The sequence below is a fragment of the Cololabis saira genome, chromosome 9, assembly GCF_033807715.1.
Source record: "Cololabis saira isolate AMF1-May2022 chromosome 9, fColSai1.1, whole genome shotgun sequence".
Taxonomy (NCBI): Eukaryota; Metazoa; Chordata; class Actinopteri; order Beloniformes; family Belonidae; genus Cololabis; species Cololabis saira.
The window spans coordinates 45,420,904-45,486,754 of record NC_084595.1 but is presented as its reverse complement, the minus strand read 5'-3'; the positions used below and the strand labels follow the sequence as shown (position 1 = coordinate 45,486,754).

The 65,851-nt window shown below is 41.9% G+C and overlaps 1 protein-coding gene across 1 annotated transcript; it reads left to right on the top strand.

Annotated features, from left to right (window-relative positions):
- The first annotated feature begins 9,318 nt into the window (after positions 1-9,318).
- top3b (DNA topoisomerase III beta) lies at positions 9,319-45,641 on the top strand. The gene is made up of 18 exons (XM_061730181.1): positions 9,319-9,547; positions 14,563-14,694; positions 16,834-16,940; positions 17,025-17,099; positions 18,779-18,975; positions 21,944-22,100; positions 23,938-24,051; positions 26,359-26,449; positions 26,638-26,792; positions 27,247-27,352; positions 28,929-29,075; positions 30,663-30,836; positions 32,160-32,288; positions 33,248-33,397; positions 34,023-34,123; positions 41,709-41,910; positions 43,557-43,744; positions 45,182-45,641. The coding sequence occupies exons 1-18, from the start codon at positions 9,478-9,480 to the stop codon at positions 45,452-45,454; spliced, it is 2,568 nt and encodes an 855-aa protein (XP_061586165.1). The 5' UTR covers positions 9,319-9,477; the 3' UTR covers positions 45,455-45,641.
- The last annotated feature ends 20,210 nt before the right edge of the window (positions 45,642-65,851 follow it).

Below are 65,851 nucleotides of genomic sequence, written 5' to 3'. Positions count from 1 at the left end.
TATATCATTGCTGTCTATTGTTCTCTATTATATTGTAGTATTATAGTAAAGTAATGATGATGTAATACTATACATTATAATTACTTCTATTAGTACATACATACATAGTATCACAACTAAATGCTGGGCGTTTGTTTTGATTTCTTTTTTTTTCTTTGATTGGTTTTGTTTTTTACTATTTATATATACATTTAATTGAGTATTATATCACTGTATTGAATAGTTATTAAAGACGGGGTGTTTGGTTATGGGTGTTTTATAAGTAAGCTTATTGAAACTCTTGTTATATGTTAGAATGTATGTCAGATTCAGGGGTAGGAAGTGTTTACTTCATTCCTACTCCGTTTGGAACATGTTGGTGGATCCGTGAGGTCTGCCCAAGTGCTGTCTTGTCTTCTGTCTACAAACATATATATATATATATATATATATATATATATATATATATATATATATATATATATATATATATGTATATACATATATATATGTGCTGGTGCACTAGGAACCGAGATGATTCCCAGGAACCTGAACAACATGTGTACTTCTGATGAGAAAGTTCCATTTTCAGGTTGTGTCTAAATTGCAGTATTTACTGACACAGTTCACATCAGATGTGGGTTCCTCGTGTTTCCTTCTCTTCTCAGATGAAACCCGTGGCCTCTCTGTGCCTGAGCCGTCCTGCCAACATCCAGCTGTAAGTTAAACTCAAACTTTTCCACCAGGTCGTAATCCCTTCTATCTTCAGCTGTACACTTTTCTTCTCCAGTATTTCATTAGCCCTGTCCCAGCTCCTTTAAAATACATAGAAATTGAACCATTCCTCACTTTCAGTGTTTGGTACATTGTCTTTTACATTTTTTAAAGAATTAAAAACGGTTGCAACTGCATTATCCTCGATAACAGTACAGAATATTCCAGTAAACCCTCAAACACTTATTTTACTGTAAATAATTTATCCACAATTAATGCTTCACTAACACCACACGCTTAACATCTCCCATTGGTATTTGACACTTCTTGATATTATCTATCTGGAAATATCTGCAGCCTGATATAATATTGTATTTTGGTATGCATGGCAGCAGATCAAATTAAAGCCAAACTTGAAAGATTTATTTAAAACTGATATAGACTACCTTGTTGCAGCTATCCTTGTCCAGTTTTTGATATTATTATGTTTTGCCTTAGTTTTTTCCTTTTTTTGTTTGTTTTTTATTGTTGTATTATCTTTTTTTTGTTTTCCTTATTATTAATTATTAATTGTTTTCATCGAATGCTTAGGTCCGAGGGGTGGGTTTGGAAGGGGGTGAAAATATGTGTATAATGTTTGTTTGACATCATTGTGGATGCCACCGTTTATAATGAAAAAAAAGAAATATAAATAAAAACATTTGATCATAAAAAAAAGGAATTAAAACATGATTTGCAAATCTTTGCTTTTCTGTATTTTCTGCTCAGCGTCCCAACAGTTGGACCCTACAAAACAAAGACACAGCTGAACGGAACATGTCTTTAATGATGATCATAAACTCTTTACAGGTCTGTGTTGAATGGCGTCCACATGAAATAATCACAGGGAACAGACGTAACATGTTGCTGTGTCTGAGCATACGTGGCGTGAAGGTCGACTTTCACACGGCCAACGCTGCTCAGCTGTGGCGGGGCATGGCGCATATACACGCTACGGTGATGAGCTCAAACTCCAGGGAGTAGCTGGCCGAGGGGAAGCAGCTGGGGTTCTTCTTCAGGACGGGCATCCGCAGGGACACGGGGATGGTCTCCAGGTTGAAGATGTTGTCCAGGCCCCGGCAGGAGCGGCTGGTGTGGCAGCTGGCCTCGTGGATGACCTGGGGCACGCGGTCCAGGTCAATGTTCTCTCTGCAGGGGACACACACATGGTTTATTTCATCAAATGTGGAGTGGCTGGCTGTTCCTGCCAAAGTCAAGCTACGTCCTTTCAAAGTGAGGGAAAGGGGAATTAAAAATATTTGTCATCCACCCCCTTATCAGTCCTTCATTGAAAGCCTTTTAACTTACCATATTTTCTGGACTATAAGCCGCTACTTTTTTCATAGGTTTTCAACCATGCAGCTTATACAAAGGTTTCTATTCTGTGGATTTTTCTTCCACTGCTCGGGGCGCTCTAACCGGAATTAGAATCAAAACTAAGACAAAATAAATGCAAAGAAGAATACGCTACTTCTTCTTTAGCAGATAGAAGTAGAAGCAGATTTCAAACAGATAAATAGATAAATAAATAGCGGTTATTTTCTCTTGGTTCTGTCCCGTTTTAATCAGCAAAGTTGCTGCCGTGTTAAAAGACACTGTTAGGAAAGATCTATTTAGGTACAAACATGTACATCATTTACAGTTCTAAATCCTTCTGTACATGTAGTAAATATCTAATCTAACAACATAAATATCTGCGGCTAAATATTTTTTTTTTTAAATAGAGCGGATGTGGCTTATATGCAGGTGCGGCTTATAGTCCAGAAAATACAGTATTCTTTTAGTTGTTGGTTCAACCACCTGTAACTCAGGGACAGAAACATCTTAACAGTGTGGTGAAAATCTGTTCCAAGATTATTGGACTCCAGCAGAGAGACCTGGGCTCCCTATGGGAACAGCAGGTTTTTTTGGAAGACTCAGAGTATTGTGGGAACTTCTGGGCATGTCTTAGGAAAATAATGTTCACTGCTCCTTCAGGTGCCCAACCTGTGTAAGGGTAATCGCTTTTCCAAGTCTTTTATCCCCTCTGCTGTCCGGCTATTAAATTTAAATTTATCCTTATGAATTTGTTTGGAATGTGTATTGAGGTACTGTGTACCTTCTAGGAATGTGTATACAGTGTTTGTATAGTGTTTTTAATTAATGTATTGGTATCAGCACTTTTTTAATGCAACAAATTGCAGATTTGTGCACACAGCTGCCAACTTTCTCTCTGTGTTCTATTGAATGTGTTATGTGTTTGTTATGTGTGTGTTTGGGCACGAGCTGCCAAATCAAATCAAATTGCCATTCAAGGGATTAATAAAGTTGTTTTGAATCTTGAATCTTGAATCTTGAACTCTACTGGGTTGGTTTTCCTTTTTTACAAATCGATGTGTAAATGATCTTTCATAGAGTGCATTCACACAATGCTTGATCATTTACATATCAATTTGCCTGGAAAAGTACAAACATTTCTACGCATTTGGTGACGAATCAGCTCTAACTGTCCAGTTTTTTTCTTTTCCGTGTATCTCATCAATAAGGAAGAGTATTAGGGCCAGACAGGAGAAAAATAAAAATAATGTTTTAGAGGAGGAAGGGTTTTTTCTTTCATTATGCACTTCGAGAAAAAAGTCGAAATGTCGAGAAAAAAGGCGAAATTTCGACTTTATTCTTGAAATTGTATTTCAACATTAATCTCGAAATTTTGACTTTTCTCTCGAAGTGCACAATAAAAAAAAATCTTCCCCTCTCAAATATTGTTTCTCCTGCATGGCCCTAATACTCTTCAGTAAATCAATGCTTGACAAAACAAAATTAAATCCTGACATATTCACATAACCTCAATATTTAAGGAGTGTGGCGATTCAGTAAAGGTTCTGCAACTTATTGACTCAAAGGACTTTTTTCTGCATCCGAGACCAGATGAGCTGCTGGTGAGAGGGTGAGAGGGTGAGAGGGTGAGAGGGTGAGAGGGTGAGAGGGTGAGAGGGTGAGAGGGTGAGAGGGTGAGAGGGTGAGGGCAGACACTCACACGTAGCTCCAGGTGGGGATGCTGCGCTCGTTGATGTGGCTGGGCATGCTGACCAGCTGGCTGTAGTGGTCCTGCAGGTTGTACGTGCAGAAGGACTCGTCCACGCACTGGCTGGCCAGCGGCAGAGCCAGGCCCTGGTGCACGGCCAGACTCACCAGCAGCACTCTCAGAAGCTGCACAGGAGGGAAATATCATGCCGTCAACAAACACAGCCACTAAAACACCACAAAAATTTAAAATGAACAACTGAGTGAGCAACAATATTGCTGAATATTCAAATTTTTTGTGATAGGATATTTGAGTTTTCTTAAGCTGTAAGCCATGATCAGCAATATTAAAATAATAAAAGGCTTGCAATATTTCAGTTGATTTGTAATGAATCCAGAATGTATGACATTTTGGTTTTTGTAATTGCATTATGTCAGAAAATCACAATATTCTAATTTTCTGAGACAGTCCTGTACAAGCATTTTGGGATGGGATAGTAAGAGCCATAGAGAACGTTTTGGGATATGGGATTCCTAAAGATCCCCGAGTTATTTACTTAGGACTGATACATGAGGATGTAATAAATAAAGAGGACATATACATTTTTAAAATTCTATCTCTAAGAAAGCCATTACAAGAAATTGGCTGAAGATGGAGTCACCTGGACTGAGCAAATTGTTGGACGATGTAGAAGAAATACGATCAATGGAACAAATTACCTACAGACTACGACTTAAAACATAGATCTACTTAGCAAGATGGACAAAATGGCATTATTATATGAGACAGTAAAATAGAAATAAAAACGGTCCAAATCATCCCCCTGTAAAACTGCCATCCCTCCTTTCCATCCCTTATGTCATTTCATCAATGAATGTGGTTTTACTGCTATTTCAACATTTAGAGTCATCACCAGAAAAATAACACCAGAAAAATAACTTATTTGACAATTTTCACCTGTTTCAAGTAAATTTTCACTTGAAATAAGTAGAAAAATCTGCCAGTGGAACAAGATTTATCTTCTTATTACAAGCAAAAAAATCTTGTTCCACTGGCAGATTTTTCTTTTCTTATTTACTTGAAACAGGTGAAAATTGTTGTTTTTTCCAGTGATGAGTCTTGTTTTAAGTGTAATGGGATTTTTTTTACTAAAATGAGACATTTTAACTAGAAATAAGACAAATATTCTTGTTAAGATTGTGAGTTTTTGCAGTGATCCATTTTACTTATTCTGTGAAGGACAGAGTCATATTGATAAGTTCAGAAAAGTGTTTTTTATTGTTGTGTTTTGATGTATTTGATGTAAGCCCAGTGGATATTTAAAGCTTACAGAAGGCTGCATTTAACTGCTGCTATATCATTCCTGCAGTATTTCTGCAGCTGTTTTGGTCACTGCTATTATTTGTAATATATTATATTATTTGTAATCAGCACAAATTATCTGTCCCCAAATGATAAAATCCACCATCCCCCCTGATTGTTTTTTACAACTCCAGTACTGGGTATAACCAGCTGGTTCTACCCTGTAGTACCCACTCCAGGGGGCAAATGCCATACAAGAACATGAGCCTGATATCAGACCAGGCGTAAAGGGAACAGTGGAAACCTCCTTTTATGGAATGCAGTATCATAAATACACCTGTTATTCAACTACACCTAAAGTTTAATGTGATATGTGAAAAAAAAATATTTTAAATAAATAACTATTAAATTACTATAAACGACCACCGTAAAAGAGAACGTGAACTGCTCTTTCATCATCATATTGGCAGGTTTCTTACCTGAACATGTTCCATGGCTGACGTTTATGGCTGGATATTGAATCGGCGGAGCTCCTCTTTGGTCTTTGGATCTTGATAAGTGGAATCGTTATTTTCTTTTCTTCAGTCTTCAGTGTGTGCTTTGGTTTGGAGTTGATCTGCCTGGTATCTGGGTCTACCACTATTTATACGCCCTGGTCTAGTTGAGATTGCTCCTGGACTACGTCTGTCTGAATGGTTGGAGGTATTGGTGATTTGGTGGAGTTTTACGTGTGTTTGAGGTCAAGGGTGGGGGTGGGGGGGTTGATCATCATAATGTTTTTCCTGTCATTAGCATTTAGCCTTGACAGAGTAGAATTATATGAATCAAAAATGATGTCAGCATGAGCAGACTAACCAACGGAGGAACCTTCAATACCCCCTGCTTCCCTCATCTTCCGTTTTACCTCCTGTCAATGTCCTTGTCTGAATCATCAGTTTGTAGAACTGCACTTTTTGAACCAGATATAAATTAAGTCAAGGGTTTTCAGCATATTTTAAATAAACATTCATGATTTGCCTCTTTCGTCAGAGGAAACATGATTCAAACATGCTCAATAACCAAACCCATGGGTCTAAGACATTAAAGTTCTGGTGCTAGTTGCCTAAATGATGCATACACAAAGCTGCATGTTATCCTTCGATTCAGATATTTGAAAAAACCGTACCGTATTTACATAACTTTGAGCATAAACGCTCCAACAAACAAAAGCATCAATGTTGAAGGGGAAGCAGGAGCCTAGTTTAAACCATTGTTAGTGTAGGCCTATTTTTTCCTTTAATCAACCATATATTTTCGTCAATCCTGTGTTCACTTTTGGTGTAACCTTCTTACTTCGACTATCAACAAAGCCACATCATCTTGTTTGCTGTAGATCTGAATTTCTGCCGCTGTTCCAGAACTTGTCACGCAAAATGTAAAGGAATATTGAAAAGAGCTCAGGAAAATCCATCCCAGCACTTAAAGAGTCCTCAAATACAATACAAGAATGTTATTTACGTGAATCTTAGTACAGCAATTGGACTTAAGTTTAGAGTGTCTTGGTTTTGAAAAGAAAAATCTGCAGCAAGTTGGCGAGAGTCATGAACTAGTTTTTCTGCATCACTCTGCGAGAAGATTTTCCTAATCTTTGCAATATTACGGAGATGGAAAAATGCTATTTTACAAACCTGATTAATATGCTGTTTAAATGACAAATCCTGGTCGATTGGTCGAAATTGGTCTATAATTAGCTAAGGTGTCTGGGTCACGAGAAGGTTTTTTAAGTAAAGGTTTAATTACTGCAACTTTGAAAACCTGTGGTACATATCCTAGGTTTAAGGATAAGTTGATCTGGTCCAGTATTGTCGTACCAATAAGAGAAAGAACATTTTTGAATAGTGGAGTCGGGATGGGGTCTAACATACATGTGGTTGACTTAGCTCTATTAACGAGTGAGGTCAGCTCAGGGAGGTCTATAGGATCAAAACAGTCTAGAGTCAAGTCCAGTGGCGTCACCAGGGGGTGGCCAAGGGTGGCCACGGCCCCCCCTACAAATTTGCTGGCCTCCCCACTGGCCACCCCTACGGAAGAGTATTAGGGCCAGGCAGGAGAAAAATAAAAATAATATTTTAGAGGAGGAAGATTTTTTTTTTATTATGCACTTCGAGAAAAAAGTCGAAATGTCGAAAAAAAAGTCAAAATGTCGAGGAAAAAGTCGAAATGTAGATATTAATGTTGAAGTAGAATTTCGAGAAAAAAGATTAAATGTATTTCAACTTTATTCTCGAAATTTCAACTTTATTCACAAAATTGTATTTCAACATTAATCTCAACATTTCGACTTTTTTCTCGACATTTCGACTTTTTTCTCGAAGTTCATAATAAAAAAGAATCTTCCCCTCTCAAATATTTTTTCTCTTGCATGGCCCTAATACTCTTCCGTAATAAACCCAAGTATATCAGTAGGCGTTTTTTTAAGTATTTCTGAGCCCTTATTCTACAACAGTATAATACAATCCTGTAATGACAGCTTTTAGTTTTGGTGTCCACCCCAAGAATTTAAGTGGCCCCATCTGGCCCCCCCTATGAAACATTTTTGGAGGCGCCCCTGGTCAAGTCAGAGCCTAGGGAAGTCGCTAAAGCTGAAGAAACGCCCACAACCGGCTGGTTGATTTCTTCTCTAATTCTCGTGATTTTACTCAGTACTCGAGTTGTAATACAAAATCAGGGGGGGTGGTGGATTTGATCATATGGGGACAGATAATTTGTGCTGATTACAAATAATATAATATATTACAAATAATAGCAGTGACCAAAACACCTGCAGAAATACTGCAGGAATGACATAGCAGCAGTTAAATGCAGCCTTCTGTAAGCTTTAAATATCCACTGGGCTTACATCAAATACATCAAAACACAACAATAAAAAACACTTTTCTGAACTTATCAATATGACTCTGTCCTTCACAGGATAAGTAACATGGATCACTGCAAAAACTCTAAATCTTAACAAGAATATTTGTCTTATTTCTAGTTAAAATGTCTCATTTTAGTAAAAAAAAAATCTCATTACACTTAAAACAAGACTCATCACTGGAAAAAACAAAAAATTTCACCTGTTTCAAATACATTTTCACTTGAATTAAGTAGAAAAATCTGCCAGTGGAACAAGATTTTTTTGCTTGTAATGAGAAGATAAATCTTGTCCCACTGGCAGATTTTTCTACTTATTTCAAGTGAAAATTTACTTGAAACAGGTGAAAATGGTCAAATAAGTTATTTTTCTGGTGTTATTTTTCTGGTGATGACTCTAAATGTTGAAATAAAAATAAAAATTAAAACCACATTCATTGATGAAATGACATAAGGGATGGAAAGGGGGGGTGGCAGTTTTACAGGGGGGATGATTTGAACCGTTTTTATTTCAGGGGGGGATGATTTGAACCGTTTTTATTTCAGGGGGGGATGCCCAGAGTTAGGTAGTAACGAGTTACATTTACTCCGTTACATTTACTTGAGTAAGTTTTGGGAAATGTTGTACTTTTAGGAGTAGTTTGGAATCACTATACTTTTTACTTTTACTTGAGTAGATTTGTGAAGGAGAAACTGTTCCTCTTCCTCCGCTACATTAGGCTACGTTGAGCTGTTACTTTTCTTTTATCCCTTTTATCCACGTACACGTCAATCTCATGACATCACTGGGTGATTCTTTGGGAAAAATGTTTGTTTTTGCATGTTTTGTCACATTTACACAGACTCAAACACACACAGAGTTTCTATGAGTTCATGTTTGTTCTAGTTCTGCTGGTTAAAAAAGAAAAGTACAAAGGCTGGAAATTTTGTGCTACTTGTGCTTAATTTATTTTCTTATTCTGTTATTAACTTTAAGTTAAGTTTATTTTAATTTAAGCTATTCTTTATTAATTTTAATTTATTTTATTGATTTAATTTGCCTTAAGATGATTATTTTGTACTTTTGTCTGTTTAAATGGTTGTGTTAAAAAAATAAATCAGACGTTACTCAACAGTTACTCAGTACTTGAGTAGTTTTTTACTTTTACTCAAGTAATTATTTGGATGACTACTTTTTACTTCTACTTGAGTCATATTATTCTGAAGTAACAGTATTTTTACTTGAGTACAATTTTTGGCTACTCTACCAGCTCTGGGGATGCCGTCCCCCCTCAACTCCAGTACTGGTTTTACTGTTAAAAAAGTTCATAAAGTCTTCACTACTTCCACGCGAGGGCGCTGTTTCCAACCAGCACCGGAAGTGACAGCGGAAGTGAAGGAGAACCCGCACAAGTCAACGGTCCACAGCAGTAGCCGGTGTCCTGAAGTTCCTGCGGTTCCTGCGGTCCGTGAGCCGAGCACCTTTGAGCCCCGAGAGCGGGCTGGTTCTGGTTCAGGGAGGAGTTGGTTCTGGTTCAGGAGCAGCCGGTGTCGCCCCCCCAGCAGAGATGAGGACGGTTCTGATGGTGGCGGAGAAACCGTCCCTGGCTCAGTCCATAGCTAAGATCCTCTCCAGAGGTTCGTCCTCACGTCTTTAACCAGCTTGTTATCAACACAGATGCCCCGAACATGCTGGTGTTTGATTGATTGAATGAATGAATGAATGAATGAATGAATGAAAGCTTTATTCCGAACATGGGAAAACATAAAAATAACACATAAGGCAAGGCAAGTTTATTTGTACAGCACAATTCAACACAAGGTAATTCAAAGTGCTTTACATCAACATTAAAAGCGGCAAGACACAATTAAACAGTAAACAAACAAATAAGATTGAATAAAATTAGGAATAAAATGATAAGAAAAGAGGTAAAATAATAAAAAAGCACAAGCTGTTAAAAGTAAGGGCAGTAGAGTCCAGCAGGTAAGTATTTAATGAAACAGTAATGTTTTTATCCTGATTTAAAGGATCTACAGTGTGAGCAGACCTCAGGTCTACAGGAAGTTTGAGGAGCAGAATAACTGAACGCTGCCTCACATAAGTCAAAATAGTCAAAACAACAAAAAATTGATAAATAAAGCAAAACAATGTTACCATGTCCGAAAAGGAGTAGAAAGAAGCATGTGCTTATTTAATCCTACCCCTTCTCCCATCTCAGAAATTACTATCCTCAGTTGATTTCAATATCATATTACATATTTACATTACATATGTACACATTTACAACAAAGAAAATAAATAATGTAAGTAAACAAGTGAGTAAATGATGTGTGGAAACAGCTGGTGATCGTCAAAGCCCTTCATCTTCCCTGTTTCCTGTGAAACCATATTTTTGTACGGCTGTTATAACCGGCTCATGCTTGGACGTTGCTTGAGCTCCGCACCCAAACTGTTCCACAACTTCACTCCACATATGGAAATAGTAAATGTTTTGAGTGTTGTGCGGACACAAAGATGTTTTGAATTGTTCTCCCCCCTCAAATTATAATCCCCATCTCTGTTAAAAAAACATTTTTGAATATTTCCAGGAAGCATGTTGTTTTTAGCTTTGTACATAGTTTGTGCTGTTTGAAAGTGAACCAGATCAGTACATTTTAATGTTTTGGATTTTAAGAAGAGTGAATTTGTGTGATCCTTGTAACCGGCTTTATGAATGCTCCTTATGGCTCGTTTTTACAGCACTGATAATGATTATAGTGTACATTTATAAGTATTGCCCCAAACCTCCGCACAGTAATTTAAATATGGTAAAACCAGTGAACAATAGAGAATGTGGAGTGATTTGTGGTCAAGAATATGTTTTGCCTTATTGATTACTGAGATGCTTTTGATAGTTTGTTTTGTACATGTTTTGAGTGAGATTTCCAGTTTATTTTATCATCTATTATTACACCAAGAAACTTATTTTCATGAACTCTTTCAATATCCACACCTTCAACTTCCACCTGCACTTGAGTATCCCTTTTACAATTCCCAAATAACATGATTTTAGTTTTACTTAAGTTTAATGATAATTTATTTCTGTCAAACCACCTCTTTAATTTGCACATTTCTACGGAGATCATATCCAGTAGCCCCTTTAAATCCCCCTAGAACAAAAAATATTTGCATCATCGGCAAACAATACTAATTTTAATATTTTTGATACGTTTGTAGTGCCTTTATCATTCATAGTGATGTGTACATAATTCACCTGCATAGAGATGTTAGTCACAGCATTACCATACAGCGTTTATTCAGGTTATAATTTATGTTGTTACTAGTGTTTTGGTCTATGTGTTTAATGTGTTACGGATCCTGTAAGTACGGTGACGTTTTTGGAGTCAGTTAGTTCTGTGATGGGAAGCGCAGGCTTCTTCACGTTTAGTTTCAGTTAACTGGTGGATTTAATAAGGGACACACGTCTGCGTCCGCACCGTGAGAAGTTGTCGGCTCGTCTATTTTCACGACTTCCACACCTTGCAAATATCGTTGATGTAAAGGATAATCAGTTTGGGACCCAGTACTGACCCCTGGGGGACACCAAAAGCAATGTCCAAGCATGACGATGTAAACTCTCCCAACTTCACAAATTGTTTCCTGTCTCGTAAGTAACTTCTCATCATCACCCAGTGCAATACTACGCCCCTGATCCCATACCGTTCCAGTCTGTTGATTAATATGTTATGATTGATTGTGTCAAAAGCTTTTTTTTTTTTATTCAAGGTCTTTTTATTGTTTTTTCAATTTTCCCAGAATAATTACATACAAGAGAATTAGAATTAACATAGTAAATATGATAAACACCTATAACCCCCACATGTCTTGCTCCGCCGGAGCCCCATCCCTACAACTAAATTATTGTCAAAAGCTTTTTTAAGGTCTATGAATACTCCAACTGCATACTGTTTGTGGTCTTTTGCGTTTGTAATTTCCTCTATTGATTCAATTATTGCCAGTGATGTTGAGCTGTTTGATCTGAATCCGTACTGACTGTCAAAGTAATTTATTTTTATCTATGAACTTGTCTGGTCTGTTATTGAATAGATTTGAGAATTGTGGAAGTAAAGAAACAGGCCTGTAATTTGTGAAGTCATGTCTATCTCCAGTTTTATACAGCGGTACAACTTTAGCTATTTTCATTTTGTTTGGAAATTTACCGGTTTGGAATGACAAGTTGCAGATGTATGTTAGTGGTTCTGAAATCCCATCAATGACCTTTTTTACCATTTTCATATCAATTTCATTACAATCGGTGGATGTTTTATATTTACATGTATTTACAATATCTATTATTTATTTTTCTTCCACTGCGGTAAGGAACATTGAGCTGGGATTCCTATCTATAAGATTATCATTCCAATCATCAGATGACAATAGATCAGGAATTCTTTCTGCCAAGTTTGGTCCAACATTTACAAAAAAATTGTTAATGCTATTAACCACATCATCTATATTGACCTTTTTAATGTTGTTATCAATAAAATATTGATGGTAACTCTGTTGTCTGGAGCCATTGGGTTGGAACAATTTTGGCGTGAACACCGTGCAACGAAGTGGTTTTCTGCATGAAACTGTGATCTGATCTTTAAAGTCGCCGTTGGGGACAAATACAATGTACTGATAAGTATTTTTGTGGGCACACGACTATGCTTTTGGTGTCACAGTGCTGAGAATCAGCACATTAGGTTTGTCTGTTGACTATCTGTTGAATCTGTCGTCGTGTTTTCTGGTGAATTCATGCAGAAAACCAGCCACTTTCAGGGAAGCATATACTTTTTCTTGCTGCTGTAGCTGCTGATGTGGGACGTAGGTGACGGAGCAGCACTTTTCCAGTCACAACTGGAATGATTAGATCAGCCTCATGGATGTGCCCCAGTATCTGGTCCTTCATCAGGCTTTTTAGAAAATACTGTGATGGTATTGTATGTTGGATTTTGGATTAGTGCATCCTTCATTTGTTCCCCTGTGATCAGGGAAGGATCTCTGTCAGGCAGGAAACTGATGTCTGACATGCAAGAGTAAATTGTAGAAAATCAGTGCTGTAATTACAATCGTGGAATAAAAGAACACTGAAGAACTGTACTTTGAAGACATGAAGATTCGTGTGATCACCAAAACGTTTGGTCTCAGCTGTAAATTGTGGAACATGAATTCTCATGTGAAGAACATCCACGTGTTGCTGCTGAAACTGAGCGTCTGCAGGGATGTTTGGGGGAAGTCTGCATACATGAAGCTGCTGTCAAACACCTACATTTCATTTCATTTCATTCTTTATTTCATTCAAAAAATAAAACAAACAATTACAAATACAAATGTTCATAAATTGTGAATGAAAAGGGAGCAGAAAGAAGAATAATCTTATCTAATCTGCCCATTTTTCCAAGAAATAAATTCACAAATAACATAAATTAAAAAAGCAACAACTAAGTAAATAAAAAACTAAAATAAAATTACCACCGTCTATGGGTATGTCAATCAAACTTAACTAACATATTTCATTATATTTCTTTAACATACAGGCTTTAATTGTTCTTTTGAATGTAATGTTTGATTTGGATTCTTTGTTTTCTTTATTCAGATTGTTCCATAAACTGATTCCTTTCACAGAAACACAACGTTCCATCAATTTAGTCCTGAATCTTGGATTTTTAAAAATCTCTGTTCTTTTTTTAAGTATACTTGCTTTCTCTTTTTTCAAATCTTTTCTGAATGTTGATTGGTAAAGTTTTTTTATGAGCTTCACATCACAAGCTCTCACTACATCACAAGCATAACAATGTATTTATTTATGCCTACGGCGTTACCGTTGACAACGCAACATCATCATCACGAAGACAAAAGTTTAAATAAACACAAGATATTTCTGAGTACCAAGCACTCACACGGTTGTCAGTAATATATTTGGCTAATCGATGGACACTCGCTGCCCTATTTGTTTTTCTGTTTCTGTTTCTTTCTTTTGACCTATTTGTTCTTTAATTCCACTGTATTCAGGTTTTATAGTGAACATGGATATTGAAATGTTGAAGTGATGGCTGATGTGTTCTCCCTCTGTTCTCCCTCTGTTCTCCCTCTGTTCTCCCTCTGTTCTCCCCCTGTTCTCCCTCTGTTCTCCCTCTGTTCTCCCCCTGTTCTCCCCCTGTTCTCCCTCTGTTCTCCCCCTGTTCTCCCTCTGTTCTCCCTCTGTTCTCCCCCTGTTCTCCCCCTGTTCTCCCCCTGTTCTCCCCCTGTTCTCCCCCTGTTCTCCCCCTGTTCTCCCTCTGTTCTCCCTCTGTTCTCCCTCTGTTCTCCCTCTGTTCTCCCTCTGTTCTCCCTCTGTTCTCCCTCTGTTCTCCCTCTGTTCTCCCTCTGTTCTCCCTCTGTTCTCCCTCTGTTCTCCCCCTGTTCTCCCTCTGTTCTCCCTCTGTTCTCCCTCTGTTCTCCCCCTGTTCTCCCTCTGTTCTCCCTCTGTTCTCCCTCTGTTCTCCCTCTGTTCTCCCTCTGTTCTCCCTCTGTTCTCCCTCTGTTCTCCCTCTGTTCTCCCTCTGTTCTCCCTCTGTTCTCCCTCTGTTCTCCCTCTGTTCTCCCTCTGTTCTCCCTCTGTTCTCCCTCTGTTCTCCCTGGTCTTCAGGAGGCTGCACGAGCAGGAAGGGTCTTAACGGAGCATGCTCGGTGCACGAATACTCCGGCAGCTTCGAGGGCCAAACCGTCCGCTTCAAGATGACCTCCGTCTGTGGACACGTGATGAGTCTGGACTTCGTTGGTGGGTGTACACTCGCTCTGCACGGAGATAAACGTGAACATCCTGCTACACTCTAACCGTAGTGTCATCTTTCTACTCTCAGTACAGAACTTTGTCTTCATTAGGCCTGTGCTGAAAAAATCGATTTTTCGATTCTCATATTGATTCCTAAAAATCGATTCGTATGTCTAAAGATCGATATTATTATTATTATTATTATAATTTTTTTTTTTTTTTTTTCATCATTACATTCCAACTTTTGGTATTTTTTTGTTTATGCCCAAAAAATGAGCATTTTGTTGGACACGAGAATAACTAATGCCATGTTTTTGCCTTTCAATATCTTTGAAGGTATGAAAACATTAAAGTCTTCAGTTATAATTGCATAAATTGTCTATATTACATGGAAAAAATTAAAATGGAATGTGTGATAAAATAAAACCAATTTCATACGTCAGACGTCTGAAGAAGAGCAAAATTCGTTCGAAACATAACTTGTGATGTGCTAAATAAATCTGCACTGGGGAGCTAAAGTGTGCGGTCTCCTCTCTTGTTTTTCCTGGATCTATACTTTGAGACCAGCACCTATTGAGACATTGGATGTGAGCAACCTATCTTACCTTTTGTTCATACTCATAATTCTGCAGTTCTATCAGCATTCTGGGAGCTGATTGGTCCTTACAGCATCATTAGCTGCAATACTTGCTGTTGAATCTCAATATAATACTAGCATTAATATGTTGCATTACTACAGTCATATACGGTAATTCATGCAACAGCTCAAAAAACAGTTTTAATAACACTAACCCAAATCAATATCGGAATCAAATCTTGATAATCTATTCTGAATCTTAAGAATCAAATCGATTCTTGACATTTGTATCGATCCCCAGCCCTGATCTTCATCCCTCAGATATTTTGAGAAACTAAAAATTGAGAAGTAGAATATCTTTGGATAATGATACGACTCAAAACAGCATTTTGTGTCAATTGCACACACAATTGGGGTTGTTTCAGGTGTAAGGATGTGAGAGATGGAGGGTTTGCAGCTCTCACACTGTTGTCTCATGTTGTCTGCAGTAGCAATGGCCTGCTGGGTAAAGTCACAAGCTCATTTCTGATCTGCTGTTAGCACTGCTGCTTCCTAGCTGCTCAGTAAGGCAGCTCAGACCTGATGTGGTACCTTTAATATGACATGAAGTGGCAGGGATTATGAGAACCACTTAAAAAGAACAGGGACGGATTCACCAATATGTTCTTAAGAACGATCTTAAGAAATGTCTTAAGATCTAAAATTAAGAAGTTCATAAGAAAGTGTAATTCCTCAATATTTTCTTAAGAACTGTCATTTCTTACGAATTTCTTATTTTTCCTACTTAAGAACTTCTTAAAATATGGTTGTATCCGAAATGGCATACTAAGTACTACAGCTACATACTGCATCAGTATGTACGGTATACTGCATACTACATGAACGATTCAGTAGCCGCTCCAGCAGACCGTTCACACAGCAGTAGCAGCCAAGTATCCCAGAATTATATTATTATTATTATTATTATTATTATTATTATTATTATTATTATTATTATTATTATTATTATTTCTACACCGATGCATCGCTCCACAATATTGCGGGTTGTTGTTTGTGCAAATGTGTTGAAAAAGGTGATATTAGAGCCTTACCTTTTCACAGAAGAAATTTTAAGACAGGTCAAGGTTGTCTTAAAGTTAAGAAAAAAGTCAAGAACAAATTTGAGAACTTTTATTTCAAGAATACCATTTATTCTCAAGTTTTTTCTTAAGAAGACATTTTTTTCTTCTTAAGACTGAACTTAAGAAAAAAAGGACACTTAAGAAGATTTTTTTTCTTAAGAATGTTTTGTGAATCCGGCCCCAGGTTATCTCCATTAGCGTGTAAAAAAAAAAATCTGATCTGATCCTCCATCTAAGTCACAATAATGGACAAATCCAAAAAGTTTGAGCTTCAACAGTAATAGTTTGAAGGGTTGACATTCATGGATCCAGTTGAGGATCCTGTTTTACTTCAGTGAAGCAGGAGTTCTGTCAGAGAGGGACGGCTCACTGCTCAAGAGAACAGTTACTTAGACATGGAAACGTTGGAACGGGTCGATGACGACAACTCTGAACTTCTTCTCCCAGGGAAGTACAACAACTGGGACAAAGTGGATCCTGCAGAACTCTTCAGCAAAGCTCCGACGGAGAAGAAGGAGGCCAACCCCAAACTCAACATGGTCAAGTTCCTCCAGGTAGGTTTAATCAAGACATCCCTGCACGTTCGGTGCATGCTGCCATGTCATGTAATGTTGTGTATGTCGCTGGTGTCCTGTTAGGTTGAAGCCCGGGGCTGTGACTATGTGGTTTTGTGGCTGGACTGTGACAAAGAAGGAGAGAACATCTGCTTTGAGGTAAAGTAGGCTCCATTTACACCTTTTCTTTTAAGACGTCTGGAAGACTCCCAGTGTTTCCGTCTACCTGTCTATATAGACGTCTCTGTAGGATCGTACTGACGTGCTGGCCTGCAGTCCCCCCCCCGACCACCGCGGGGGGCTTACCTGCTCGGGGGTCAGGGTCTGGAAAGTACCCACAAGTACCTACATTTTTATTTTAAAGCAGCACTATGTAACTTTTGCAGCTTAATCTAATATTTCATCATCATCATTGTGATGGAACATCAACTTCCAACAGGTTTAATGAACCTCTGTCATGGTCTGAGGGGTCTGTATCTCCTTCACTGGCACTATGTAACTTTGAGGAGCATGGTAGGAACCCTGCCACACTAAAAAACTACACATTTTTACGGCTTTGACTGCTTTACGGCATACGTCACTTCCCTTTCCTTCCCCATTCGTAGTGGAGACCAAAGCTGGGCGGGGCGTGGAGCGCAGAGCTCAGCAGAAGCTGGTGTCATGGCCCAAGCAGCGGAAAAACCCAAGAAAATAAAAACTTTATCGGAGGAGGTGGAAAAAGAAAGTGGGAGAGTAACAAGCTAAATGCCCGGACAAGAATAAACATTGTCCCGGCGTTCACTCGCTGGCGTGAGCTGAAAGACGAGGAGGGATGTCCGACCAGAGAGACACAATTGTTATGATATAAATGTAAATGTAGAGTTCTATGTTCAATAACAATCTAAATTAGAATGTTTTCACATACAGGGGATTCGTCTTGGGTTCTAGTATTTTTCCTGAGAACTGTAAAATTGTGCAGGGCTGATCTGCAAAATATAAGGAATATAAGGGCATTCAGTTATTCACAGGTTATAAAGTATTTTTTTATTTTGTCAGTAAGTATGTTGGACTACTAATTTATGACGAAGTCCCTCTAAAAAAACGTTTGTAGTTTGGGCTTCATTATCTGTCTGAAACAGGACGGGGGGGCGGGGGAGACTTCACTAATAAAACCAAGTTGAACTTAGTGATTTTCAACATCGTCATATTATATTGTTTATCCAAAAATAGATACATTACTTCTTCACTATCCATCCTGCAAACGACCGCTGAAAACAGAAAAGTAGTTTTGAAAGTCCGTCCCGTCTTATTTCATTCACTATCAAAACAAATGCAGCGACGGGGACAGGAGTTTTCCAGCAGTACACGCTGGTGCTCATGGGAAATGTAGTTCTTTCTGGTAAAGCACTACCGCTTTGGTCCAAAGGAGCCGCCAAACTCAACAAAAGCTGAAAGTTCCATTGTGTGCTGCTTTAATGACATTGGAACCAGTACTAACTAAAGCACCCGCCCAACCGTGTCACCGTCCCATCTCTCTCTCCTACATATTTTTTGCATATTTGGAAAAAAGTACCTATGTATTTGGTTGTCTCTCCTTTGTGTAGGTTTCAGCCTCACAATTAAAATAATATGCAATCTTGCTCTGAAGGGGTTAAAGGGGATTAAAGGGGATTTTCTGCTCAGAGGCTCTTAAAAGTAAATAATTGCTGATTCCTGAATGAATTGGTGTTTTGTGTTTGAGTGTGAGCATCAAAGCTGCATCAACCTGGTTGGTTTAGTAATGATTGTTAGAGTTGTTGTTTTGTTAACGTGGTTTTGGACCCCAGAGGAACATACTCTCCGGTTTCTGTTGGCTCCAGGTTCTGGATGCCGTCCAGCCAGTGATGAACAAAGGGAGTGTGAGGGATCGCACCGTGTACCGAGCCAAGTTCAGCTCCATCACCGACACGGACATCTGGAACGCCATGAACCAGCTCGGGGAGCCCAACCACAACGAGGCGCTGTCCGTGGACGCTCGCCAGGAGCTGGACCTGCGCGTGGGCTGTGCCTTCACCCGGTACACGCCGCCGTGTTCCCCCTGAGCTGCTCCCACGCCACTGTTAGGAAGGGTTACATGCGTATATATATATATATATATATATATATATATATATATATATACAGGACTGTCTCAGAAAATTAGAATATTATGATTTTCTGTAATGCAATTAAAAAAACAAAAATGTCATACATTCTGGATTCATTACAAATCAACTGAAATATTGCAAGCCTTTTATTATTTTAATATTGCTGATCATGGCTTACAGCTTAAGAAAACTCAAATATCCTATCTCAAAAAATTTGAATATTCTGGGAATCTTAATCTAAAACTGTAAGCCATAATCAGCTATATTAAAATAATAAAAGGCTTGCAATATTTCAGTTGATTTGTCATGAATCCAGAATGTATGACATTTTTGTTTTTTCTTAATTGCATTACAGAAAATAAAGAACTTTATCACAATATTCTAATTTTCTGAGACAGTCCTGTGTATATATATGTATGCCTCAGGTTTTTACCAACATGGTATTAACCATTAAAAATCTCAGAAAAAAAAATCTTGCAGCCCGAACCGCAACGTGCACTCATGCATGGCATACATCATTAGATGCGTCTCCATCGTGCCTCGATGGGCATTACTTTTCTCAGTCAAAAGTGTTACCGTGGCAACGCTACATGCCAAAAAGCAAAAAAAAAAAATTCAAAATGGCGCTTATTGCTCGGCCGAACTTTATCGTAGAGACATCGTTCAAATTTTCAAACACTCTGCCCGATCGGCACTAAAGGACCGTACAACCTCATTATGCCAATTATTACAGTTTTTGCAATATTTAGCTTTCAATCTAAAAAAAATGTCCGTTTGACTTTGGACGCTTGTTGCTAGGCAACAGGTTATCGTAGAGACATCGTACAAATGCTCCCCGACTCGACACGCTGTGGACTTCAACATATTCAAATTTCATGAAGCTGGGATTTAAGGAGATTTTATGTCAAAATCCAGGCCAAATGGCCCCATTCATTCGGATGGGGTTTTTTACCATTGTTAAAAAAAAACCTATCCGTTAACGTAGCCTGAACCAGAACGTGCACCCATGCATGGCATACATCGTTAGATGCGTCTCCATCGTGCCTCAAAGGGCAATACTTTTCTTAGTAAAAAGCGTTACCGTGGCAACGCTAGATGCCAAGAAGCGGTTTAATAAAAAAGAAAGAAAAAAAAGAAAGGGTTACAGTAGGCCTGGTGTTTTAGTCATTTAGCAACACAGTAAAGACACTAAACCCAAACCTCAGCTGATAGCGGCGTCGGCATGAACAGGTGGTAAAGAATTTCAGTAAATAAACTGATTTAATGCAAACAGTTGGTCTCTGACGTCTACGGACACTTTACTCTGACCTTCAGGGGGCCTGAAGTCATTCTCTCAGATAGAGGGCGCTGCGCCCCCCTTTCCTACTCACGTGTTGTGAAATACTTATGGTCATGTTATGGTAGTGGCATGCCCATGTTGCAATTGTCCAAAACGGCTCAAAGGGCAATGTTGCTAGGATTTTGCTAGAAAGTTAAAGTCGCAAAAGTCCCCCTGCACACCAGCAGGTGTACAGCATGACCCCGCTCTGATGTGGAAGAAAAAAAACCAAGAAATAAAACACGCCCGGAAAAACCTGAAAAATGAAGGCGATATATTAGTATACAGAAAAAGGTTTCCCTTTTCTTCTTCTTATTCTTCCACTTCTTATTACGCACGCTTTTTAGTCTGTTAACGCGGCCCGAACCGCAACGTGCACCCATTAGTGATGCACCGAAATGAAAATCTGTGGCTGAAACTGAAAATAATAATAATCACTTGGCCGAATACCGAACAATGGTTCTTCGCAGTTTTTCATTTATTTTGCCAATTCTTTCACCATTGCATAAATCAAATAAATGTGCAGTGAAATACCCGCCAGTCACAATTCGTCTTACTGTACTTATTGTATTTTTTCTCATAATCCTTTTCATTTTCTCCCGTTCAAATCCAGTCAATCGGGTCGCGGTGGGACTGATCTCTGCAATTTGAAGCCTTGTATAATAATTGTAAAAATCTGGGTTATTTTCTTGGAGGATCTGGTCATATCAGACAGTGAGGGTTCTCCACCGCATCGGTAGTACGGTTCCTTTTCTCTGCTGTGCGTCCCGTCACCATCTCCATCACCAAGCGGTTTCCCAAATCCAACTCTGGATCATTTCTCGTTCCTCTGCTTTTTCCCACATCCTAGTAATGATCTGACATGCTGACATGTTTGCTGCATTTAACACCGTTCACCCCTCACTCCAGCTGTTCGATTGCGTCACCACACGCCGTTATTAATTGTTCGGTTTTTTCCCCACTTATTCCACCGAACACCCAAAGTGTTTTTTTGCTATTTTCGGCCGAACAATTTCTATTACCGAACATTCGGTGCATCACTAGCACCCATGCATGGCATACATGATTGGATGCGTCTCCATCGCGCCCCGACGGGCATCACTGGGACGAGCCCCGTTCTGTAGCCCTCATGAATCCTCACCACGGCCTGCTTTACTGCATGTATATCTAAAGGTAAAAAGATGGACGTGCATCCAAGAATGCAGTTCGTAGAACAACTGGATATCCTCTAACCACTTCCTGTAAAGCAACTGAGGCTGTGGATGGACTGGCGTACCAGCGAGTGTCCCTGGACCTCTGAACTGTCCCAGCTCATGTCCTGACCTTTCACTGTAGCTAGTCAGCAGTCTGGTAGAACTAGAAGCCAGAGAAGCTGAGTGCACACACGGCTTTTATAAAACCTTGCTACAACACATCTATAGTTATTTTCTTGACAGGAATTGGTTTGTTTGTGAACCCTAGATACGAGTGGAAGTCTGGCTCACTATCGCACTATTCAAGTCTACTTATAACTGTGACAGCATTTCTCCTGGGGATCCCAACTATCCTACCGTATATTCATCACTCTGTTTGTCCTTTAGGTTCCAGACCAAGTATTTTCAGGGCAAATATGGAAATCTGGACTCTTCCTTGATCTCATTCGGACCCTGCCAGACCCCGACCCTCGGCTTCTGCGTGGAGCGCCACGACAAGATCCAGTCCTTCAAACCAGAGATGTTCTGGGTCCTGCAGGCAAAGGTACAGCAAACCTTCAGAGGTTAAACCTTTCAGAATCATCTGTAGATGAATCTGATGAGAACCAACAGACAGCTACGTACAAAAGCATTCACTGTTTTGTTTATCGCTCTATAATAGACAACTTTTTGAGCCGTTTCCGCTCTACTTCCTGAAGTCCTCCCGTCCATGCATCCACTTCCGTTCTGGCGGATATAGGATTTAGCAACTACATGGATATTTTGCAGAAGAAAAGTGGTTTGGGAAGGATGTGTGCGGTGGTTGGTTGTAAGAACTGGAGAAAGCACCTGAACGAGTGTGAGATAGAGAGAACTGCGACCACAAACCAGCTACGAAGAGACGCGTCCATGCGCTCCGTTGTTTACTTTTTTCGTTGTAACTTTATGAGTGGTATTTGCACAGAGAAAATACACACTACATATTATATGTATGATTTGACTTAAACAAATGTTAATATTTTTATTTATTTGTGCACAACTGTAGGATAATATGCACACATATGATAATACATTGTACACATAGCCTACAATAAATATATAGAACATATAATATACAGGACTTTCTCAGAAAATTTGAATATTGTGATTTTCTGTAATGCAATTACAAAAACAAAAATGTCATACATTCTGGATTCATTACAAATCAACTGAAATATTGCAAGTATATTATGGGAATCTTAATCTTAAACTGTAAGCCATAATCAGCAATATTAAAATAATAAAAGGCTTGCAATATTTCAGTTGATTAGTAATGAATCCAGAATGTATGACATTTTTGTTTTTTTAATTGTATTACAGAGAAAAAAAAGAACTTTATCACAATATTCTGATTTTCTTAGACAGTCCTGTACACATAGCCTACAATAAATATATACAACATATAATATAGAGAAAATATAAATAACATTGGGCTTGCAGAAATCCACTTTATGAAGAAAATGCGTTATTATTATTTGTATTTATTAGTATTATTATTTATTATTATTATTATTATTATTATTATTATTATTATTATTATTATTATTATTATTATTATTATTATTATTATTATCATCATCATTGCACACACACACACTTTGCACTCTAGCCGAGTAGACTATGATGTAGTTCGGATACCAAAAATAAAGACATATATGTCAAATAATCTTGTTACCTTCCATAAGATTGCAGCTGACTGGGAACACGAACTCCAGGTCCAGCAACACGAACATCCCACAGGTCTGATTCTCCAGCTTCAGTTACAGCAGCCGAGCTTTATTACGCATTGTTTAAACACTGGCCTTGCTTTCAAAAAACGAAACATGTTTGTATGACATGACACACCCGACTTTGTCTCTGTGCAGATATCGATAAGCCTCACAGGCTTTCAGATTGTCCATTGCTTTTCCATCTATTGCCATGGATTGCAGGAAGTAGGAGCAGATCAGCTGTCCGTTCTGCTGGGCCGTGTCGTCACGTTCTCCTCCCAGTTCTGGACTGAATTGGGGTGGGGAGAGTAACACCATCTCCAGTCAGAGTAGTAGAACCGTGTTCCCATGGCAAAGACATAGTTGTCGACATTAAAAGCTCACGAGCAGCGAGTCTTTGCTTTAGGTTAGTATCCACGCCGCTGTGTTAACACCGGTAGACGCTGCACAAACCACTCCCGCCGGAAATGAAATGCATTTGTGTAGAGTAATGGCAGCGCCCAGGTTTTGGCGCGTAAAACTGGTCTATATGAGACTCAGGCTTTGCTCTTCAGACCTGAAGGTTATATGCCTGTTTCTGTCCAGTCCGTGGTAAATCCCTGCATGATTCCACTGATCTACTGCCTCCCCTGGGGGGTGCTGTGTTTCCATCAGGTATTTAGAGGGAAGGACAGCCCCCTGACGCTGGACTGGGGCAGGGTGAGAGTCTTTGACAAGGAGGTGGGCCAGATGTTCGTCAGCCTGGCCAAAACATCCAGGGACGCCAAGGTAAGAGGAAACCAACCATCATATCACGATAATCCTACGCTTCTACAGGCAATCATTGACTACGTTTCCATGCATCAATAACCCTTTTAAAACCTGAATATTGGCAATAACCCGAATTTGCACGGCCATGTAAACACCATTGACCCCTTTTGAATAACTCGAATTTGCTCATATTCAGGTTTTTAAAAACCCAAATATGAGCCCTGGGTTACTCCTTTTAAAACCCGAATATTCAGTCATGTAAACGCCTAACGGAATATCCCCATCGTTTTCTGCTCATGCTCTGTTCACAAGGAATCCTGGTCTTTTGAGTCCAGGAAGTTCTTATAAACACGGAGAAACCAAGACCAGGAGGAGACTAATCACTTCATAAATGTAATGAAGGATATGAACATTTCTGCATTTGTAGACGGTAGAAAGTACCGGGATAGAAGATTTACAAGAAGGTGAGAGAAAAGTTGTGCGAAGCAGCATTTGTTTTTAATTTGGATACAGGAAGAAGAAGCAGAAATTACGGTAATTGCATCATGATGTTCTCCGTGCGTCGCTGGTTTGATCCAGATATCCTGAATGATTAATTACCATGTAAACAAAAGGGGCACGGTGGCGCAGCTGGTAGTGCAGCGGTCTCACAGCAAGAAGGTCCTGGGTTCGATTCCCGCCGGGGGACGCTGTGGGCGCTGAAGTGCGTGTTAGTTCCCCCATGACTTCGGCGCCCACACCATGGGTGGGGTTGGAGAAAGGACCTTTCTGTGTGGAGTTTGCATGTTCTCCCCGTGTTCCCTTGGATTAGCTTGGGTAGCTAATGTGAGCTACCCTCACAAAAACATGCACACAGTCCTGGGCTACACATGCCCCCTCTGGCCAACCGGGGCGCCAGATGGGGTGGGGAGGATCCGGCCGGAATAACGTGATCCTTCCACGCGCTACGTCCGGTCAGAGAAGCCTCACCCTGTCTGGTGAAAAGATGCTGCTGCTGCTCACTCCTCAGGTTAAGGAGGAGACCTGAGCTCAGTGCCTCCCGGGGTTGGTAGAGGATGGCAATGCCTGTCACTTAGGTAGGAGCACGGGGTGGTCATTGTCTTTGTCACAGTTCAGGGTGGCGCGTTCATTTATCTGGAGTCTGGATTCAGACGAAAAGTGTTTCTAAGTTATTCCACACTGAAAATATAACATCTGTACAATGGCCAGTCAACCCCAATCAGCTGAACAATGAGACAGCAAAGAGGTGTACTTTGGTTCTCACGTGACTGTTATTCTCAAAATAAATGTGAACTCGTCCCCCATCTCCTTTATGTACCTCTGCACACGAGAGAAGTTCCACTGATGCTGGTGATGCCTCTCTACCACCGACTGCAGACAGTCAGCACTAACATGTTGGACTACAGTGTTGTGCAAGTTCATACTTCTCATGAACTAGTTCAAAGTTCAGTTCACATAGTTTAAAAATGAATAGTTCACGTTCATAGTTTACCATTTTCACTTTGAACGTCCCCCTATCCTAAAACTGTTCACTGTTTACAATCATGTTTTGTCCTAGTGGCTTTTCAACTTAACTCAGAGGCTGTAAATCTCCAACAATGTAGTCCATTATCAGTTTACCTATTTCAGGTAAATCCTCCCCCTGAAGGAGCAGCAGTGACTGGGGTCGTTTGGGTTGTTGGGTATTCTTGCTCTTCCCTGATCACTTTGTTTGATTGTCAAGGACTGGCAGATATTTTCTCCCACTGGGCGGATGCTTTAACTCCACATGACGTTTCAAATGTGAAGTTGACGAGGCAGATGTTAGGACTTGTTTTCTCAGCGCAGGTGGACATCATTTGCACAGAAAGGTTATATTTTTGGGAGACGATGTGTAAAATTCCTGCAGATAATGATAAGGATCATCATCTGCGTCTGCAACGTCTCTCTCTCTTCACTGGTCATGTAAAGATGCACCGGGCTCGGGCCACCGTTGCCATGGAGATGGTGCCCGTTGCTATGCTAGTGTGCACTGCATTGTGGGTAATGTAGTGTGAAGTCGCCGTCTCGTCCAGTATTTTAAATGTGCGCCGCCTGCTGGTGAAATGTATTCTGTAATAATTGGAGCTAAACAGTGAAGCTGAAACTCACATAATCTGAACAGTTCAGATTCCAGTTCCTGATCTGCAGAATGAACAAGTTCAAGTTCGTTATTTGCAAATATGTTGCGTTCAGTTCAACGTTCTCACAGTTATGAATGCGTTCATGCACAACACTGTTGGACTGACTTCAGCTGAACTTGGTTAAGTCTGATCTACGTTTTTTATTCCACAAATGTGTCTGCAGGTGGAGTCGGTGAGTAAAAAGGAGAAAGCCAAGCAGAGGCCTCAGGCGCTGAACACAGTGGAGATGCTGAGAGTGGCCAGTTCTTCCTTAGGTACTTCCATCACTGGCTTTGATTCATCTCCTGTGCTTCCTGGGTTGCTATGACACTCGTTCAAACACCTGTCCTCCAGCTAATGGAGTGGATGTAATGTGTGATTGTTGCCAAGGACAGGTATAGAGTAGATGATGCTGAGCGTTCCTGGATGTGGATTAGTGATGATTGGTGATGTTTTGTTTCAGGCATGGGCCCCTCACACACCATGCAGATCGCAGAGCGGCTGTACACGCAGGGCTACATCAGCTACCCCCGCACGGAGACCACACACTACCCAGAGAACTTCGACCTGAAGGGAACGCTGAAGCAGCAGATCAACAACCCCAACTGGTCAGCAGAGGTGAGGCTCACGTGGAGTCACGCACTCCAAACCTTCTTTCATTTTGGTCATGTATTTGATGTACTGTATTTGACCTGGTCTTTGTACGTTTTGACCGTATAGAAACGTAATTCTCCTCAGTTGTGTGAAATAAGACCTGGAAACAGGCATTGAATGAATGAATGAATGAATGAATGAATGAATGAATGAATGAATGAATGAATGAATGAATGAATGAATGAATGAATGAATGTAATGTAATGTAATGAATTTATTACATTTTATTTGTTATTTACTGTTTAACTGTATCTTGCCGCTTTTAATGTTGATGTAAAGCACTTTGAATGATCTTGTTTTTGATTGTGCTCTAACAAATAAACTTGCCTTGATTCCAAGGAGCCGGCTGCCAGAACATTGCTCTTGTTACGTAGATGCAGGTTTCTAGATATCTGTGCTTTGCCTCTTCCTGCACCAGGTGAAGGCTCTGCTGTCCGCTGGGATAAACCGGCCCAGGAAAGGCAGCGATGCAGGAGACCATCCACCTATCACGCCCATGCGGGCCGCGTCAGAGGGGGAGCTGGGTGAGTCGTCCGGGGAACCACATGGATGAAAGAAAGACGGTGTTTGGCCTGACTGGTTCACTGTTTGCTGAACGTTACTGGGATGGTGATGACTAAGGCCCAGTCCCAACCCCCCCCAGTCCTACTTTTCAGTCCTACCCCTAAATGTAGCTTGTTCCCGTGAGGGTAGTGGTTTCAATTCAATTCAATTTTATTTATATAGCGTCTAATACAACAGAGTTGTCTCTAGACGCTTTCCAGAGACCCATACCCAGAACATGACCCCCGAGCAGTTATTACATAAACAATGGCAGGTAAAAACTCCCCTAGTGGGAGAAAAACCTTAAGCCAACAACCTTAATCTGCATGATTAAGGTTGTTGGCTTAAGGTGGAATAAAAGTGGAATTGGGACACCACTTTTTGGGACACCATAAAGTGGTGTCCCAATTCCTCTTTGCATGTAGGGCTAGTGGACATAACGAGGGCTAGTGTGTATGAATCTAGCCCTTCACAGCGAGGGATTTCAGATACTGACTCGCCGACCGAGGGCTAGAGAAAATTTCCCATAATGCTTTACGTCGTCATTTTCAGACTGAAACAAACAAAAAAACATGGCGGACATTTCTTATTTTTTAGTGAATAAAATCAATATTTTGAGTTAGTTTCTGCATAAAAATGCGTTTTGATTACATTTCTAGCAAGAAATATATATTTTACTTTCATAATATTCACTCAGTGAATGTACATAATCACTCGCTTTCCCGTTGTTGCGAAATCTTTTCAGATCTCGCCAGAATAAAGGCTGATTTATGGTTCCACGTTACACCAACGCAGAGCCTACGGCGTAGGTTACGCGGCGACGCGCGCCGTACGCCGTAGGCTCTGCGTCGATTTAACGCGGAACCATAAATCGCCGGCTGCTCTCCTCATCCCGAAAACGTCGGAGCAAATTTCTTAACAGGCGTTATTTGAGGAACTCAGTCCTCCCTCACGTCCTCCATCCATCAAACCCCAGGTATCTAGAAATGCAGGTCCATCTTTGCAGGAAAGTGTCCATTCTGAGCTGCAGACGAGCGTTAGTTCTCTCCATCATGTTCACATGTTTCACTCTCTGGTCCATTCACCTGTAGTTGGTGGTTTTACTTCTCTCCAGTTCACTGGAATCATTTTCTTCACTACTAATAAAAGAATCCTCAATAAATATATATATATTGTTGCTCTACATTATACATGTCTTTGGGTCTGACTCCCAACAAGAACAACATTGGTTCTAGTGTAGCATCTTTCTCCAGAATAGTGTCCATTTCCTTTTTAATATTATCCCAGAATCCTTGTAACACTGGACAGTCCCAGAAAATATGTGTGGTGTCTCCAATCTTTCCACATTTTCACCAACATAGTGCTGCATTGGGGTTTTTATATTCTTGCTTTTTAACTGTTCTGTTTCCTGTGCACCGTCACGATGTGCATGATGTGGACACGGCTTTAATCTAACTGAAGATTGGGTTCGGTTCCTAGCTAGCCTGTTTTTTTATGAATTGTAAGTGGAATGAGCTGGATTTCTCACCCAGTTATTCCTCTGGTGATGCTTTACAGGAAGTGACGGTTGGCGGTTGTACGAGTATATCACACAGCATTTCATCGCCACCATCAGTGAGGACTGCAAGTACTTACAAACTACCATAGACTTCACCATCGGCACTGAGGCCTTCTCCTGCACCGGGAAGACGCTCATATCCCCAGGTAAACGCAGCCGTCTGTAGTTGGCACTTTGAGGTTCCACCCCCAAATAATTCCTACTTTGACTTTTCTTTGTTCAATTTAATTCAGTTAACTTTAAATTAGTGTAATTCAGTTGAGGTTGATAATCCTTCGTTAATCTGAAAAGTTGTTGTCATATTTCTGGTTTCAAAGTTCTCCCTTGGGGACAGATCAGGGGCCTCATTTATAAAGCTTGCTTGTGCACAAAACAGGGCTTGAAAGATGCACACGCCACCTTCTACGCAAAGGTTGGGATTTAAAAAATAAACTAACCGAAAAATGTGTGTATCTTTACGCAAACGTTGATCCTCGCGCAGGAACATTTTGAAGATCTGGGGAACTGGCGACGCAGGCGGTGAGGTGGTGAAATGAAGCCAGATTCATGTTATACTGTTAATGTCATCACATATCAGACTTATAGATCCATGTACACCCAAGCCGGTGTTCTGCCGAGGTTTCCTACCTCGGCAGAAAATACTACCCTACCATCCCCGTTTCTTTTATCTCAGTTTTTTTTTTTTCAAAGGCTTTTTCATGCAAATAGACGATTTAACAGCAGGAAGTCAGAATGTGCTTCACATAGATCTGTGTGTACGACGCTTTGGCGGAAGAAAAAAAACCGTCAGATCACGCTTCCACATAGATACATGTTGATGTCTATGTGGAAGCGTGATCTGATGGGGTATTTTCATCTATCAAATCATCCCACCGGCCTGGCGTGTCCGCGGTGCAGGACACGCCGGGCCGGTGTCGTGCCAAAAAGTGATTGCCTGCCAGAATCTGATTTCTCCCCTCAAAATGGGTCTTTGTACCTGCCAAAAATTGATTGAAGGCCAAATACAGTTAATGAAAAGTAGTTTCTGCCTAAATATGACTTGATCTCATTCTTGAGCTTCATAATCTGAAAATCTGACGTTTTAGCGCTATCGCTCAACGGGCTGCTGTGCGCGCTCCGGCGGCCACAAATCAGATTCTGGCAGGCAATCACTTTTTACTACTGTGACCACCAAATAATGTTGTTTTCCTGTCCTCCACCTCATCCACAACATCTCAGTCTCCGTGAAATTTAGTGGCACGGTGGCTCGACACGTCTCATTCATCCTGACGCAGAAACAGACTGCAGGAAGCCGCTGCACATGCTCAGCAGGCTCATTCATATGCAAATACAGTCATCATGTAGTTTGCATTAACCATTCATGGTAGAAAGTGGGCGTGTAGAGGGCGGGATATGAGGCGAATTCACGTGCGCAACCTTCCAACTGGACTGTGATTTATAAAGAGAACATTGCGTGCAAGTGTACGTGCACACGGTTTTATAAATCCTGATTTTTTTTGCGCACACCATTTTCGGCTTTTGAGCACACGTACACTTTTAGTATGAATCCTACGCACTCTTTTATAAATGAGGCCCCAGGACTGCAGGTCCAGTACCTCTACTCAAAGAAATGTCTCTCCTATAGCTGCTTCCAAATGTGTCTGGCTGCATTGGTCTCAGCTGACATGTATCTCATGGAAGGTCCCAGCTCTGCAGCAGGAGAGCAGGCCGTCATCAGTGTGTGTTGTCCCCAGGTTACACGGCAGTGATGCCCTGGCAGGGCATTCCTCTGGAGGAGAACCTGCCGACCTGCGAACGTGGAGACACGTTCACCGTGGACGAGATCAAGCTGGTGGAGCGACAGACCAGCCCCCCGGACTACCTGACGGAGGCTGAGCTCATCACACTCATGGAGAAACACGGCATCGGTAAGGTCCACGTCACAGGACACACCAACAGCACCCGTCTAGTTCACGGCAGTTTAAATCCACGCTTCCACTACCAATGATGACGTGAGACAGGAGGGGGGGAATGATCAGGGTTCGTACGTTGTGAAAAAACCTGGAAAAGTCATGGAATTTGAACATTTTCAAGGCCTGGAACAGTTTTGGAAACATAAGTTCACCCCAAAAGTTTTGGAAAAGACATGGAATTTATTTTTCCAACTTAATAACATTTAGTAATAACAGCCTATAAGGTAGATTTAAAATTGATCAATAAATATTTCGTATCGAAAAGTCATGCTTAGCATCTTGCAGATCGGATCGAGTGACCACATTCTCCAATAGTTACTACAGTTATATTAGATTACTATAAAACATATACTACAACATATTGCTGGTATATCAGTGTTAGTTTAAACAAATGTTTATTTTGTATAAAACCACAATTGTCATTAGATCTCCACTGTAGTGACTTTTTACATAGTTTTATTCCTATATTTCATTCATACATTGGTGTTTTAGAGGTCATGTATAGTCATGGAAACTTGCTGCCAAGTCATGGGAAAGTCATGTAAAAGTCATGGGGGAATTTGTTGGTTAAAATGTGTATGAACCCTGAATGATGGAAACCTGCGTCACTAAAGAAAGGCAAAGATGGATCTCCACAGTAAAGCTGAATTAGTCCACTTCATGTTTAGTGAATCCTGCTCACACGTGCTGAAGGCCGAGGCCTTTAAAAAACCATGAAGTGCAGCTGTTTGTGTCAACGTGCATGGAACAAAGCAACACAACATCACTGCATCCTGGAACACAACACGTAGGCAGGTTGTTTGTGTTTTTAGAAGTAAAGTAAAGCTCCACTCTCACCTGTGGAAGGATGGACGGGGACATCAGACCAGGGGGCTGGGGGGGGCCGTACTCCCCCGGCCCGGGGCCCAATGGGGCCCCTGAGGCAGCAGGTCACGCCCACCAGATTTTTTTTTTTTGGCACCACTTGGTTCATATTAGTTATAAAGCATTGTATAATATGTCCTGCTGAGATTTTCTCACTCACAGTTAACATTAAAACAAAAATTGCAAGTGAATCTCCAAATGTATTTTGGTTAAAATCGTTGGTCATCAACAGCCGTCTATCAACGTCATCATCCCTCACTTGTCAACAGAGCAGTAATCCTACCGCCTGAACATGAGCGGGAGTTAGAAACACAGAAGTGGAGTGTTAAACGCAAAGAAAAAGAAAAAAAGCATAGTCTCTATTTGGCGACGGGTGATGATGATTACAGCTGTACCTTGTTCTTCCTCCTGCAGGTACGGACGCCAGCATCCCCGTCCACATCAACAACATCTGCCAGAGGAACTACGTTACCGTGGAGACCGGACGCAAGTTGAAGCCAACCAACCTGGGCATCGTCCTGGTACATGGCTACTACAATATAGGTCATTCTCCTTAGATCATTGTACACTCATTTAGACGTGGAGCTTGTGCTGCAGGGAGTTGATTCTGACTTTTCTGCTGGAAATTGATACAGATTTGCAGTACTCGAGTTGTAAAAAAAATCAGGGGGGATGGTGGATTTTATCATATGGGGACAGATAATTTGTGCTGATTACAAATAATATAATATATTACAAATAATAACAGTGACCAAAACAGCTGCAGAAATACTGCAGGAATGACATAGCAGCAGTTAAATGCAGCCTTCTGTAAGCTTTAAATATCCACTGGGCTTACATCAAATACATCAAAACACAACAATAAAAAACACTTTTCTGAACTTATCAATATGACTCTGTCCTTCACAGGATAAGTAACATGGATCACTGCAAAAACTCACAATCTTAACAAGAATATTTGTCTTAGTTCTAGTTAAAATGTCTCATTTTAGTAAAAAAAATCTCATTACACTTAAAACAAGACTCATCACTGGAAAAAACAACAATTTTCACCTGTTTCAAGTAGATTTTCACTTGAAATAAGTAGAAAAATCTGCCAGTGGAACAAGATTTTTTTGCTTGTAATAAGAAGATAAATCTTTTTCTACTTATTTCAAGTGAAAATTTACTTGAAACAGGTGAAAATTGTCAAATAAGTTATTTTTCTGGTGTTATTTTTCTGGTGATGACTCTAAATGTTGAAATAGCAGTAAAACCACATTCATTGATGAAATGACATAAGGGATGGAAAGGGGGGATGGCAGTTTTACAGGGGGGATGATTTGGACCGTTTTTATTTCAGGGGGGGATGATTTGGACCGTTTTTATTTCAGGGGGGGGTGCCATCCCCCTCATCCCCCCTCATCCCCCCTCAACTCCAGTACTGCAGATTTGTCGTCGCAACTTGTAACCCGAGCAGAGAAGAGCTGGTATGGGTTAATGTTGGAATGTAAATGTTTTAGATGCAGAGCTGGTGCTGCCGACCATCCGCAGTGCTGTGGAGAAGCAGCTGAACCTCATCGCTGCGGGGAAGGCCAACTTCCAGCAGGTCCTGCAGCACGCCCTGGATATCTTCAAGAGGAAGTTCCACTTCTTTGTGGATTCCATCACCAGTAGGTTCACGCAGCCCCTTGGGAAGGAATGAAGGACACGGGAGGGTTCTTTACATTCAGCCATTCCATATGAACCATTTAAAATCTCAAGTTTTTAATTAGCCACATTAGAGGAATGAAGTTTCTCAGGGGGATGGCAGCATTACACGTACCCGTAGACCTGTAACTGGTCCCGTAGACCTCCGGCTGGGCCCGTAGACAACCTTTCAGATCACAGATGAGGACCTCTGCAGCTCTGTCGTAGTCGCCTCCATCCTCTGTGTTACCTCTCTGATCTGGTTTCAGTGGTCTGCCTCTTCTTTGCGGAGGTGGCACATTTATTACATTTTATGGTAGAATAGGTTTTCAGCTTCATTAACATGGTGCATTCTGAAAGTAGAGACCAGTATTACATGTCAATGAAAGGCCACAGAGCAAAATGTCTAAATGCACATGTTCCTGTAAGGTTTTGTGTTTCTTTTTCACTTTATAAATTGGGAGTGTTCTGTGCAAGTCCTGTTGTTAAATTAAAAATAAAAGTAAAGTTTGCAATGCAATGAAATCAGACTAAGGGAGAACACTTGTGTATGTTAGTTTGGTGTGATGTAACTCTTTCCCTCCCCACCTGGGTGTTGTGCGTTTGCAGGCATGGATGAGTTGATGGAGGTTTCCTTTTCCCCCATTGCTGCCAGTGGAAAGCCGCTTTCCCGATGTGGCAAATGCCATCGCTTCATGAAGTACATTCAGGTCAGTCCTCCTCATACACTCGTCCCAGTGTGATAAAGTGATAAAGATTCAGACTGAAAACTGAACATCACTGCCCTCAAGTCATTACTTTATAAGACAGATGTGCAGAGGTGTCACGTAAAGAAGTACAAATACTTTGTTACTTTACTTAAGTAGAAATTTTGGTTATCTATACTTCACTGGAGTAATTATTTTTCAGACGACTTTTTACTTTTACTCCTTACATTTTCACGCAATTATCTGTACTTTTTACTCCTTACATTTTAAAAACAGCCTTGTTACTCTATTTCATTTGGGCCTTTAAATAAAAACTATCCAGTTAAATTGCTCCATCCGGATAGAGTGAATTTGGTTGTGGTTGTTTCAGATGTTCTTGTCCAGTTTTGTTCTTACATCCCTCAGATTCCTGCAACTAAACTTGGATGTACATTCCAATAAAGGTTAGGATAAATGATAACATGCCTCTGAAGTTTGACTTTTTGCACTATTACAATACTTATAGGCAACTAGTCATCATATCTGCTGCTCTCTGAAACACATGTTAATGCTCAATAGTACACATATATGCTTCTTTAATATATTTGCATTATACTAAGATACATTCATTTTCAATGGCTTTTTCCCCCTTACATTACTTTACATTACATTACTACTTTTATACTTTAAGTAGTTTTGAAACCAGTACTTTTATACTTGAGTAAAAAACTTGAGTTGATACTTCAACTTCTACAGGAGTATTTTTAAACTCTAGTATCTATACTTCTACCTGAGTAATGAATGTGAATACTGAAGACACCTCTGCAGATGTGTTTGCAGTTTATCTTCAGGCTTCCACAAAAGTTTAATTTACTCTTCAACGCAACGTGCTCTTCCTTCTGTCGCTTTGCATACCTCACCTCGTTTGCTGCTGTGATTGCTCACAGTGCTAACCAATTGCGTGCCAAGTATCAGAGATCCTTGAATAGTTTTTTAAACCGTACATCAGACAGATCAGACATGTGGGTCTGACGTGTCTGCAAAACCCACAGATGTAAAGCTGACACTGCAGAAACTGCTGATGCTCCTCAGATCTGCACATAAACAATATCCTGCTGCATTTCAACTACATGGCTGAAGACGTGGCAGTTTTCCTTCTTCTTAATTTTCCCTATGTAATTTGAGAATTTACTGCAAATTCCAGCATTCAGGGAGGATGCACTTCCACGATGGACACAAAATCTTGGCTACCTGGTTGTCAGGGACACAGGATGATGTTATTGATGGACTCTATGTGCTGCTTCTCTACTTCTGACCCGCACAAAAAAAACAGTTTACCATCTTGTTACCAATTTCAGACCATCAGTGGAATCCATTATTACGTTACAGATGTGGTTTATGACTCAAGAGCCTGCCTTCTATGATAAACGGTGAGCCTTGGGGGTGTGTTGAGTCGGAGCACGTGGTTTAGTATGTTGTGATATTAACACCATTGATATACCACTGACACTGTCAATCTGAAATTGAATGCGTGGTTACATAAATAAGAAGATAGTGGAGAAACTGAGCATCTGCTGGGTGACGAGCTGAGGGAAAACATTCTTGGCAGATCTGACCTAAACGGCCCCTAACCTGCATCTAAACCTCACCTTCACGGCCTCTAAGGCCCAGTCCCAATCCCCCCCTACTCCTACTTTTCATCCCTACCCCTAAATGTTGCACGTTCCCGTGAGGGTAGTGGTGTCCCAATTCCTCTTTTCCCCTAGGGGGAGTGTGCTTATTTAGGAGTAGTGAATATGAATCTGGCCCTACAGAGCGAGGGTTTTCAGATGCACCCTAGCTGACCGAGGGCTAGAAAAATTTCCCAGAATGCTTTTCGTCGTCATTTGCAGACTGAATCAAAAAAAAAACATGGCAGACATTTCTCATTTTTTAGTGAATAAAATCAATATTTTGAGTTAGTTTCTGCATAAACATGCGTTTTGATTACATTTCTAGCGAGAAATATATATTTTACTTTCATAATATTCACTCAGTGAATGTACATAATCACTCGTTTGCCCGTTGTTGCGAAGTCTTTTTCGAACCTCGCCAGAATAAAGGCTGATTTATGGTTCTGCGTTACACCAACGCAGAGCCTACAGCGTAGGTTATGCGGCGACGCGCGCCGTACGCCGTACCCTACGTCGTAGGCTCTGCGTTGATTTAACGCGGAACCATAAATCAGCTCCGGAGCCGGCAGGCGGCTGTACTCGTCTAGAAATTTTCGGAGCAAATTTCTTAACAGGCGTTATTTGGATAAACTGAGCCCAGGTTGGGGATCTTAACGGTTACTTTTACACCTGAAAAAATATTAAAACTTAATAAAGTGGCATATTAACAGCGCTACAGCTGAAATTAAAACAGCTTTTATCTCTGGACTTCCTGATATGGTGTGACGTATGTGCAAACGTAACTACGCAGTCGCTTACGTACCCGAACGTAAACCACGCAGTGACGTAGCAAGCAACATTTAGGGGGGGTGCTGAAAAGTAGGGGTAGTGGGTGTATTGGGACAGGGCCCTGGGAAGATTACAAGGGCCCTAAAATCTGTGGCTTGATTTTTAGGGGTAGTGGTAGTGAGGGAGGGCTAGTGGCAGAAAGTAGGGGGTGTATTGGGATTGGCCCTAAGCGGCCACTTTGACTTATTTAGTCACCAAAAGATGTCCCTATGGCGGTTGCGTGGTCTCAGGATTGCATGACTGTGTGAAAGCAAAGAGCTTCAGAAGGTTCCCTGAAGATGTCAAAACCATCCAAGCATTCTGGTTTCTTCTTTAATTTGTGGTTTGTTTCCACATTATCATAATTCTGCATCTCTTTAGTCTACACTCAACCTTTTTAAAGCTGAAGTGGCCAAAGCACCTTGAATGTGCTTTTATGGACAAGACGATGTCTGACTATATTAGTTCCAGCCTTCAAAGATCAGCAAACGTCATTCCACCATTAGCATTTCCATTTTATAATCAGAACCACTCATAAATTAATGAATTCAGCACAAGGCCACCAACGGGACTGCATGTGACTGCATGTGACTGCATAGGAGTGTTCTGGTGGAGACCATAAGGCAACCCATGTGAGACGTGGGCAGCCATGGACGTCATGTGTTGACGGCTCTTTGTGGATGCGGATATGGTCGGCTCCACCTCATCATGGGCTCTAAGAACTTTCTTTCCACATCCTGAAGGCTTTACAGTTGGCTCAGCTGGTTCAGCTAGTTATCTCAAGTATTCACTCAATAATGTGTTCATGTTCTTTAATAATATGTGATAGATGCAGTGTGTCAAGGGATCATGTTTGACGGGCAGAATTTAAAAAGTTGGTGAGCTGCTGTGAATCCGGACTTAATACTGGATTTATGTCATATCCTGTATGATGTGTTTTTAACAAAGCACAAGAAACATCACTGTAATGAGAAATATTGTGGAGAATGTGAAACTGAAGACGTGTGTGTAATGTGTGATTGCTGCAGTCAGACGCTTCAGTTAAATCTCTAAGTTATTTATATAGCACCTGTTACAATACAAGCTGCCTGTAGGCGCTTTCCAGACACCCAGAACACAATACCCAAGCAGTAAACAGTCGTTACTAATAAACAGCCTTGATTTTGAAACAAAAGACATTCCTCTGACTTTCCTCTGACAGGCTTCTGCGTGTTGCTGCCGCTACTGCTGCTACTGGTACAACTACTACTGCTACAACTACTGTTACAACTACTGCTACTACTATTATTACCGCTACGACTACTACTGCTACTACTGCTACTACTGCTACTACTACTACTACTACTGCTACTACAACTACTGCTACTACTATTATTACCGCTACGACTACTACTGCTACTAGTGCTACTACTGCTACTACTACTGCTACTACTGCTACTACTGCTACTACTACTACTACTACTGCTACAACTACTGTTACAACTACTGCTACTACTATTATTACCGCTACGACTATTACTACTACTGCTACTACTATTATTACCGCTACGACTATTACTACTACTGCTACTACTATTATTACCGCTACGACTATTACTACTACTGCTACTACTGCTACTACTGCTACAACTACCGTTACAACTACTGCTACTACTATTATTACCGCTACTGCTACTACTATTATTACTGCTACTGCTACTACTATTATTACCGCTACTACTGCTACGAGTACTGCTACTACTATTATTACCACTACTGCTACTACTATTATTACAGCTACTGCTACTACTATTATTACCACTACTGCTACTACTATTATTACCGCTACTGCTACTGCTACTACTACTACTACTACTACTGCTACTACTGATACTACTACTGCTACTACTGATACTACTACTGATACTACTACTGCTACTACTGATACTACTACTGCTACTACTATTATTACTGCTACTGCTACTACTATTATTACTGCTACTGCTACTACTATTATTACTGCTACTGCTACTACTGGTACAACTACTGCTACTACTACTACTATTACCACTACCACTATTACTGCTACTGCTACTACTACTGCTACAACTACTGCTACTACTACTACTATTACCGCTACGAGTACTACTGCTACTACTGCTACAACTATTACCGCTACGACCATTACTGCTACTGCTACTGCTACTACTACTGCTATTACTATTACCGCTACGACTATTACTGCTACTACTATTACCGCTACGACTATTACTGCTACTACTATTACCACTACTACTACTACTACTATTACCGCTACGACTATTACTGCTACTACTACTACTACTACTACTACTACTACTACTATTATTACCGCTACAACTATTACTGCTACTACTATTACCGCTACGAATACTGCTACTACTACTATTACCGCTACGACTATTACTGCTACTACTACTACTACTACTACTACTACTACTACTATTACCGCCACAACTATTACTGCTACTACTATTACCGCTACTACTACTGCTACTACTACTATTACCGCTACGACTATTACTGCTACTGCTACTACTATTACCGCTACGAATACTACTACTGCTACAACTACTGCTACTACTACTATTACCGCTACGACTATTACTGCTACTACTACCCGTAATACTGCTACAACTACTGCTACTACTATTATTACCGCTACTACTGCTGCTGCTACAATTACTACCATGCCACTGCTAGTATTACCATTACTGCTACTACTACCACTAATACTACTGCTAGTACTAATTCTACTGCTAGTACTTATTCTACTGCCACTACTTCTATTACTGCTAGTATTACCATTACTGCTACTATAACTTGGTAGTAGTAGGGAGATTAGCTTGACTTCCAGCAGTGTTAATTTCCTTTTTTTAAAACATGCATCCATATTAGTTTTTACTAATTTCCAATATTGTTGTTTCTTCTCATAATATATAAAAGGTGTTCTGGGATTGGGGATACTCAGGGATTACGGGTTTCAGGTGCAGTTTTTCCCCTTTATTCACCTGCACAGGGTTGTCAGAACTCTACACGTTCCCTTAGTACTTTCCCGCGTTAATTCCATGAGTTTTGCCGAGGGCCCTATCATCATAGAGCTGTCGGACTTGCATATTTGTGGAAAAAGTTTAGAATCTCTGCTCCTCAGAGACCCCGCCTTAGAGGGATGCTGCTTTTGTGCCAAATCACAACTATATTCCCTTATTCATTCATTCGGAAATGATGAATTTCAAAAAATGAAAAGAAATGCAAAGAAATAAGTCAAAGCAAATGTAAGAATCTGTTTTTTGTTTAGTTTTTTCTATCTGCATTTGTCATTCAACTCCCCTGTCTGTCAGTTTAGGGAACAGTTATGAAACTTATAGTAATAATGTCGACGTTTGAGGTGAGGAGCTATTTGTTTGAGTGCAATAAGGTTCCAGAGTTTACATGTTGTCTCTGAATCATGTGACCTTTCCAGGTCGTCCTTCATCCCAAAACTCAGGACATGACCAAAGGTCCGTTTAAGCGCCCTGAATGGATTATGACACAAACTGTGGCGCCCTCTTGTGGCAGAATCTCCTAATGACTCGTTAAATAAGAATCCAATCAAATCAAAGTTTATTTAGACGGGACAATGCATATTAATGAACACTACATTAAGCAGTGTAAATACACAGGATCTTAGCAGAAATGCTAGTTTCCACCCACAGTCCCCACAGAAAACATAAAAGCAATTCAGTCAAACAATTCAGTCAAACAAGGGAACAAACATAAAACATACATAATAGCAAAATAGATTTAGCAGCATTTAAAAGCAGTATGGATTGTATCTAAAGTGACTTGAGTTTAAAGTGACTTGACCAATAATGCATATCACAATGATGAAATAGCAGCGATGGTAATATTATGGTACTGAGAGTATCCAAGTTGTGTGAATCACTTACAAATCATCCTTGTAACTTGATCAAATCGACCTGATACCAAACAGACCATAACAAAAGTTGAAAACGTGTTGCTGAAATGACTAGTTCTGCTGCAGCAAAACACTTTATCAGGAGGGGCTTATTATTGATGTTCTAAGAAACAACATTTCTGCCTTTTGAAAGGACCAGTTAAGACTTTCAAGTAAAATTAACCAAAGTATGACTGGTTCTGGTCCACTGTTAGGGAAGGCTGTGATTAAATGTAAGTTCAACAGGCTGCTTCTTCTGGCGATGAGCAGCCACATTACCTAAGAAGAAGTATGAGCCTTTGAGCTGTCAGACAACGTCGGCAGACAATAAGGGTCAGTCCCAATCCCCCCCTAATCCTAGTTTTCAGTCCTACCCCTTAATTTTGCACGTTCCCGTGAGGGTAGTGGTGTCCCAATTCCTCTTTGCATCTAGGGCTAGTGGACATAACGAGGGCTAGTGGTTATCAATCTAGCCCTACAGAGCGAGGGATTTCAGATGCTGACTAGCTGACCTAGGGCCAGAAAAATTTCCCAGAATGCTTTTCATCATCATTTGCGGACTGAATCAAACGAAAAAACATGGCGGAAATTTCTTATTTTTTAGTGAATAAAATCAATATTTTGAGTCTTCAGATCTCGCCAGAATAAAGGCTGATTTATGGTTCCGCGTTACACCAACGCAGAGCCTACGGGGTGCGGTGCGTGTCGCTGCCTACCCTACGCCGTAGGCTCTGCGTTGATTTAACACGGAACCATAAATCAGCTCCCGGGCCGGCTGCTCTTCTCATCCACGAAAACATCGGAGCAAATTTCTTAACAGGCGTTATTTGGATAAACTGAGCCCAGGTTGAGGATCTTAACGGTTACTTTTACACCTGAAAAAATATTAAAACTTAATAAAGTGGCATATTAACAGCGCTACAGCTGAAATTAAAACAGCTTTTAGCTCTGGGCTTCCTGATATGGTGTGACGTTTGTGCAAACGTAACTACGCAGTCGCTTACGTACCTGAACGTAAACCACGCAGTGACGTAGCAAGTGGTGTCCCAATCCCTAGGGAAGATTACAAGGGCCCTACCTATTTTTAGGATGAAGTGGTAGTGAGTGAGGGCTAGTGGTAGAAAGTAGGGTGAACATTGGGATTGGCCGTAATCCTGACGTCATCCTTTTCCAGGCCAAACCCAGCAGGCTCCACTGCTCCCACTGCGATGAGACCTACAGCCTTCCCCAGAACGGAGCCATCAAGCTGTACAAGGAGCTCCGCTGTCCGCTGGACGACTTCGAGCTGGTGCTGTGGACCTCCGGGGCCCGGGGCAAGAGCTACCCCCTGTGCCCCTATTGCTTCAGCAACCCCCCCTTCAGAGACATGAAGAAAGGTAGGGTTTACCATGACTTTCAACATTACAATGATTGATATTATTTTAATCAGTTTGGTGAATTCTTACGAATCTAACCTATGAATTCTCCTTCATCTGCAGTGATTTTGAGCTGATAACCATATCCAGAACCACGGCATCAGTTTCCGTTGCTGTGATGATACGCAGCTGTATTTGTCTATGAAGTCGGGTGTAACAGAACGGTTCAACAAACTTCAGGCATTAACGCCATTAAGGCCTAGATGTCCACGAACATTTTGCTTTTAAATTCCGATAAAACCGAGGTTACTGTTAATTCAGTTTTATTTATAAAGCGTCTATTATAACAGAAGTTGTCCCTAGGATCTTTCCAGAGACCAAAACATAAACCCCCAATCAATTATTACATAAACAATGGCAGATAAAAACTCCCCTATTGGGAGAAAAACCTTAAACCAAACAGTGGCAAGAAAAGACTCCCCTTTATTCAGGAATAAACCTGGACCAGGACCTGGATCATAAGGGGGGGGTTCCTGCTTAAGACCAGCTGGACAGAGCAGGAAAAGAGAAAATAGACAGAGAGAATGAAGAACAGAGAAAGGAGAGACAGACATAATTGCTAACTGGTGCACTACAGGGATGACTATATAAACACTAGAGGTTTACTAACACTAACTAGAGATTTACCAACACCAGCTAGAGGTTTACTAAACACTAACTATAAGCTTTACTAAACAGAAAGGTTTTAAGTTTAGTTTTAAAGGTGGAGGTGGTGTCAGCCTCCTTAACCCAGATTGGAAGTTGGTTCCAAAGTAATGGTGCCTGATAGCAGAACGCCCGCCCTCCAAATCTACATTTAGATACTTTAGGAACTACGAGTAAACCTGCACTCTGAGAACGGAGAGCTCTGCCAGGAACATAAGGCACTATCAGGTCTTATAGGAGGAGCTAAGCTGTTTTGGGCTTTATACGCAAGTAATACAATTTTAAATTAGATTCTGAATTTTACAGGTAGCCAATGGAGCGACGCTAACACTGGAGAGACGTGGTCTCTCCTGCTAATTCCTGTCAGTACTCGTGCTGCTGCATTCTGGATCAGCTGGAGCCTATTCAGCAAATTACTTGGACATCCTGCTAACAACACATTACAGTAATCTAGTCTAGAAGATACAAACGCATGAACTAGTTTTTCTGCATCACTCTGCGAGAGGATTTTCCTAATCTTTGCAATATTACGGAGATGGAAAAACGCTGTTTTACAAACCTAATTAATATATGGTTTAAACGACAAATCCTGATCGAAAACAACACCAAGGTTTCTCACAGTTGCACTGAAAGCCATCGCAACACCATCTAATCCCTTCCTAAGATGCTCTGGACCAAGAATGATAACCTCTGTTTTATCTGAATTTAGAAGCAAGAAATTTCTGGACATCCAGTCCTTGATGTCCCTAAGACATGCCTGAAGTTTAACTAACGGTTCTGTTTCATCCGGCTTCATAGACAAATAGAGCTGCGTATCATCAGCATAACAATGAAAATGTATGGCGTGATTCTGGATTATACTTCCCTCCAGTGTCTAAAAAGAGAAACTGCTGAAGTGGCAACGTATCATGTGGCAGTTGGTAGAGGAATACAATTTAATTCAACCCTTACGTCCGTTTTAGGTATGGGATGTAACGAGTGCACCCACCCCTCCTGTCAACATTCCCTCAACTCTTTGGGCATCGGACAGTGTGTGGAGTGTGATGGTGGGGTCTTGGTGCTGGATACGACCTCGGGACCAAAGTGGAGGATGGCCTGTAATAAATGCAACGTGGTGGTGCACTTCTTTGAACACGCACACAAGGTGCAGGTAAGAAAACCCAACAGATTCCATCAAGTCATCAAAACACATCCAAGGTCCCGTCCTGAGCAGGCAGGAGGCGACGGTGGGGAGCAAACACACCTGGCTGATAGTGCATGTGTGCATCCAGAGATCATACAAGTACAAGTAACATGGCACACAGAGCAGCAGTATGTGTGTGTCGAGACATTAACGATGACCCTTTCAGCTGGTGTGTCTCCAGCGCCGCACAAGACCCGTTGACCGAGCAAATAGAGGGAATGCACATGACGTCACAGATGAGACTTCACAGCAGGTTACGCCCACTGAGTGTCGGAAAGACTCGGTGTCGGAAAGACTGGGTGTCGGGAAGACTGAGTGGCAGCGTAAACTTTCAGTTTGAGCAACTGGAAAACATCTGAAATGGGAAAGAGCTGTTGTACGATTGACTGTACTCATAGATTTAGCAAGAAATCAGAGTTATCGTTTTACAGACTGATGAAAAATAAGCTTAAGAGAGACAAATGGATCGCTGCAATTCACAGAAACAACTGGATTCCAGACACCGAAACGTGGATTTGTGGTTTCCATTTTGTATCAGGTAATGTTGGATTTTTGGGTAGCTAACGTTAAACGGTCAAATCATAAAGTTCAGTGTCCTCATCACTTTAATTTCTACAACAAATCCTGTCTTGAAGTCGGACCAAGCGTCAAGACTTTTGTAAGCCTTCAAGCTTTGCTTCGTGTATTTCCCCGGCGTAGAAATTAAGTACATATAAATATCAGGAAACTGGATTCATGGACAAATATTAATGTCCATGGACCACTGGTTCTTGGTAACTGTACCAAATATTAATGTCCATGGACCACTGGTTCTTGCGGTAACTGTACGGGTCACTGTCAAGTCCAACTGACTTTAATTTAAGCCGATAATCAGCTGTTATCCCGTCTTCTCCACTAGTTGCAGCCGTTTTTGCCACTCAGTGCGAGTAACGTGACTGACCAGGAGGTGGCGGTAATGTGTATTTTTTGCTGTTCGCAAACGGCTAGCAGCGTAAAACTCAACGAAAAAGAAGAATGCATCAAACTCTATTTCATTTGAAACGTGTGAAAGCAGCGTAAACAGCTCTTTCACCTTTTCACGCACACGGGGTCAAAACGGGGACCAACACGGGGCCAACACACTGCCTACCAGCATATCACCATTATTGCCATGAGTCCCATGTAATGTTTCAGACCAGAATGTGTGAATCAGCAGGTATTTTTTAGTCTATCCATGCAGACATCCACCATGTGCTAGTATCAGGAAAACAGAGAAGAGAGGAATGAATGTTTCCTTGGTTACCTGACACAGCTAGCAATTCTTAGCCGCTCTGCAGACTGAAACAGTCGTGTATATAAATGTTTAAAGTGTCACCTTGTTTTGTGAGCACGTCACCAGCCCGGGGTGTGTGTGTTTTGTTCCAGGTGGCTCAGGAGAGCTGTGAAGCCTGCGACGCCTCACTGGTCATGGTGGACTTCAACAAAACTCGCACGCCACTCCCCGCCGGCGAGACCCAGCACACCGGCTGTGTGTTCTGTGACCCCGTCTTCCAGGATGTGGTGGAGCTCAAACACGCCACCATGAGACACCGCGGAGGAGGGGCCAGGCGGGGAGGGCGGGGCCGCGGCCGGGGCCGGCGCGGCAACCCAAAGAAACCTAAAGACAAAATGGCTGCCTTGGCTGCATACTTTGTATAGTTCTAACAGCGTGTGGTGTACGTCTTGTTCTCTTGGCAGGAAATGTTTCTGTTTTACTGTTTACCGTTAACTACTCTGCAGTAAAACAGATTTGAAGGAAGTTCGTTGTAAATGTATTTCTTTGTGTAGTAGATCAGATTTCTTGAGTGACATGTTTGACAGCACGTATTTTATGAACATGATGATTTGTGGAAGCACGATTTTCTTGTGTTTATTTCAACTTTAGTCTTTGTGATATGAATGCTGGTCCAGGGTTTCCCCGTAAGCATTAGTGCCACCTGGCTGCATTGATGGGAATAGCTGAGTATCATCTGCATAACATCCAAAACATACGTCATGTCTGTTACCTAAGGGGGCCAATACATAACCCTGTGGGAAACCGGGACTAATTCAGGTGCGTGAGGAAGACTTTGGGCCAATCCCCCCCCCCCTACTTTCTACCGCTAGCCCTAAAAATGAAGCCACAGGCGTAGGGCCCTTGTAATGTTCCCTAGGGATTTGTTACACCACTTGCTACGTCACTGCGTGGTTTACGTTGGGGTACGTAAGCGACTGCGTAGTTACGTTTTCACAAACGTCACACCATATCAGGAAGCCCAGAGCTAAAAGCTGTTTTAATTTCAGCTGTAGCGCTGTTAATATGCCACTTTATTAAGTCTTAATATTTTTTCAGGCGTAAAAGTAACCGTTAAGATCCCCAACCTGGGCTCAGTTCATCCAAATAACGCCTGGTAAGAAATTTGTTCCGATGTTTTTGGAGATGAGAAGAGCTGCCGCATGAAGAGCTACGAGCTATGGGCCGGCCTTCTCCATTATTGTGCCTGAAGAAGCGTCTGGTTGCCTTGAAATGGCAACCAGAGTCTGCAGCGCTGCAACGAGTGACCCGCAAACGTTCCGAGCCCCAGGTGAGCCGAACCAGGGACCTTTCAGGCCTCGACGTGAACGCCTTTGGACCGACCTGGAGCTGAAGGAGGCCCAGCTGCTGTACCCATGATGCACCACTCATCCACACTGAGATGAGGAGAGCAGGAGAGGGAGAGACACTCTTTACCAGGATCACCTGCGGAGCGAAACCATTCAGCTGTTCACCAAGGAACCCTGACCGGCCAGACCAAACCTCCTTTTTATTCAACTACAAAGATCCACGTAAGACGCTGTTTTGAGTCTGAAACTTAGAACATTTGTTGTGCCACAAAGAGGTTGCTGGTTCAGTTATTTAAGAGTTATTAATATCCATCTTACGCTAGTTATTAATAATTAATAAAGATTACTTATCAAAATGAATCAATCAAAATGGGGCACCACCTGACTTATCAGGAAAATAATAACTAAACAGCAAAATCAGTCTCAAGTTACCTGTTATTCCCTACGTGCCAGCCTGTTGCCCGGGGGGGCGTTACAGAATAACGGTGAAGGAAGGAGTCTGAGCACAGACCTTTACAACCAGCAGCTGTGACAAATATGGATAAAATAAACACAAACAACTTCTCTCATTCAAATTAATCAGAATGTATTTAAACAAGTGTTAAAAGATGATAAAACAACATTAAATTCTGATGACTAAACTACACATAAACAACAACTAACTTATATATGTGTGTGAATGTGTGTGTGTGCAGGGCTGTCCCTGACCAAATTGGGGCCCTAAGTGAAATGTTATTTGAAGGCCTTTTTTGCTATCTTGCTCCTGATTTGTGACGTCTTTTGGATGAAAAGTTGAAATCTCTGCAAGAGCCTGCCTGCACCTTCTGATTGGTCAGATTTAGGGGGCTGCCAATCATTGCACGGCCAGTTTACTCATTATTCAGGTCTCTTTTCTCCCCTCCTCCTCACGGTAACACATGTGCATCCATTGCACATATGCGTTACCGAGCAAATGCTTCCCCTCGCGCAAAATGCGGCCCCCGTTGGAAGATGAGGCCTACGTACAGCACGTGTTCTGCGTTTAGGGAGGGGCGGCACTGTGTGCGTGTCACGATGGCTGTTCATACACGCAAAAGAAAAGATGGCTGACAAAGTTACATGGTGACCAGTAAGAGTACTCGAGTTGTAAAAAACAATCAGGGGATGGTGGATTTTATCATATGGAGACAGATAATTTGTGCTGATTACAAATAATATAATATATTACAAATAATAGCAGTGACCAAAACACCTGCAGAAATACTGCAGGAATGACATAGCAGCAGTTAAATGCAGCCTTCTGTAAGCTTTAAATATCCACTGGGCTTACATCAAATACATCAAAACACAACAATAAAAAACACTTTTCTGAACTTATCAATATGACTCTGTCCTTCACAGGATAAGTAAAATGGATCACTGCAAAAACTCACAATCTTAACAACAATATTTGTCTTATTTCTAGTTAAAATGTCTCATTTTAGTAAAAAAAATCTCATTACACTTAAAATAAGACTCATCACTGGAAAAAACAACAATTTTCACCTGTTTCAATTAGATTTTCACTTGAAATAAGTAGAAAAATCTGCCAGTGGAACAATATTTTTTTGCTTGTAATGAGAAGATAAATCTTGTCCCACTGGCAGATTTTCCTACTTATTTCAAGTGAAAATTTACTTGAAACAGGTGAAAATTGTCAAATTTTTCTGGTGTTATTTTTCTGGTGATGAGTCTAAATGTTGAAATAGCAGTAAAACCACATTCATTGATGAAATGACATAAGGGATGGAAAGGGGGGATGGCAGTTTTACAGGGGGGATGATTTGGACCGTTTTTATTTCAGGGGGGATGATTTGGACCGTTTTTATTTCAGGGGGGGGTGATTTGGACCGTTTTTATTTCAGGGGGGGATGCCGTCCCCCCTCATCCCCCCTCATCCCCCTTCAACTCCAGTACTGATGGTGACTGAGTGATCCAAAATGGTGGACGAGATTTCGTCTCATCCAATGAAAAACAAACTTGGAGGCTTCCTGTTTTGGAAAGAGCCAGTGTATAATTATAGGGAACATCCAGGTAATTATTTTGATGACGTTAAAATCCCCCGCTGCGATGGACCTGAGAGGACCAACTGTACACCCCAACACAGACGTGATGACTGCAATGTCCACATCAGGGTTAAGAACCTGACAGGTGTATATGGTAACTAAAGCCGCGGGACGCCTACCAGGGTGTCCCACCTGCAGTCTTGATATGTATCCCGATGCTTGGAGCAACACGAAGAGGAGACTCAGAGAACCACGAGTTGCCATTCGGTGTTCAGCGAGGTTCTCCCGAAGCCGGAACCTTCAGCGTCCTCAAGTCACAAATGAATAACAGTTCAATGAAAGCGGCTGTGGGATGTCTGCCTGCTCTGTTATGTTGGAGGAATCGAACACGACACACATTCCCGGTTCCTGGGAACCGATGTGACAGTGGTGGTCCGGAGTCACATGGGTCTGGAAACGCTTCCTATTCTCTCCTTTCCATCTGAAGGCTGTAACAGCACAATGACCCATTCGTTTGCTATAGGGAATGTGCATGACGTCACAGATGCGACTTCACAGCGGGTTACATCCACTGAGTGTCAGAAAGACTGAGTGACAGAAAGACTGAGTGTCAGCGTAAACTTTCAGTTTGAGCAACTGGAAAACATCTAAAATGGGAAAGAGCTGTTGTGCGATCGACTGTACTCATAGATTTAGCAAGAAATCAGAGTTATTGTTTTACAGACTGCCGAAAAATAAGCTTAAGAGAGACAAATGGATCGCTGCAATTCACAGAAACAACTGGATTCCAGACTGAAACGTGGATTTGTGGTTCCCATTTTGTATCAGGTAATGTTGGATTTTTGGGTAGCTAACGTTAAACGGTCAAATCATAAAGTTCGGTGTCCTCATCACTTTAATTTCTACAACAAATCCTGCCTTGAAGTCGGACCAAGCGTCAAGACTTTTGTAAGCCTTCAAGCTTTGCTTCGAGTATTTCCCCGGCGTAGAAATTAAGTTCATATAAATATCAGGAAACTGGATTTGTGGCCAAATATTGATGTCCATGGACATCTGGTTCTTGGTAACTGTACCAAATATTAATGTCCATGGACCACTGGTTCTTGGGGTAACTGTACCAAATATTAATGTCCATGGACCACTGGTTCTTGGTAACTGTACCAAATATTGATGTCCATGGACCACTGGTTCTTGGTAACTGTACCAAATATTAATGTCCATGGACATCTGGTTCTTGGTAACTGTACCAAATATTAATGTCCATGGACCACTGGTTCTTGGTAACTGTACCAAATATTAATGTCCATGGACCACTGGTTCTTGGTAACTGTACCAAATATTGATGTCCATGGACCACTGGTTCTTGGTAACTGTACCAAATATTAATGTCCATGGACATCTGGTTCTTGGTAACTGTACCAAATATTAATGTCCATGGACCACTGGTTCTTGGTAACTGTACCAAATATTAATGTCCATGGACATCTGGTTCTTGGTAACTGTACCAAATATTAATGTCCATGGACCACTGGTTCTTGGTAACTGTACCAAATATTAATGTCCATGGACCACTGGTTCTTGGTAACTGTACCAAATATTAATGTCCATGGACCACTGGTTCTTGGTAACTGTACGGGTCACTGTCAAGTCCAACTGACTTTAATTTAAGCTGATAATCAGCTGTTATCCCGTGTTCTCCACTAGTTGCAGCTGTTTTTACCACTCAGTGTGAGTAAGGGGGCTGGTCCAGTGGGGAAGTGACGTCAATGTAAACCCTCTATACCGGCTCTATCCTGTCCAGGATGATGGGGGGGGGGGGGGGGCGTCCGGCCTCACGTCACAGTTCAGTCGCTCCTTTCATTCTCCTTCCTCCCTAAATCCTCAGCAGCTCAGGCTGCATGCACATGGGTCTGCACCACTCCTCTCTCCACATAGTCTAAATGTCTGAGACAGGCACTGTTGCCACGGCAACCCCCTGCCATTTTCTCCTCTGAGGTCAGATGTGTTTGGAACGGTGCTCGGCTCCAGAGATGCAGCACGACAAACTGTTCTGGAGGGGAAATGGAAGAGAAACAACGGACTAATTACTAGCGGTTTACCAGAATCCCGAGTCCAGTTGGTAAATCTGAAAAAAACTAAATCTGAATGATCTCATCACTGTTGGAAATTTTAAAAGTAGATACTTTTCTGTATCTATTCTGCCGAGGTTCTAAGCTGCTGAGTGGGCTGTATCTGACATCATCACACTACAGGCCACCGATTGGTCGGGGGGTTGGAGTCAGACGTCTGAGTCAGGAGGAGGAAATCAGAGAAAGAGACTCTGACGGATTCTGGTTCATTTTATTCAACCAGCAACGGCAACAAAAGTCTGTTTAATGATCCAACTCTGAGGTCATTTCATTTCATTTTCATTTAATTATTTATTCAAACAGGTTAAAACAAAAACAAAAAAATAATCAGAATACATAAAATGTATATAGCGAAAAAACAAAAAAACCATAAGCAAAACAAAGCAAATTAAAGAGACAAATCTATACGTACCGTAGATAAATATTTCCTGTTTGAAAGGGTTTAGGATGAAGTTTCAAAAAACTTTTCCAGTCCTACCCCTTCTAATGTTCTGTTTTTACAATTTCTTCATTTCGCAGAACTTCTAAAAGAAAAGCATAAAAGAAAAGAAAAAAGGGTCAGATGTTCATAAACCTGGTGCTGAGGAGAGAATTAAAAAGGGATCTAGACGGAGATAAGGAACGACCAGATCTACCAGGAGCTCTGTCTCTTCATAGCTGCTCACGGCTCCAGCTGACTTTTCAGCAGCACTGAGACAAATAAACAAAAAAAAAGCGTCGCCGCTTTAAATATTTTTATTTATTTTGGTTTTAAAGTAAGAAAACATGACAAGGAAATATAAGAACACCATATTCTACACAGAACACACTGAGCAGAAATTCACACACGATGATGAAGCAAAATGATTAAACATTTAGAAGGAAGGGGGGAGGAAAAAAAAAGGCATAAATCCAAGCAGTGAGGTGTTACAAACAACATTCCACTTGGTTCAAACTCAAGTATCCACCTTATTCCTGGAGCCTCTACTGTAGAAACGATTGTGGGAGTAACTTCCGGTTAGACGCCGGAAGTTCCGTAACGCCATTGACTAACCATGGCAGCTGAGCATGAACAGCGGTTTATTTTAAAGCAATTTGCTTTCAATCTAGCAGAGAAGTTACGGTTTTGTTTTCTGACATTTAATGTTTAACATGTTTATCAACCGTAGCATTTACCAAAATGTCCTTGCGGAGCTCGGGTACGTCGTGTTGTGGAGGAAAACCTGCATCATACTTTGTGGCTGGATCCTACAAAGCACCGGAGGAGAGACGGGAATCCTCAGAGGATTGACAGGAATGTCATGAGAATATCAGTTATGATTTCAGGTTAATGTCATGAGAATATCAGGTGTGATTTCAGGTTAATGTCATGAGAATATCAGGTATGATTTCAGGTTAATGTCATGAGAATATCAGGTATGATTTCAGGTTAATGTCATGAGAATATCAGGTATGATTTCAGGTTAATGTCATGAGAATATCAGGTATGATTTCAGGTTAATGTCATGAGAATATCAGGTGTGATTTCAGGTTAATGTCATGAGAATATCAGGTATGATTTCAGGTTAATGTCATGAAATATCAGGTGTGATTTCAGGTTAATGGGAACATCAGGTATGATTTCAGGTTAATGTCATGAGAACATCAGTTATGATTTCAGGTTAATGTCATGAAATATCAGGTATGATTTCAGGTTAATGTCATGAGAACATCAGGTATGATTTCAGGTTAATGTCATGAGAATATCAGGTATGATTTCAGGTTAATGTCATGAAATATCAGGTATGATTTCAGGTTAATGTCATGAGAATATCAGGTATGATTTCAGGTGTATGGAGGACACAGTATTGTAGTATTTGTCCGGTAATGACAACCTTTAGTATTATTTATTATTATTTTCTGTGCAGTTAAAATACAAAGTGTGTTTATGGCACGGACTGCAGGGCAGCATTAGAATAAAAATACAATAGTTTCACTACAGACGTGTTGATAAGAAAAAAGTTTTTTGTTAATGAAATTTTAAATCTTAGCTGTGATCAGTACTCGAGTTGTAAAATAAATCAGGGGGGATGGTGGATTTTATCACATGGGGACAGATAATTTGTGCTGATTACAAAAAATATAATATATTACAAATAATAGCAGTGACCAAAACAGCTGCAGAAATACTGCAGGAATGACATAGCAGCAGTTAAATGCAGCCTTCTGTAAGCTTGAAATATCCACTGGGCTTACATCAAATACATCAAAACACAACAATAAAAAACACTTTTCTGAACTTATCAATATGACTCTGTCCTTCACAGGATAAGTAACATGGATCACTGCAAAAACTCACAATCTTAACAAGAATATTTGTCTTATTTCTAGTTAAAATGTCTCATTTTAGTAAATAAATCTCATTCCACTTAAAACCAGACTCATCACAAAAAACAACAATTTTCACCTGTTTCAAGTAGATTTTCACTTAAAATAAGTAGAAAAATCTGCCAGTGCAACAAGATTTTTTTGCTTGTAATAAGAAGATAAATCTTGTTCCACTGACAGATTTTCCTACTTATTTCAAGTGAAAATTTACTTGAAACAGATGAAAATTGTCACATATTTGTGGTGATGACTCTAACCAGAATGTTAAATGTTAATGTTGAAATAGCAGTAAAACCACATTCATTGATGAAATGACATAAGAGATGGAAAGGAGGGATGGCAGTTTTACAGGGGGGATGATTTGGACCGTTTTTATTTCAGGGGGGATGCCATCCCCCTCATCCCCCATCAACTCCAGTACTGGCTGTGAGAATGTACCGGGTTTTTCCTAAACTTCTGGAGGGCTTAGGTGATGTGGTTGCAGGTGGGGGGGGTTGTGGGTCTTCCCCCAGGTACATTTGATGAGGGGGCTGGGGGTGTTATAATGGTAGGGAAAACCCTAATGTATCATATCTTATCTTAATAATTGTGTACTGTATTGCTCCCTCAGATGAGCCTGACCAGATGGATCAGAAGGAGGAGCTGTGATCAATAATAATAATAATAATAATTCATTTTATTTAACGGCGCCTTTCATGTCACCCAAGGTCACCTTACAGAATAAAAACAAAACAATACAATAAAGGAAATACAATAATAATAAAGTAGAAATCTCAGAATCACAAATTCACCCAATCATTATTAGCGATCACGCACCTGTTTCTTTCACTCTGGGGAAGAGGGGGAGCGTATCATCCTCCAAAGTTTGGAGATTTAATACATCATTGCTCAAAGACCCCGACTTTATTAATTTTTTTAAGAAAGAATGGGATATATTTTTACAAAATAACGACCAGCCGGAAATATCAGCGAGCGTTCTATGGGAAGCAGGAAAAGCAGTAATGCGAGGCAAAATAATTTCCTTTTCTTCAAATAAGAAAAAAAAAGACAACTTAAAAACAAAAGAATTAGAGTGTGAAATAAAGACGCTAGAGGAGGCCTTCCAGACCTCTGCAGACGAACGTATCCTTAACAGAATAAGGAAAACTAAAATAGAATTAAATAAAATAATTGACGCAAAAACGCAGTTTCTAGTACAAAGGCTTCGCCTGGAAAACTTTGCACATGCTAACAGATCGGGAAAATACTTAGCCAATCAATTAAAAATAAACAAAGAAAAAACAACCATAACATCCATTAAGGACCAGTCAGGGGGAGTTACACATGACCCCTGTTTAATAAATTCAGTCTTTAGAGACTTTTACTATAAATTATACTCGTCACAAATTGAACCATCTGATCAATCCATTAATGAGTTTCTTGGAGACATTAATCTGCCGAAGTTACATCAGGAACAGGTTATGAATTTAGAATCACCGCTCTCAATAGGAGAACTCCATGAAGCTCTTCAACATATGCCCAATAATAAAGCTCCGGGCCCAGATGGTTTCCCAGCTGAATTTTACAAGGAATTCTGGAGTATATTAGCACCAACATTTTATAAAATGATTCTAAATGCTAGGGAGAATAAAAGCTTACCCTTAAATATGAACTCTGCTAATATTAGTCTTTTATTAAAACCGGACAAGGATCCCTTGCTCCCATCGAGCTACCGCCCAATTTCATTGATAAATGTAGACCTTAAAATAATTAGCAAGGCCATTACTGAACGTCTGAAAAGAGTCACCCCTTCTATTATACATCCGGATCAAACAGGCTTCATTAAAGGTAGACATTCGTCTACTAATATTCGCAGATTATTAAATATTATAGACTATTCGAGTATCAATAAACAGGAGACTACTATTATATCCTTAGACGCGGAAAAAGCATTTGATAAGGTAAATTGGAAGTTTCTATTGGCAACTTTGCATAAATTTGGATTTGGCGAATCTTTCATTGACTGGATAAAAATATTATACAGCTCTCCCAAGGCACGTGTAAGGACAAATGATCAAATCTCTACAAGTTTTACCTTGCAAAGAGGCACTAGACAGGGTTGCCCTCTCTCTCCCTCATTATTTGCAATATTTATTGAACCTTTAGCAGCAGCTATTAGACAAAATCAAAATATTAAAGGTATACAATGTAAAATATTAGAGCACAAAATAAGTCTTTATGCGGATGACGTACTCCTCTTCCTCCAGAACTCACGATCTTCACTATCACAGACAATTGCACTTATAGAGGGATTTTCATCTCTGTCTGATTATTCTATTAATTGGTCTAAATCCACTGTTTTGTGTGTTAACTGCAATTTTAGGAATATAACCAATACTCAATTACAATCAGGGAACATTAGATATTTAGGCATAAACATCTCCCCTAGGCTGTCAGAGTTAATAAAATTAAATCATGTTCAGCTTATAAAGAAAATAGAAGATGATCTTTCCAGATGGAGCTCTCTCCCCATTTCGCTCATGGGTAGAATAGCCACCATTAAAATGATGGTTTTACCAAAAGTAAATTATTTTTTCTCAATGATACCATGCAAACCCCCTCTTTCCTGGTTTAAATCGTTGGACTCATATGTATCAAAATTTCTGTGGAAAAATAAAACTCCACGTATTAGTTTAAAGACATTGCAAAAATCCAAAGAATATGGAGGTTTAGAATTACCTAATTTTCAGTATTACTTCATAGCCAGTAAGTTACAGTATATTGTAAAATGGTCAAAAGATCATCCGTTAGATAGTCAATGGCTGGACTCAGAGCAAGTGTTTTGTAATGAACTAGAAATCTCAGAGTTACCATTTATTAGTCAAAGTATCAAACGTCATCAATGTTTCAAAAGCATTAATATTAGCACAACTTTATCAGCTTGGTGGGAATTTCTTAAAATAGCTAAAATTTCACTTTTTCCATGTGACCGTACACCCATATGGAACAACCCAGACATCGTGAAAAATGATAAAAAGATGGTTAACTTCGTTCAATGGAGAGATCAAGGAATACGGTACTTACAGCACGTAATTGTAGGAGGACAGTTTGTACCTTTCAATACACTTATTGTTCAATACGGAGTTAGCAGGAATAAATTTTTAGAGTATCAACAACTTAAGGCAATAATAAATAAAACATACAAAATTAGCCAATTAGATTTACAACTTCCCGCTAAGATAATAGATTTATTGAATCTAAGCACTTTAAAGTTTGTAATGTCCCAAGGTGGTGGTAATTGGCTCGATAGGGACATTAACATGTGTATACCCAAAACTGAAAGAAATGCAAACTGACAAATGTTTAAAGTGAACAGAAAAGACTTGTTTATTAACGAAAAGTCTCTGAAAATCACAAAAGGTTAAGGGAAGGGACTGGTGGTGCCAAATAAAGAGTACAATCAAAACAATGCTATTCTAATAGTCAACAAAATCTAACCTACCTAGCCAAAATAAAACTTCCTACTCTACCTAAAAAAAAAGAAGTTACAACATGTGGCACTCACCTCTAACCTGGTGTACTTAACAAAAAAATTACCTATGTGATGCAGTGTACAGGGTACCCCATCTTACCCTGTCCCTTCCCCGTAAGGAACTAAGTGAGAAAGTTTGCAAACTGAAAATGCACTACTGTGGAAGGTTAACTGAGGACTCCACAAACTAAGAATTGAGAAACCAAGTACTGAGACTGCTGGCTGGAGCACAGGAGGATTGCAGCTGGAGGAGAAGAGACCTGATGGCTGGGACACAGGTGCTTTATATATGGTGACGAGCTGAATTGATTGGTGGGACCGCTGAGTGGTGGCCCAACCAGTGGAGAGGGGTGGAACCGAGTGGAGGGAATGGGCTGGACCTGTGAGTATGAGACAGAGTGGAGGGAGAGAGAGAGAAGCAGGAGCAAAGAGGAGAAAACACCAAACTGCCCCCCCATACCAGTACACGTAACACCTCCCACCCAAAAGACACAAACAAAATGTTTGTGACTCCACAACTAATCAAAAACTAAACCAAAATTAGCCCCCACAGCGCGACAGAGCATCTGCCATAACATCCTCAGAACCCTTCTTATGGCGGATGACCAAATTATAATTCTGTACAATAAGGGCCCAGCGCATGAGGCGCTGGTTCTGGTTGTACATCCTGGAAAGAAAAACCAAGGGGTTATGATCAGTATAAACCACCACAGGAAGCACGCTCGATCCCACATACACCTCGAAGTGCTGTAAGGCAAAAAGAAGGGCAAGCGTTTCTTTCTCTATAGTGGAATATTTGAGCTGGTGTTTGTTGAACTTTGTAGAAAAGTAACAAACTGGATGGTCGATTTCCTGGTCATCTGTTTGCAGCAAGACTGCACCGGCTCCACTTGCATCTATTTCCAACCTAAAAGGACGATTAAAGTTAGGTGCAGAAAGGACAGGTGCACTACACAAGAGAGCTTTGCTGCTCTCAAAAGCATTCTGGCACTCACTGGACCAAACAAAGGGCTTGGAGACACTGGTTAGAGCAGTGAGAGGAGCTACAACAGTGGAAAAGTTTTTACAGAAGCCACGATAGTACCCGGCCATACCTAGAAATCGTCGCAATTCCCTGCGAGTAATAGGCCTTGGGAAAGCAGTGATGGCAGAAATCTTGGCATCAATGGGCCTCACTTTACCTTGGCCTATTTCTTTACCGAGGTAGAGAACTGTGCCTTTACCAAACTCACTCTTGGCTAAGCTGAGTGTTAATGAAGCACTTGCCAAACGGCTGAAAACCGTTCTCAGTGCGGACACATGTGAATCCCAGTCTGACGTGTACACACAAATGTCATCCAAGTATGACTTACAATGTGGGACGTCCCCCAACACCTGATCAACGAGCCTCTGAAAGGTAGCAGGGGCGTTACACATACCAAAAGGCATCACTGTATATTGGCAGAAATGATCAGGAGTAACAAAAGCAGAAATCGTAGATGCTGCAGGTGTCAATGGGACTTGCCAGTATCCCTTGAGCATGTCAAGCTTAGTTACATAGGTGGATGGACCAATCTCATCAATGCAATCATCAATAAGTGGTAGTGGATGGGCATCGGCTACAGTTACTGAATTCACTTTGCGAAAATCAGTGCAGAACCTTGGGGTTCCATCAGACTTGATGTCTAACAAACATGGGGAGCTCCAAGGACTGGAGCTGGGCTTAGCAAACCCATGGTTAAATAAGTATTCAACCTCTTGTTTCATAGTCTCTCGCTTGACAGGATTAACTCTATAGGCCCGCTGCTTGATGGGCATAGCAGTGGTCAACTTAACATCATGGCTGAGAATTGACGTTTGAGATGGAATATCACCAAACAAGCATGGAAAATCCAAGACTAGCCTCTCAATCTCCCTCATGTGATCTTCTTGGAGGTGAGACAAAAAGGAAGTTAGATTCAACAACATTTCAGAGTTGGCTAGTCTTGCACTCTGTGGGGTGGCGTTGCGCAAGACTAAACCATCATCATCAGCTTGAGAATCACCAACCGTGGAAGTTAACGCCACACCTAAAACTGCAGGTTCTGCATCTGGAGAGTTGGCTGGAAACTCACCTCCAGTGTGGTACCGTTTCAATGTGTTAACATGGCAAACACGGGTCTTGCGCCTCCGGTCAGGTGTACGGATTATATAGTCAGTCTCACTGAGTTTCCGTTCCACAAGGTAGGGACCAGAGAAACGCACAGAAAGAGCAGAACCAGGTATGGGTGACAACATTAACACTTTATCTCCGGGGTTAAATGAGCGAACAACAGCTTTCTTATCACAATGCCGTTTCATGGTCACCTGAGAAGAGACTAATGCCTTCTTGGCTAAGGCACAAGCCTGCTTTAAACGCTCATTAAACTGGGTAACATATTCAGGAACTGACTGGGGGGTTGCCCCAGTATTAACCAACTGCTCTTTAAGGACCTTGAGAGGGCCTCTGACAGCATGTCCAAAAACTAGGCTAGCAGGACTAAAACCTAGTGACTCCTGAACAGTTTCACGAATCGCAAACAAAACAAGAGGAACACTCTCATCCCAACTTGTTCTTGACTCAAAGCAATGTTTTCGCAGCATTGATTTCAGTGTCTGGTGAAATCTCTCCAATGCCCCTTGTGTCTGAGGGTGGTAGGCACTGGACACCCTATGCTTAATGCCTAAGGTTTTTAGGACCTGTGCGAACAGTCTCGATTTGAAATTAGTGCCCTGGTCTGTTCGCACTTCTTGAGCCAGGCCAAAAGTAGAAAAAAAACTTAATTAAAGCTTTAATGACCCCTTTTGCAGTAATTGTGCGCAAGGGAATGGCTTCTGGGAACCTGGTTGCAGCACACATGACAGTCAAGAGAAACTGATTCCCCGACTTGGTTTTGGGTAAAGGACCCACACAGTCAACTATGACAGACTCAAACGGTTCTCCCATCACCGGGATAGGGTGGAGAGGAGCAGGCGGAATAACTTGGTTTGGTTTACCCACAAGTTGACAGGCATGGCAAGCACGACAGTACTGAGCAACATCACGTTTCAACCTTGGCCAGTAGAAGTGCTTAAGGACCCGATCATATGTCTTGGTGACACCAAGATGACCGGACCAGGGGTGGTCGTGAGCCAGGGACAGCACTTGCTGACGATGTTGTTGAGGTACCACCACTTGGTGGCATACACCCCAGTCCATTCCTTCTGCAGCAGGGTTAGACCAGGCGCGCATTAGCAAACCATCTTCCAGATAGTAAGCTACTCTCTTGGCTTTTGCTTCCTCTTTGCCTAGCACGGCAGCCAGACACTTTGCAAGGGTGACATCACACTGTTGCTCTGCTATGTACTGTGCACGGTCAACAGGCAGGTTCAAATCACTGACATCTTGAGCTCCTGCTCCTTCAGGCTCAACATTAACTGTGGTCTGTGTTTTTTCTACCATGGCCTCCTCTGGGTCAGACACTAAGAAAGACTCAGACAAATCAACACCAAATTTCTTTCTCTGAGCTCTGGTAACTACACATGCCGGAAAGACACCATCAGGGCATTGCTGAAACACATCAGACACTGAATCAAGGGCTGGCTTGTCTATCACCTCTGGCACTGGTACTACTTTACCCCCAGCAATATCATTAGACATTATGAAGTCTACACCTTTCACAGGTAAAGCATGGCAGACTGCAACCTTGAAAACTCCACTCACCAAATCAGATTTAATATGGACATTATGCAGGGGTACTGGAACAAACCCCATTTCAATACCTTGCACAATTGCATTAGACTGGCAAGAGGAACCTTCAGACAGTGGCAAAACATCAGCAAGGATAAAGGACTGTGACCCTCCAGTATCCCTCAATATCCTAACTGGTTTCTGGTCTTTAGGATCTCCAGTTAGAGAGACCAAACCTTTAAAGATGAAAGGCCTGAAACAAGCATCTAATGCCTGATGAGGGGGGGGAGCCTCTGTAGAGGACCCCGGAACAGTTCTAATCAGACTCACAGCTTTTGGTTGTGAAGGGTTTGATGAAGAACCTGACGAGGACTGTTGCTTTCTTTTTAATGTCAAACAATCAGCGATGACATGGCCTTTCCTCCGGCAATAGAAACACTCACGTCCCTCCTTTGAGGAGGAAACATCAGTTTTAGTTCTGTCAGGCTGTGAAGAACTGTGATCCGTTTTCACAGGCCTAAACACAGAGCATTTTGGGGCCTGGTAAGACACAAACACCTGTTTGTGTGTGAGAACAAACTCATCGGCCAAAATGGCCGCCTGTGACAAGGAGGACTCTTTTCTCTCATTTAGATAGGTGACTATCTTGTCCGACAGTGAACTTTTAAAATCTTCCAACAAGATCTGTTCACGAAGAGAATTAAAATCCCGAACCTTGTTAGCACAACACCACTTGTCAAACAAAACCCCCTTTTCCCTCGCAAATTCCACATAGGACTGAGCGCTGGTCTTTTTATGGTTTCTGAATTTCTGGCGGTAGGCCTCAGGGACTAATTCGTATGTACGCAGGACTGCACCTTTAATTTTATCATACTGCACTGCATCCTCCAAGGAAAGTGAAGAAACAGCTTCCTGGGCCTTGCCACTTAACTTGCACTGAAGCAAGATTGGCCAAACATCCTCTGGCCACTTTAAAGACAGCGCTATTCGCTCGAAGACACTGAAATAGGAGTCAACCTCTGACTCCCGGAAGGGGGGTACCAAAGCAATATTCTTTGCAACATCAAAGGAGGGCGTGGACACATAATGAGACTGTTTTACTTTCAGGAGCTCTAATTCAATTTGCTTCAACTTAACTTCCTTTTCAGCCTCAATTTCTAACCTCCTCAATTCTAACTGGTAGTCATATTCTGCTTTCTTAGCTCTTCCCTCAGCCTCCGCCTGAAGGCGGGCAACCCGGACCCGTATCTTGGCTTTCTCACTAGTACCACCTAATTCCGAACCTGCCCAGCTATGAGGGGTGACAGGAGCCACAGGCTCCCCTTTGTCTCCCTCCGGTGGCAGAACAGTGGCAACATTCTCTGCACCCTCTACCTGCCCTCCAGGAGATGGGTGTGGAACAGACAACAGACCCAGATCAATAAGTTTGTCCAAAACTCTAGTCCTAACATCCTCTTTACGTACCGGCTTTGAAACATGCACTCTAAGATGACTTGCAAGGTCTATCAAATCCTCCTTCAGAAGCTTGTTAAACGTTTCAAAGCTTGGCTGAGCCAGAAAAACTTCAACGTCAAACATGACTGGATACTTAAACAAAAATTCAATTCACAATATCTGTCACTTTTGGGTATACTGATTGGATAACAAGGTGTAAGTTCCCGGACGAGCCCCCACATGTAATGTCCCAAGGTGGTGGTAATTGGCTCGATAGGGACATTAACATGTGTATACCCAAAACTGAAAGAAATGCAAACTGACAAATGTTTAAAGTGAACAGAAAAGACTTGTTTATTAACGAAAAGTCTCTGAAAATCACAAAAGGTTAAGGGAAGGGACTGGTGGTGCCAAATAAAGAGAACAATCAAAACAATGCTATTCTAATAGTCAACAAAATCTAACCTACCTAGCCAAAATAAAACTTCCTACTCTACCTAAAAAAAAAGAAGTTACAACATGTGGCACTCACCTCTAACCTGGTGTACTTAACAAAAAAATTACCTATGTGATGCAGTGTACAGGGTACCCCATCTTACCCTGTCCCTTCCCCGTAAGGAACTAAGTGAGAAAGTTTGCAAACTGAAAATGCACTACTGTGGAAGGTTAACTGAGGACTCCACAAACTAAGAATTGAGAAACCAAGTACTGAGACTGCTGGCTGGAGCACAGGAGGATTGCAGCTGGAGGAGAAGAGACCTGATGGCTGGGACACAGGTGCTTTATATATGGTGACGAGCTGAATTGATTGGTGGGACCGCTGAGTGGTGGCCCAACCAGTGGAGAGGGGTGGAACCGAGTGGAGGGAATGGGCTGGACCTGTGAGTATGAGACAGAGTGGAGGGAGAGAGAGAGAAGCAGGAGCAAAGAGGAGAAAACACCAAACTGCCCCCCCATACCAGTACACGTAACAAAGTTGTTATCAAAACTCTACAGGTTAGTGTCTAAACTGGACGATTCAGTCTCTCTCCCGATCTCTAAGTGGGAGGCGGATCTCTCTCTTAATACCGACCAGTTTTCTTGGTCACAAATATGCTTAAATACGTTTACTATGACTAAAAACCCAAACCTACAACTTATACAGTACAAAGTTCTTCATAGAATACATTATACTGGACAAAGGATGTTCCAGATGGGCTTTGTCACCTCTAATATCTGTTCACAGTGCACAGAGAACACCCCAGATAATTATATGCATGCTTTATGGTTCTGTACACCGGTACAGAGGTTCTGGAAGGAGATTTGTGAGGATTTATCCACATGGATCAACCACAGAATCCCAGTGTGCCCCACGGTATGTATATTAGGTCACCTGGGAGACACTCAAATAGATCCTAATTGGACACACCGGGTTCTCACTGCCTTATGTATCGCAAAGAAAACCATTCTAGTAAATTGGAAACAAAAATCCAGTTTATGTATCAACCATTTTAGGAATCTTTTATCAGATCATATTAGTAGTGAGATAATGTCTGCCTCCACTGAACAACATTCGGCTGAATTGCACTCTCTGTGGTCCCCGTTTATTGGCTTCGTTACCTAGTGGGGGCGGGGGGGTGGTGATCTCGTGGCCCTTGGGGTTGGGGGTCGGCTTGGGGGGTCTGGGGCGCGGGCCTCTGGTGGCCCCTGGTGGGCGGTGGGGGGGGCCGCGGGGCCCTGTCCCTAGCCGGTGGGGGCCTTGGGGGCCTGTGGGGGGGGTTACCTCATGGCGGTGGGGGGGGGTGGCTGGGGAGGGCTCGGGCGGGGGGCTGTGGCTGGGGCGTCTCCGGGCCTCCCGGGGGGGGCGGGGCCGTGGACGTGGGGGTCCCACCCGGAGGGCCCGGCCCTGCCTGGGTGGGGGGTGGCTGTCTGCGCTGGGGGGGCATTGCTGCCTTGGTCCTCCGTCGCTGGGCGGGGGCCAAGTGCCCCTGCGGATGTGGGGACTCCGGGACCCTTGGGGTGTCCGCCGGGGTGGCCTCGGGGGGGGGTGGGGCCGGGTCCGGGGAGCGGGCCTCCCCTGACCGGGGGGTGCACGGGCGGGCGCGACGGCGGGGTGGCACCATTCCCAGGTATCTATGTCTTATGTTGTCAGTATGAATGGGAGGATGTTGGACCGTTTCCCCCTCCGTCTGGGGGCTCCGGCGGCGCCGGGGGCGCCCTTGGAGGTACGGTGGGGCCCTTGCCCGGCTCGGGGGGCCGGCCCCCGTCTACTGGACGGCCGGTGGGGGGACGCGGGTGTCTTATCAGGGCCGGCTTTGCTGGTCCTGCTTCCTGGCTTCGGCCTCCGCTCCCCCTCTTGCCCCCCCTACACGATTCATACGCACATAGGCGAAAGGCGGGGGGTCCAGGTCGTGGGGGGCACTGTCCCGCGGGGCCTGGCACTCCCCGCCTCACGGTTTTAACAGCAAAGTAGACACTGCACATTCAACACTTAATAAATACATTTGACAAGGACACGTAGTTCGGGAGGGGGGGGGGTCTGTGTCAATCGATACTTGGCCCTCCCTCCTCCCTGTTTTTATGGCATTAATCACATGCACTCAACACAAGGGGCGGGAGGGGGTCCCACATCACCCGCGTTCCCTCACCGGCCTGGGCCTGGGACGGGTGGGTCGGGTTACCCGGGCCTGGCGGGGCCCGCCGTGCAGCCTGGGGTGCCTTCTGGCGGTGCTGGATCCCCCCGGGGAGGGGGAAACGGTGCGTGATTGTATGTCTGTGTCGGTGAGAATGCGGTATGGAAGGGTCCTGCCATGGAGGATTTGAGCCTCCATTGGCAGGACATCAAAAACTTAATAATTTATCAATATTATATTATACAAAGATGGTTATTATTATTATTATTATTAGTATTATTATTATTATTATGTATAGTATATTATATTATTATTAGTATAGGTATCGGATAGGTGAATGGACGAATGAATGGGATGCCTGGGTCTGGGGCCCTCCGTTGTCGGGCCTGCGCGGGTGTCGCCTTGTTGGGGGGTTCCCTCTCTCCGGGCCCGTCTCCGGTCCCCCCCGCTGCCTCTACGGCGGGGCGCCCCTCTGGTCTTGGAGGGCCACTTTCGTGGGGGACGGGTGCGCCTGCCCGCGTCGGCGGCCGGGGCGGCTCTGTCTCTCCGGGCAGGCTGGCCCCCTGCCGGGTGGGGGTCGTTGGCCTGAAGGGTGAGGGCCTCCTGGCCGCGTGTCCGGCCCGGACCGGGTGGCCGGGGATTGCCTGGGTCGCGGTCCGCCGCCGCGGGATCCCTGGCTGCTTCTTTCCGCGCCGTGGGGGCCCCGCCCGCGGGCCCCCTCGGCCGCCGCCGGGTGGGGGGGGGGGCCTCGCAGGCGGTGGGTTGCCTCCCTCCTACTTCTCCCCTCTGTGGGGTTGCCGGTGGCCTGGGTTCCGGGCTCTTCCTTGTCGGCCTCTGGTCTCACGGGTGGCGGGGTTGCTCCCCCCCCTCCCCCACTATAGATACACTTCAGGTGGAGCTTTGTTTGGTTTATTACACACACACACACACACACATATAGTCATTTAGTCACATGCATACACACACACACACACACACACACACACACACACACACACACACACACACACACACACACATGCATGATCATATACATACACACACACACACATAGACATACACACTGGCTTGTTCACCTGCATGCTGGCTCTCTAGTTTTTGGGTTTAGGTAGCGGTAGCGATAGCTTAGCTCAGACTGCGATCAGATCTCAAGATTTAGGTCGATTGCTGTTCGTGTTTTGGATGGCTCTGTGCCGGTTTCGTGCTTTGTTTGTGGTTTTTTTGTTGCAGATTTCCAGTGCTTGACGTGTGTCTCCGTGTGTTCCTGCTTCCTGGATTGGCAGTGGATGTCGTCACCACCCCCCCCCCCCACCCCCTCCCCCCCCCAAAAAAAAAAAAAAAAAAAAAAAAAAACACTGGGTTTGTATGTGTATATTTATGTATGTGTACGCATATGTGTGCGTATATATATGTATATATTACATATAGTAATAATGCACATATATACACTTTTGGTTTCTACCGTCATGGTATCAATCAATAATATGTGTGCAGACAAGGTAAAAAAAAAAAAAAAAAAAAAAAATAATAATAAAGTAGAAATTATAATACATGCACACATACACAATACATACAATCAAGGAGCAACAGTACAGATAACAGAACAGTATGGTGGGAGGTAGTGTGTGGTGACCGGTCAAAGTGAATGGGCAAGTTTAAACAGGTGAGTCTTGAGTTGTGTTTTGAATGTGGTGATGGAGTCTATTTGTCTTATGTATGGGGGGAGGGAGTTCCAGAGTCTGGGTGCCGT

What these genes read in the sequence shown, in the direction of transcription:
- top3b (XM_061730181.1), top strand. Translation starts at nt 9,478, where the DNA reads ATGAGGACGGTTCTGATGGTGGCGGAGAAACCGTCCCTGGCTCAGTCC. An exon ending in TCTGGGTCCTGCAGGCAAAG is followed by an intron (nt 22,101 to 23,937) that starts GTACAGCAAACC and finishes TGTTTCCATCAG; the next exon opens with GTATTTAGAGGGAAGGACAG. An exon ending in ACATGGCTACTACAATATAG is followed by an intron (nt 32,289 to 33,247) that starts GTCATTCTCCTT and finishes TAAATGTTTTAG; the next exon opens with ATGCAGAGCTGGTGCTGCCG.